Source organism: Pinus tabuliformis, chromosome 5_1 (genome assembly GCF_031772625.1).
Source record: "Pinus tabuliformis cultivar Carrire ecotype Pingquan chromosome 5_1, CPIR1, whole genome shotgun sequence".
NCBI lineage: Eukaryota > Viridiplantae > Streptophyta > Pinopsida > Pinales > Pinaceae > Pinus > Pinus tabuliformis.
Genome location: NC_142305.1, coordinates 367391446 through 367463534, shown reverse-complemented (window position 1 = coordinate 367463534; position 72089 = coordinate 367391446). Strand labels below are relative to the sequence as shown.

The 72089-nt window shown below is 36.8% G+C and overlaps 1 protein-coding gene across 1 annotated transcript; it reads right to left on the bottom strand.

Annotated features, from left to right (window-relative positions):
• Positions 1-52133: 52133 nt before the first annotated feature.
• Positions 52134-59250, bottom strand: LOC149164972 (laccase-3-like). Its single transcript, XM_089429666.1, has 6 exons — positions 59146-59250; positions 58853-59004; positions 53627-53871; positions 53409-53537; positions 52380-53321; positions 52134-52264 (listed from the first exon to the last, which is right to left on the bottom strand). The coding sequence occupies exons 1-6, from the start codon at positions 59248-59250 to the stop codon at positions 52134-52136; spliced, it is 1704 nt and encodes a 567-aa protein (XP_089285792.1).
• Positions 59251-72089: the final 12839 nt, after the last annotated feature.

Below are 72089 nucleotides of genomic sequence, written 5' to 3'. Positions count from 1 at the left end.
TCCCTTATCTCTTCTTTAGGGCATCATCCTATTTTGAGTTTCCTTCATTTGGCCTCTAATGTTTGGAGAGGTAGATCTAGTGTATCATGACCTAGTCCCTAGATCCTTTCCCTCTACATATCTCCATACAATTGTCGCTGCCTGCACTTGAATCTAAGGTTGTTCTCAGTTTTTACCTTATGGATTTCATGTTTTTACATTACTTCTTGTTCTTTATATGGGATACTTTTTAGTACTCCTCCTTTGTATTGAGTTCATTATAGTTATTAGTCCCATTTACATACTTGTGTGGTCATTTATTTGATGTTAACGTAATTATCTTATATTATGTTATCTTATCATTGCCTTTAGTCCTTTAGTTCAACCATGTCTCGGTTGAAAATTCTTGTTAGTGAGAAATTCCCCACATTTATTACACAAGTACAATTAAGATCACCTGAGTTTGCATGGATGTAAGCTTACAAAAGCACCTAGGTTATATGATAATTGAATCCAATATTATACATGCATTGGGTAGTCCTACTTATAGGAAATATTGTATTAATAACAGATCCTCCTCCCATTTGGGCCCTCCTCCAATGGTTAGCATTATATAATCAATCATACCCCAATAATACCATAAGACAAAGCCTTATTTCGGTGGCTCCCATATCATTCCACCTTTTCACTTTATAGAAATGTGCACAAAACTATACTTTGGTCTGCCAAAGCTCATTGCTTGGATGGAAAGCAATAGGGTTATGCTCATAAGACACCTTTCTTCCTAGTTCGATTTCCCTGACAAAGGTGAAGAATGGGAAATGAATCAAATACAGGCAGTTTCCTATCTGATTAGAATGGAAATATTAAGAATATATTATTGCACTCTATTGATTAGTGAGAAGCCATGTAACCCACTATGATCCATGTCTTACTGTGTTTTCCTACCTATAAGAGTGGAAGAAATGTGTAGTTGGATATGCTTGTGACCATCATAACTTGGATGGATCTTATTATTTGGGTTTTCTTTCTTCCTAGGAAATATGAAATTATAGTTGATGTATAGCTTTGAAAGATCTTGATTTTTATGTCTGTATTTATGTTGTGGTACTTTTTGCTTCTCTTATATTTAGGGCCACTTCTCATCATTTTTTCATTTTTTTCCTATTTTTGTATGGGTGTGTTTTAGCTTCCATGTTTATATATCTTTCATACTTGCTAATATTTATCATGCAAAACTCATTCATTGGTTATGATGTTCTCAACAAACTTGCAATTCCCCAGCCTAAACAATACTAACATGCAAGAATTCTTTATTATATTTTTTCTTTGATTAGTGCAATTATTGGCTACTCTGAAGATATCAGTGAGGAAGCTAGAGTATCATCAGATAGTAATATAAATAGTGCACCTCCTTTTTTATTGGATCTTAGGACAAATATATAGAATGTATATTTCTGGAGACAACCTTCGTGCACTCTTCAATGGTTCACATGTTGGATTCTTTTCTAGAGGATGCTATTGGACATGGTGGATGGTAAGCGCTAGAACATGTAACACTCTATAACATTTTCTAATACCTATTTAAATGCATATGAGCCTTTAATATCCATTTTCTATTTTCTTTTTGAAACTTAAAGTGCGTCCCTAATTTAATCAATCCTTGCTGTACAGATGGAACCGTTTTTCGCATACATTTGTAGTTTAATATTGTTTTTGTTTCTTACAAAATTGTATGCATATGTTTGGCATTATTATAATGTTATTTAGGATTAATCAACCGTATTTTAAGGGGTTGTTGCATGGAGAAGCATATCGAAAGGCACAAATGTTAAGGAAAAACAATATTTTAGTGGAGCATTTGGTATAGAAGGGTGATATTTTGATGGTTTGATTATCTCCAGGTCATAATGAAGGATTGCTTACTGGAGCGTCCCATATCTAGAAAATTCTAGATTATTCATTTATATTTTTTTCCATATAAAGTGTAAATCAAGCCTATAAAAGGAGGTGTCATATCCATTGACAATAATTCATTGTGGAGAAATTACGTAGACACTTGTGTTTGGGGTTGAAGATAAAATTGCAGGTTTGAAGCTTGATTCTGGAAAAATATTTAGGGTTGATTTTCACCCAAGGTCATCATCATTTAGTTTTAGATTTATTCATTCTTGGTTGGGTATCATATTGTACTGTTATAGTGGGCTAATGCTAGTTGTTGAGGGGCTAATAGAGAGGTGTCTTGACCTTCTTCCTGACTATTTATGTTTTAAGATTTCAAAAGTATTATTCAAGGCTAGTTATTCAATAGAAAATTGTTTTCTTTTGTTGCACATGCCTAAATTGATATTGTAAGCTTCACTTGGATGATTGTTGATTTTATTAGTGTATCTATTGAATATATTTGTTTAGTTGTAAAACAATTTCTGGATATGTTAGACTAGTAGCTAAGATAAAATAATAAAATATAAGATAAATGTAATAATGTCCAACAAATGACTACTGAAGTAGGTCAATGAGATTGTTTTAGGTACAATGATGTCCATACAAAGCGGGACTTTCAAAGTGACTCCCATATAAAAGAAAGAGACGAGAAGTAAAATCACAATCAAATATGAAAACATAGAAGGCCAACTCCAAAGAGTAGAGAGGTGATCTTATTGGCAACCTTCTAGGCCCTCCAAATGCTCCAAGCAATAGAAGTGCCTTTCACACTAACAATGGTTGGGTTAACAATCAATTTGTAAATTTATACTATTTGGGTTTCGCCTCTGTTGTTTGAATTTGTAGCAACTTGCAGGACTGGAAGTAGTCTGGAACCAACTTTGTGTAAGGGTTATGGTGGTAGAGGTACTCTTATTATAGGCTCACTAGGTGAAGGGCCTTCAAATCTCAAACAAATAAGAACAAAACCAAATTTGCATCAAATATGTAAACGTTCATACAACTAAGACCCTAAAGTCGTGCATGTTTTCTTCTTAACAAATCTTCTGCAAATATTTATGATGAAGATCCACCGTATTTATGGATACATTTGCGGAAACAATTTTTGTACCGAGCAATTAGCCTACTTGACAAATCTCCAACTTTTTTTACAAAAATATAAAATATTTTAATATTATTTTCTGCAAATATTTATGAGTCTCTGTACAATGCAGTTGGCATGCTTGACAAATCTCCATTTTTTTCTACCAAAATATATAATATTTCATTTGAATGATACCAAACTCAAGTGTGGGCAGATTACAAGAATTTGTGTTGGAAAAGGGATGGGGAGAAATTGCAGAAAATGTCTTAGATACGATTAATTTATTATTGGAGATGCTTCAAGGACCTGATCCATCATCTTTGGAAATGTTTCTAGGAAGCATTCCTATGTTTTCTAATTTTTTTATTGTTTCACCTTGTGGCTATTTTGGGCAAGAAATTTTAGAAATGGCAGACACTCGTGGATAAGTAAAAAAAACTTTTTATAATTGTAACACTCATTCCATGATATATTCTCTTTATTGTTTGATTGTGTCTTGAACATTTACTTTGTTTTTTTTGTCTTTTAACTATAAAATTTAACATCTTTTGTATCATATCCATTTAAACAACATCCAAAACTTGAAGATAATATTAGTGTTATAGTTGTTTAGTGTTAAAAAAAATTAGATTCAAAATTTATGGATATTAAATATAAAAACAAATGTCAATGCCTTCATTTGATTGTTACTTGACTCTAGTGTGGATAGGTTATGGGAAAGGAAATCGGAAAAAGGATGGGGAGATAATGCAAAGCATGACTTGGATATGATTCATTTGTTATTGGAGATCCTTCAGGCACCTGAGCCATCGAATTTGGAAATGTTTCTAAGTTTTTAATGATGCGATTCTTTCACTTTATTGATTATTTTGGGCAAGCAATTTTTTTAGGAATGCCAAACTAGACATCAGTGGACAAGTAGACAATTTTTTTTATAATTGCAATGTCCATTCCATGATATTGTCTCTTTATTGTATGATTGTATTTTGGACATTTATTTTGTTTTCTTTTCTTTTAACTATGAAATTGAAAACACTTGGTATCATGTCCATTTAAACAACAACCAAATATTGAAGATGAAATTAGTATGTATACACGATATTGATTGAAATCCTTTTAGTTGTTTTGTGTTAAAATATTTTCATGATTATTAGAAAAGTTTACTTTCATGTTCTTTATATACTTGACTGAGTTAATGTGTTATAAAATGAAATGTTGTTTCGTATAAAATGACAAGGATTATACATCACATCTGAGCTTATTTTTTTTCATGAGTTATCTACAACTTGAGGTTTTTAGCATGTAACTTAGTTGGCATGATTGTGCCTAAGCTATCCCTGAAGGTTGAATACTAAGTTACTACGGTGTTATTTTCTATGGTGACATTTTATTTGATTTGTTTATAAAGGTCATTTGGCCACATTGTGGCCACTATCGCCCAACTGAAGAAATTAACTTGTTCATGTTTCTTGCTTTTATGGCGAAAAATTGCTTTGACATTGATGATATTGAGGTATATGTCATATAAATCCTTTATATTATACTTTAGTTTAGATTATAGTGTTCAACATCTTTCATGTCTTACAGACTACACTCTATCTTCTTTTGTTTTCAGAAAAGGAACTCAATATTGAGGGTAAGAAGCAAGAGCTTAAGAGAGAGGAGAATAATAACACTAGAGCGATAAATGAAAATAGACCAAGAGAAGAGAATCAGTCTAGCTATACTCTTAGAGCCAATATTCAAGTCTTCAGAGTTTGTGAATTCACCTACGTCCAGCATTACTTCAAAGATCCATATTATCCCAATTTTCGATTAGCAATCACATAAGACATCATTATAATGACAGTAACTAAAGGAAGAATATAGATGAAAGATGCAAAAGACAAGCCAAGACAAGAGTACACAAGGATATGGCACAAGCCAAGGAAAAACCCCACGATGGGGCAAACCCTTGATCAACACTTTATCTTATTAATGATATCAAATGTTAAACAGAGAGAGAAAGTACAATAATTTAAAGTCAAAATGACTTACCAATTTGAAGATCCAATATGATTTCCCTTGGACAAGTTAATAGCCCAAAACTGCAATATCATCATGTTGTCAATAATAATCAGCTAAGATCTAGTTAAGGTTTCTTACAGTCCACTATTGTTCCATTCAATTGATCAAGAAACCCTCCTTTCAACTGCGTCTTTCCTTGGCAAGAAAGAGGTTGTCCATCGCTGGCCCTTAGAACTAATCTGAACCCAAGATAAGCTTATCAACCCCTCTGTCTAACCTGGTGCATGCCTGCAAACCTACCTAAAGTAATGGCTTTGAAGTGCGGACACGGAAAGGGAGAACTTCTTCCTTAAATTGACCATAGATCAACTCGAAGTCAATACCCAAACATGACCTAACTTTCTGAGGTTGAATTCGAACCTATAATGACAAGATTATACATACAAGTTGCCCTGAAATTTCATCATCCTGTCGTTGTTTATCTAAGGAATCTTGACCCTAGTTGTTGAGGAAGAAACCCAAAACAAACAACCCTTCGTCCTCCTCAAGAGCTCAACTACCTTAGATATAAATTGGATCCCTTTGATGTATCAAATGAGGTTGAAGGCACCTCTATATATACAAATTGTTGAGGGTCAAAAGACATGACCGTTGGGCTTTATGATGATGAGGCCGACCTTGACAATTTGCACATGAGTGGACATAAATTCAAAAACACACTCCTGCTTGTCCAAATTTGATGATCTTTAGGTCGTTTTTGGTCCTCTCGAAAAGAGGAGTTCAATGCAATAATCATCTCCAATAGATGAGTTGTCCAATGGTGGAATTTGGCCCTAGTTGCCAATTTTAACACTTCCTCTCAACTAGGGAGAATTCCATTTGGCAATCTATCATGCCATCTAGTCATCATCAACTATCCTAATGTCACATGCCATCTTTGTATCTTTTCTCTTCTCTACTCTGCTGAACATTGATAAGAATAATGAAGAAGAATTGATTGAGAGTGAGTCACAATACCTTACCACTCTCCACCGACAAAAGTCAATACATATAACCAGATGTAAAACCGTAATCAAACTTGGTCCCAAGTAATCAAGTTTGTTGAACATCATTCATCCTAGACATAGGGAGTATGACAGTACATGATGCGTCCATCGGTAGTGCTATGGTCCCAAACCACTTTTCCAAACTCATTGGCCAGATGGTAGGTACTTCCCATGTGTCCCAGACTACATGGGTAGGATGATGTAGGAACACTAGCAAGGAAAAAATATATCACATCTTGCTCACAACCACATGTAGGGAAAGGAGAACCACATCCTACAAACACACGTCACAACCATACGTAGGGAAAGGAGAAACTACATCCTACAAACACATGTCAAAACCATATGTAGGGAAAGGATAACCCACATCCTACACACATGAAAACCAAGAGTAGGGAAAGGATAAACCATGTCCTACATGCATGCCAATCAATAATCGTAGGAAGGATCCTACACGTGGGGAAAGGGTGAACCACATACCACCGACATGTTAACCATCAATCGTAGGGAATGAGCATCCTACATGTGGAAAAAGGATGAACCACATCCCACCAATATGTCCACAAGCAGATTCCTGAATGCATCTCTCACCTGGGGTATCCATAGGAGAAGGTGTGTTAATTTTAGGTATGTTCTATGCTTAGAGAAATTTAATTCAATTTTCATAGTTAGCTTAATATATTTTCCAAATTTAGCAATCACATCATCATTAAAGTAAACTGCAGATAGAACATAAAAATAAATCACAGAAGACAAGCCACGACAAGAGGACACAAGATGTGGCTCTAGCCAGGGACAAACCCCAATGTGGGGAAACCCTTGATCAATTCTTCTTATATGTTCTTCAATAGTTCAGCAGAGAGAGAGAGAGAGAGAGTACATTTATAAGTGAAGTCAATGCTTAGACTTTCTAGATAAGAGAATAGATCATCTCTACATGAGATCAGTTGAAGACATGCTGCTTCAACTGATTCTCCAAGGTGACTCCTTCACCTATCATTGTGCTGCATCTCGTCATCATGCTGCACCTCACCGTGTTGCACCATGTTGCACCCATCATTACAATGCTGGACCTTATGACTGTTGCACCTTGTACTAGCTGTCCCATTTACTAGCTCCATCAAACTTCATTGTTGCTCCATGCATCACCATGCTTGCAGTTGTCCATGCTTTACCATTTAGACATGATGTACCTTTGCATGCTAGGTGTACTTGCTGCTAAGTACCATACAACTGTCACAATGTTAGTTTGTTGTCCCTTGCATGCTGCTGTACCAATGTGCTTCCAATTGGCTCCAACAGGCTGCAAGGAAAACTGGTGTATCTCCAACTGCTCATGTTGACCTCAATACATGGCACTTAGGGGCTGCAATAATTCTGTCCATACTAGGACTGATCCTCTAGCACCCACATCAACATAAATACATACCTCTACTTGTTCAAGGGTTGGTGATTATTCTCTGCTCTTAGGTCACTAGTTAAGGCTTCATTGCTGCCTGCTATAGCCCGCATTCCTTGACTTCGAAACCCCCTAAATAGTGTGGCCTTCTCCCACACATATATCTTCTCCTATGCTATTGTTAAGTCCACCTTCTAGGCCTCCAAACACTGCCCTACAGCCTCCTGTTCACACAGAAACCTGCCTGTGTCTTTTCTCCTCCTAACAATGCCTTTTAGGCCTGTGGCTGAGCTGTAGCAGCTCCTCCTAGCTTCAGCTCACTTGTGGGAGGAAGATACCACAAGGAGAAGGCTTATCCACCACCCAAAACTACCCTGCATGGCTGCGGCCTCCTGTTGTTGAAATCTGAGGCCTTGTAAGGGACAAATTAACCCAAAACAGTCTCCTACAAGCTTCTCCTTCTCCCTTAGAAAATTCGGCTATTTCAGAGGTGTATTACTCATGAATGGATGCACTTTGGATCCCTTTCTTCCACGCTGTCCACACTCCTAAACTCCTCCCATTCTCTTCTAGGTTGCTATGTCTAGGGCTTGATATGACAGTGGTTAGGTCTTCTTAAGATCTCGAATAGGCCTCCTCTATACAGTGTATAGGAGCCTTCCTTCAACGACAAATATATGACTGCATTAGACCTTCTTTTGCTACGGCTAGGGCATGACTAGATCCCCTTCAACTGCAGCTAGGTGTTCCTCTCTTCAACTGCGTCTAGGGCACCTTGATTTGCTGCATCTAGGGCTTCTCCCTCTTGATCTCTTTAACCACCAAACCCAGATGAGTGGAGAGAGATCTTAGGAGAAGTGTGTGTCTAAAATGACTCTCAAGTCATCTCCTTTTATACTAAAACGTTGAGCACTTGTGGGGTTTATTTGGTTGCTAGCCGACCTTGACGAATTGTCCCATAACACAAATAAATTCATATCTCGATGAATACTTATCAGATACAGATGATCTTTAGATCAATCCTACACCTCTCAATGAGAGGTATCCAAGAAAAATATCAGTTTCCATTAATAATATGACCCACAGGGAGTTTGTCCCTAGTTTCCAATTTTAACAAGGCGAACCACTCATCCTACTCATATGCCATAGGAGAAGGTGAACCACTCATCCTTTGCATATCTCATCAATCGTAGGGGAAGGTGAATCACTCACCCTACAAACATGTCTATAATCATGAGGTATCACAAAGGAAGGTGAACCACTCACCCTACACACATGTCTACCATCATGCGGTATCACAGGGGAAGGTGAACCACTCACCCTATTATTGCTTATAGCTCTCAAGGAGTACCGTAAGGTCCCAGGAGCTCCCAGAGATCAATGTTCAATCAGACCCTCTAGTAAGGTTTATCCACAACTCCGACCCTCTCTTTGAAGAAAGTAATATTCTCATTCAACAATGATGAATCTAGGTAGCTTTCCAATACACCATAAAGTGGTACCCAATATATGTGGAGTATGGATTCTCTGAAGAATATCACAATATAGCATGTGCTAAAATGGCTCACTGAAGAAACTATTCAGCCAAAATGGCTTTGTAATAAGCCATGCTTGTTGCTTTATACAATCAACCTCAATAGTGCTTTCAGAGCAACTGAATCAAGAGATATAGTACTAGATGTTCTCTTTCCATCCATCATACTGCCAACCGATCTAGCATCAAAATATTCATGCAATCTTGGATTTCATCAGTGTACCTCAAATTATAGACAATAGAGTCACTGAGATATCTTACTAAGTAGCTATCAATATATAGATAGAGTCTTCATAGCGATGCATTTATCTAGGACACCGGGGATCCCACTAGATATGCATATGTCGACCAACAACTTCTTCATCAGATCTTAAGTGCATGAAATAGATTATCAAGGCTAGGCCAGCTCCCTCTTGATTTGAGAGGGTCATCAATTAAATATCGTCAATATCTGTACCTTTATGGCTCGACTGTAACTTACTCTGGATATATATAAAAAGGTGACCTTGCCAAAATATAACGAAAGTCATTATCATGCAATTTTCATGCAGTCTTTCAAATAACAGGGATATATCTGAGTTATTGCCCTTATTAATAAACATTTGGCAAGAAGAGTCATCAGGTCATACTTCCAAGGATTCTATAGCTCCCTCTGAAGACTTGTTTCATGTGATCATCTAGCTTTCAATGATGAACTTCTCAAGCAAGGGATGATACTTTTCATGAGGCAACTACAACAGTAAACTTCAAGGAAGCTCCAGGTCAAAGTGGAAAATTTTGAAGAATTGTCATGGTTCTTCTTCAATCAGGGAGAAGAAATTCTCCCATGAGATTATTTCAAAATTTCTGAATTATCCTCCATCGCTAGGTGACAGATGTCAAAATAAACACCTCATCTGCTTATCATGCTCGTATAGAATCTTTCATGCACTTCCTTCAAGGCACCTCAACTTTCATGTTGATAAGGGTTGTTATAGAGATCTTCTCCAATGTCCCGTGCACTTCTTCACTTAGTTGTTCTTTAAAAAAAAGGTTTCAAGAGTGTTGCACCCCTTTTCAAAATCTAAGGTCCTGCAATTTCTTTTACGAGAAGATCCTTGTAGCTTCTTCAAAAGATAAGCTATCAAATGTTTCCATATGTCTTGTTCACAAATTCGATTGTGAACAAGGCTATAAAACAATCATCAATTTACTGGGGCTACAACATATCATTATGGCTACTGGACTATAGTAATACCATGCATAATATTAGACTTGAAAAGAGATCATAGATGATGCTGAGTTGTAGAGAAGTGTCACACATAGCAGAATTGATGCCACATATTATTGTGAGGTAATCAATGATCTTCACTGTATAGGGTCCTATGATAGCTTCTAGTCTTCAAAATTCTAGGACCATGAATCCTTTCGAACGATCCAATATCATTGCTTACAAACATGTCTTCGGCAGAAGCTCTACTGTGCTACTTAAGGCTTAGTATAGAAAAACTAAAAGAGGGTTAACTGTGTTATAAATATCGAATGATTTCATCGCTTGATGCCTATAGCTACTGTAACTCATAAAATCTCCAAAATTCAGCTCAACTGATATAAGAACTATAGATCATGTCACTGTAGAGAGTGTAAGACTTGGTTTGCATTCAGCATTTATCACTGTATGATGTATAGGTGCATTAATGCTCTGGAGCCTTACTAATGATCCATCAACATAGGGGTATTGTCTTATTTTTCTTTATGAGTTGAGTTATAGTTGAGTCTAAAACAACATGAGAACTAAGATTCTTCTTTTATAGGCTTTGAGAGGAAGAGAAGCTCAAAAGTTCAACATAAAGATATAAGAAACAAATGTAAACATACTACCCAACGCCATGATTGGTGACTACTGTTGGAAAGTTTGCAGGAAACTTTGATGTCTAGCCTAGGGTACTACGTAAATTGTCTGCTGAGCTTGGAGATATTTTCTTATTACAGCAAGAGTGCTATGTTGAGAGAACCTTTCTAGAGGATTTTCTAGTCATGCTTCAGAGTAAGTGTTCCAGTTTTGAATGTCCAGATGTAGAGTCAGGGTTTGTAAGGCAGCAACACACATGCTTGCATAAGAAATCTTTTGCTATCAATAAGAAGTGGTTGTGACATTCCCATATCTTCAGTGATAAAATGGAGAAGACACTTGGAGCCACTGCTGGGATCGAAATAAACTTGATTTGTTCTTATTGAGGTGTTGGGCACATGATTTTGTTTGCCATTTGTTCAGGCGCAATGAGGAAAGTACCTTTAGCATGGACAAATGGGCATGGCATCAAATGTTTGAAGAGCAGCAAACCAGCTATGAATTCAGTCTTTATAAGAGAAAATTTCATCCATGCATGAAGGTCTTATAATCCTGCACTCAGGATACACCATAACACAAGAAATTATGGAGATTCGTATTTGCTTATCTAAATCATAGGATACGTTAGGGTTTACTTATATTTTTTATTGGATGAACACATATATAAACCTTATGTGCCTTATTCGGGATCTATGAAGAACTGAGGCTTTTAATATGACTAAAGCTAGTAGTGAGGGAAACTATAGAAGCAACAACAAAGCTTACTTCTTCGCAGTATTTCTCCATACAAAGGATACTTACAATTTTTTCCATGCATACTATTGTGCCTCATTTGTAAATAAATTTGTCCTTATGTGGCTTGAAAATAATCTAATTCTGCCTATATATATGACATCAAGAGCATGAACTGGTTGGAATTCAAAATTGAGGTGTCCTCTGTCCTTTTCCTGATGACAAAACTCAATTACATAAAGAGCATAAATAGCATTTTGTCACAATATAAAATCATTTAGAAAGACAAGGCACATGATACAGAATTATAATTAGTTCCTTTATTTTTTCACCTATAACGCACAGGCTACAGATCTTACAATACAAGACTTTTGCTAAATTATCAGTGTCTATACAAGCTCTTGTTTGTTCAGGAAATAATGTAACCAAAAGCCCTAACTAGTTTTCTCAGTTACACATTGCAATGTTGTTGAATGGCTACAGTATTTTTGTCACCTAGTTCAGTTAACAGTAGTGTAACTAAGGAAGGCAAAGTCTAGAGGTCCATCACAATTTAGGCTAAAATATCAGTTAGATAGAAAACTCCTACATGTTCCTACAACGGATTGTACTTTTTAGTCCCATTGACCAATATTTTTTAATCACTCCTTAGACATTAGTAAAGTTATATCGTCTTTTGTTATCTTCCCAGAAAGTATAATGTGATCTGGGTTTTGAGGACCCACTCATTTCCCTTGTGATATTTACACGAAGTAAACAATAGCTATGCATGTATTTATTAGGATCATGAAGTTTGAGTTGGGATATAATGGAGAACCAAGCCTCTTTTTCATGGGTAGTTAGCCTTATTGGGAAAAGCCTTTCCTTATTTTCATGAATATTGACCGTGTTAAAATCTCTATGTGCCAATGAGCTTCTTGGAGCTCGTGGACTATTCATTGCTGAAAACTTTATTTCTTACATACTCCATTGCAAGCATAGATTATGGTTAGATTAAGCATATGGTTTTACAAGTTGATTAAAACCCAGAAAAAACATTGATAGGGGTTAGAATCCCAATCTAATACTAGCATGGTGATATAAGGGTGAACTAGAGTTGCAACACCCTCTCTGCCATCATCATGGTTGGAGACAAAAGAGGTTTCATTTGTTCAAATACAATTCAAATAATTCTTAAGAATGAGCACAAAAATGTTAACATTTTGCAGACAACATATCCAAAGCTTGAAAACCACATTGAATCTTTCTAAGGATTATCTTGCAGTAGGGGTCTGAAAGTCCCATTATATGCATGACACTACTATCATTGACCTTTGTGTAGGATGGATACGTCATCATACTTGTTTGAACTTTCTGGTAGCCATGCAATGGTATTGAACACATTGGATGTTTTTGGGCCCTCAAGGAAGTGAGGAAAAGTATTCATGCATGTTATGCACCTTTGGTTCCCTTTGGGCATCCTCAAGATCTCAGTACTCATAGTTTTTATGGGAAAAAGGGGTATGGACGCTCTTTCTAGAGCCATAAGGTGTGATTCCTTGAGAGGAATATCTAGTATCATATGGTTGAGAATCGCGATTGTGAATCTTGAGTCCTGCCATGGTTTAGATGAGTTGAAACTGAGGGCAGGTGGCATGTGACTCTTGGGTTGCATCAATCTTATTTCCCCGAGAGTTTTTCCTAACAACTTGAGCCAAGCCTTCCTCAACACCAATATTGGGATGAGGGGCCAAATTAAATGGAGCAGCTTGAGGGTGTTGAGGTTGCAGGGCATGAGGCTCTATATTCTGAATTCTCTGGTTAGGACTTTGGCATCTGACATAGGCATTAGGCAAGCTAATGTAACACAGAACCTGCTCAAACATATTTGTGTGTAGAGGTATGTATGCTTACCATAGTTAGTTCTTGTAGCTATTGTAGTGGTTGTTTAGGTGGTTCATTCAACTTATTTTTCCTATTAATAAAATGTTTACTTCACAAGTACCAGTTGTTTATGTATCCTTTTTGACATTTTTTGTCAATCTTTTAAGGTCAAATCTTGTTGGCACTCATCATATTTTCAATCACAGGTGCAATGGGATGAAACATGTGCAATTCCATGACCAGAGAGAGTTTTTCCTTTAGAAATAGAGTTGTTTGTGGCACCTCCTACTCTAAACCCTCAGCCAATTCATAGGAACAAAAGACCTCCAACATATGTGTTTCCTTCATCCACAGACCTATCAATGCTTGGTATACATTTGTATTAATTATGTGATATGTAAGTTTTTATTGATGAATGCAATGCACAACTATCTCATGCCTTGTTGCTTCATAGGTTCTTGTAAAACCTCAGCTGACTCCATCAGTGTGATCTAGTATTTGTAGACACTGCAATTCCAAGAGATGAAGGCAGGCAGAGAAAGTGAGGTGGAAAGCATTCAAAAGCCTATTTTGTGGGGAGCAGAAGTGAATGATGTTAAACTAGGCTCTAGCCTCTCAAAAGCTACCACTAGGATCCAAAAATTAGGTGGTGCTCCATAGGTTTGAACCCGCATTTGGTTAGCTCATAAATGGAAGTATCTGGTTCCTAGTATGGCAAATATATCCTTATTGCAATATTTAACTAAAATTGAGCTATCCACATTAACACAATTGCAACAAAATACACAATAACACTCCACAATTCCAAATTAGAAAGCACCCATCCATTGTTTCTAACAATGTATGTACTTGAAAGTTAGATTGCTAAATTATACATATTTACTTATATTTCACCTTGCTTGACAGGTCAGCTCAATTAAATTGGCTCAGATTACACTAACTCATTGTTAGATGGTTCCTCTTCTAACAATGTCAAGACAACTCTTCATGTTGGTATAAATTGCGTCATATATAGAAGTGTACCCCTTTTAAGTCTCCATTCAATTTCCAATTTACATAGGTATTTGTGCTCTTCCCAATAGCCCTAATAGTCTCTCTTTGAAAACTATTCTAACAATCCATCCTATAATTCGTGCTACTTCTTATAGCATCAGTTTCTAACAATTTCCTTATCCATAAAATCCCATGGCTCAAATGCGATGACTCACAATATCAAAGGTATACAGAGCAGTTTGCAACCTTGCTGTATTGCTATGGACCTATAAATTTGACCTTGCAATCTTTAAAGTCTCTACAACCTCATCACTTCATGCCTCAAAACTTGCATTTGTTTTTCCACTCAGTTCGGAACCAAAGCATCCATGAACAATTATTCTTTCACTGGGGCAACCACAATTGAAATTGATTTCATTACAACCATAGGAATTTGCAAGTTCAACCACTTTTGCAAGGTTGACATGTGACTCCCACCAATTTTAAGAACTATAGGATGTTGCATTTTTTGGATTTCTAAAAACTTATCCAAGTTGTGATATTGGTGAACAGTAGTCTCTACCACAACCATTTCAGTATAAAGCCAGGCATGGCGAGAGATGAGAGGTGTAAGGGTCCTATAATGATTATCATTCCAATCCATCATCGGTGCTACACTGGACCACCAACAATGTATTCTGTGATACAATATCTGTAACATTCATTTTCACACTAGTTTTCTCCTCATCTACAGTTATATGGTCTAAGATTCTAAGATGCAAGGTATTTTGCCTCGTTATATTGTTATGTTTTTCTTGAAATTGTGAATCATATTCTACATTCAAGGGTCTAGAGGCACAATTTAATCATGAGTTTCTTTTTTGAATGTTGTATAGTAACAGTGTCAAGTAATAGTTTTTCTATCCAATTAGAAGGTTGAGTTCCTTCTCTTAATGAGGAAGGTGGCTTCAATGTTTGCATCGATTATGGAATGCTACAACATTGTCAATTAAATTCTCCCTATTTATTTTATTCTCAGGTTCTATCCTTCATTCCAAAAATTTGATATAAGGCTAGCTTCATTTCTAAGGGCTATTCATGGTCTTCTAGGGCAAAATCATGGATGCCAATTCCTCCTTGTCTGAGAATTTTTTTGCCCTCTATTGTTATGATCCAGATTAGCAAGGAGACTTGTTGGGGTTCTCCTTTATGTCTCTACATGGACCGATAACATTTTCTTCACCAGAGGATCAAATTGAACATTGTGTGAGTTCTTTGATTATGCTATAAAACTCTCAAAGGAAAATTACCAAAGGGGTATCAGCTGACGACAAGTGTTAGCAAGTAAAAAAAAACATGGCTCGTCAAATATGTCACCTTGGTTGAAGAAAAGATTGATTGATTTCCTTTCCCTTGAATGTTTTTATGCATAATAAGGTTTTTTATGCTTTAATCTAGAAGAGAATTGTCACTTGTATGCTTCAGCCAATGTGACTCTTCTATAAACTGAGAATAACTACGGAAATAACATTGATCAAATTCTTCCAAATTTTTTACAATGCATTACAACGCCTGATGTCAAACCATGGAAATGTATGTAATCATGTTAGCTATCAAGAAGCTTCTCCCCGGTTGACCATAAAGGCTGCAAAAAACCACAGATGGTATAGTTCCAACATCCCCATACTAATAATTGAGTTGTTGTCAAATTCTTCTTTAAGTCTAGGAATATCTGTGAAGTGAATAGTCGACTTTTTGCTAAGAGATCTTCAGGTTTGACTCTTCTATAGAAAATAACATAAGCATTAAATGTCTTTATCCTATCTTCACTAACAGGAGAAATGTGGTTGCCGTTAGAGTTATAACACTAGTTCTCCTCTATTAAATTTACATATGCTATGTAATAGTCACCTACTATACATCCATAATGGTTACTCATTGCATAGAGCTCATAGATATTTGACTGGCAAGGCCCGTTCCTCCCATCAACAATTTTTTAGGACGAGATCAACTCGAATTGTTTTTTTTCCATAAACTGACAATATAAAAACATTTTAATGTGAACAAGTTGTAGGTGCTTAGCATAAAACAGAAATATGAGAGCAGTTTATAAAATAAAGAGATACCTAGGGTTAAAAACAAAACTTTCCATCCACCAATTTTCGATCTGAGAACAAGCCTTCCTTTGATATCGAGGGATCCATCCTGGACCCAGTCTTCTTTATCATCTTTTCTCTCTGGTTACCCTAATTCTTTCCAAAACCCCATCCATTCCTCAAAAAATTGGAATTTCATGATTATACTCAATCCACATGCCAACTTCTATAGGTTGATGATGTTTCAATGAGAATTGGAAATTCCACTTCCAAGAGTGTTGATACTGCAAGTCTATTTATGGGTGTGATGCAAGTGTTGATACTGCAAGTCTATTTATGGGTGTGATGTAGAAGGAAACACGTGTTTTTTTTCCATTTCTTTCCATTTATTATTCCGTTAAACCTATTACTTTTTTATATTATATTATTACTTTAGTTTAAGTAATCAATTACTTTGAATTCAGTTTAGTTTAACCAATAGATTGGTTTTTAGTGAGATCTTTTGGAAGTTTTTTTGGTGGGTTTTTTTGGTCTAATTTCTTGCAGGAATTTATCAAAATCACAAGGTTGATGGGTAACCCCTACAATATTCACCTCAAAATTTTCCGTTAGATTCCAGCATCAGAAATGTAGGAATTTACAGGGTAAGTTCCTCAGAAAGAACACCAAAAGGACACCGCTCACAACTAGATCACAGATCAATACACCAGTATTTTTGACGTGGTTAAAACCCTCAAAGAGGGAAACAGTCCACGGCCTGAGCCAACGCGGCCACTTCAGGAAATTTATTAATCAAAGAATGAAAATTTACATAAGCTTCTCTCATGCACGGATTACCCTACAAATGACCCTCCATGCGCTTTAAATAGAATTCATGGACCAATCGAGTGTCAAGCCACGGATCAAGTGTCGGTAATACCGAGGAGAGAATGAACCGTCGGATCACTACCTATCGTGACCGTCGGATTGCATGTTACAAAATGTACAACGGTAAAGAAACACACTTTACCTAACTCTATACCTAACTCTACACTAGACCAAGTTGAACTTAACTATATCCTATGTCTCGGAATATCCTAACATCCCCCCTTAAGAACAACTTGGGATAGGATTGAAGGATTTACAAATATGACACAATAGGAGAAGGAAGGAGGCACTAGAGCCTATCCCCCCTTAGTGACAACTTCCTGAACTCCAACCATAAATCGAAGTTTAGTGAACTTCACCTCTGTGAGAGCCTTTGTGAAGATGTCTGCAACTTGATCATCTGTTGAACAATATTGCACTTCAAGAACATGGTCGTGAATGAGCTTTCTGATGAAGTGCATGTGCAGTTCAATGTGTTTTCTGCGCTGATGTTGGACTGGATCTTTGCATAGCTGAATGGCACTTTGATTATCACACCAAAGTGTAGTTGGATGCTGCTGCTCAAAGCCAAACTCTGACAGGATCTGACGAAGCCACAAGGCTTCCTTACTAGCTTCTACGTCACCACGATACTCTGCTTCTGCTGATGAAAGAGAAATGGCACCCTGTTTCTTGCAAGCCCATGTAATAGGTCCTGAACCAAGAGTGAACACATAACCGACAGTAGACTTCCGATCATCAGGGTCACCAGCCCAATCGGAATCAGTGAAACCAACCAATAGAGGAGATGCTTTGGCACTGTAATGAATGCCAAACTGAACTGTACCTCGAACATAACGAAGTATTCTTTTAGCTGCTTTCCAATGACTTTCACGGGGGTTTTGCATGAACCGAGCAACAAGGCCAACAGCAAAGGAAAGGTCAGGACGAGTATGGGTTAGATACAAAAGTTTTCCTACAAGTTGACGGTATAAGGTAGCATCAACTTCAGGAGAAGTACAAGTGACTGAGAGTTTGACTCCAAACTGAAAGGGAGAAGGGGCTGGCTTACAGTCTTCCATGTGAAAATGACGTAGAATATCACAAGCATACTTGGATTGGGAAAGGGAAATACCCTCCTTGGATTGCAAGACTTGAAGACCGAGAAAATAGTGTAAGTGTCCTAAGTCTGTCATTTCAAATTTCCTTTTGAGGCTAGACTTCACATGGTTTATAAGGTTGGGATCACTACCAGTAAGGGTAAGATCATCAACATAAAGAACAAGGATGATAAGAGAGTTGCCCACTTTCTTGGTGTAGACAGTATTGTCAGAATGACACCTAGAAAAGCCAGATTCTAAAAGAAAGCTATCCATTTTGGCATACCAAGCCCGAGGAGCTTTCTTGAGACCATAAAGGGATTTCTTAAGTTGACAAACAAGGCTGGAGTCTGTTTGTATGAAGCCAATGGGTTGTTCCATATAGATTTCTTCATGCAAGTTCCCATGCAAGAAGGCAGATTTAACATCCATCTGATGGACTTCCCATTTGAAAGAGGCGGCAAGGGAAAGAACAAGGTGGATAGAGTTCATTTTGGCAACAGGGGAGAAGGTTTCAGTGTAGTCAATGCCTTCATCCTGTGAAAAACCCTTAGCAACAAGACGAGCTTTATGTTTATCAACTTTCCCATCTGGTCCATACTTGGTTATGTAAACCCATTTGCATCTAACAAGTTTTTGTCCCTTTGGTAAAGGAACAAGATCCCATGTATCATTTGCCAATAATGAATGATATTCTTCATTTATAGCTGCTTCCCAATCTGGATGGCCTGAAGCTTCTGCAAAGGTGTCAGGATCATAATTTACTGGAGCTTGAGCTAGTAAAGAAGAGGCTCTCTCAAACTGAGAACGTGTGCGTCGCTGATCTGTAGGATCACCGGCAAGATCACCTGCTGCATCTCGAGTAGCACGAACCCATTTTGGAAGCTCAGGAGCTGAAGGAGGATCCTGAGATGGTGGGGGAGGATTGTCATCCTCACTTTCATCATCTGAAGAAGAAATGTTTTCAAAGGTAGAAGAGATAGGGAGAGGTGGCACATCTGTCGGACTAGGCTCGCAGGCCGATATATTTTCATCAAATTTTACATCTCTTCTAATGATAACATTTTTGGACTTAAATGGAATAAGTCTATAGCCTTTGACATCTTCAGAATATCCAAAAAAAGTACATTTTTCACTCTTAGGTTCTAAAGCTTTATGCTTTTCATCTGGAATATGGGCCCACGCTTCACTTCCAAAAACACGAAAGTGACTTACATCTGGTGTGATTGAGCTCCATGCTTCTTCTAGAGTGATATTCTTTAAAGCCTTAGTAGGAGTGCGATTTATTATGTAATTTGCACAGTTAATTGCTTCTTCCCAAAAGCTAAGACCAAGTCCTTTAGATTGTAGCATACAATTAGCCATTTCCTTTAAGGTGCGATTCTTCCTTTCAGCTACACCATTTTGTTGTGGAGTATATGGAACAGTATGTTGCATTTGAATTCCATTCTCAGTGCAATAGTTGATGAATGTGTTTTTAACATATTCTCCGCCATTATCAGATCTTAACTTAAGAATTTGATGTCCAGATTGTTTTTCAACAAAGGCCTTGAAGGCCAAAAAAGTGTTAAATACTTCACTCTTGAGTTTTAAGAAGTATACCCAAGTGCGTCTGGAGAAATCATCAATGAAAGTTAAGAAATACTTGCAACCAGAGAATGACACAACTGGAAGTGGACCACATAAATCACTATGCACAAGCTGTAAAGGGGCTGAGGCGTGCCAAGAGGCACTTTTTTTAAAACTGTCTCGATGATGTTTTCCGAGTACACATCCGGAACAAACACCATCTCTGCAAGATACCATAGGAAGACTTGTCACCATATTTTCTTTACATAGATGCTGAAGGGAGCGATAGTTTAAGTGACCAAATCGCTCATGCCAAAGTTTGCTCACTTCATCGTTATGAGTAACAAATACTGAGGGAAGATTTGATGACCCAAAGTTGTGAAACTTATACAACCTTGTGGAATCATCAGCAATGCCAGTAGCCAAAATCTGTTTAGGATCTCTTAAGTCCTTGATTACAACATCATGAGGTGAAAATTCAACGATTTTACCTTCACCTAAATGAGTTATCTGATATACAGATAGAGGGTTGCATGATAAGGTTGGAACACATAATACATCATTAAACTGACCATTGTCTAGATGAACAGTTCTAGTCCCTACAACATTAAGAGATCTATCATCACCAACATATATATTTTTGGTGTTACAATCATTTAAAGAAGAAAACATGGCTTTGTTTTTGGCCATGTGATAAGAAGCTCCAAAATCAATGAGCCACTCATGAGAATGAGAAGAAGAAGAAGATGCATTTAATGCATAGCCAGACCGAGATGCTTGACAACCACATGCAGAAAGTGCCATTCCTGAAGATGAAGTTGAAGAAGATTGCCCCAAATGGATGTTATGCTTCTTCATTGCTGCTTCCAAGGCTTCCATCTTTTTAAAGCATTTTGATTCTAAGTGGCCATCTCGATTACAAAAATTGCAATGTCTATCAGTCTTATTCCCTTTGTTTTTATTTTTCTTATCATTTTGTTGAAATGATTTCTCATTTTGGGGCTGAAATTGCTTAGGACCCTTGTTTGGTTTAGGACCATTCTTTTTAGGATATGACTTCTTAGGATTCTTTGAATTTGGTTGCTGCTGGGCGGCTAACGCTTTCTTGGAAGAGTTTCCAAGATTAAGAAGACCAAGATGTAAGAGTTTTTCTTGTTCTCTTATTAAATAATCACAAAAAGAGTCAAAGGAAGGGGCTTGTAGTCTTTTCCTTGAGAAATGAAGGCTTCTCTTGTAGAATGGAAGGTGGAAACAAATACAGAGTAGGCTGGTCCCAACTTAGTAAGGATGGAATAAATAAGGTTACTATCTTCTTTCTTAACCTTAACACCTTCCAAAAGATATCTAAGGGTCTTGAACTTAGACAAGAAATCTTCAATGCAAGAAAAATTATTAGGGTCCAATGTAAGAAACTCATTTTCAAGTTGATGGGCTCTAATTTCATTTTTAATCCCAAAAACTTTATTGATTTGTTCCATTGCTTCATGAGGAGTTTCAAGTTCTGCAATATGGAATCTAAGATCTAGAGAAATAGACATCCCTATCAAACCACGTGCTTGATCTTGTCTATTTTCCCATTTAGTAGCCTTGTCTTCATCTTTCGGTTTCTTTTCTTGGCCTATGGCTATTCGGTAGAGACCTTTACTTCTAAGTAAATCCTCCATGTAGGACAACCATTGGAAGTAGTTGGTGCTGTCAAGGGTAACTTGGTATTGACTTTCCATTTGAACAGAAACTGAAGCTGAAGATGCTGAAATTAAGTGTTCCAATGGATAGATCTCAAAAAATTAGGCCGGTTTAAAAAAAACAGCTCTGAAAAAGGCTTCCGGATGAAGAAGTTATGGCTTTTTAAAAAAAGTTGTTGAAGTTGCCGACGAAGTGTGGGAATGTGCGGAAATGAAAAAGTCTGCCCCCACAAAATGGAGACTTGAACCCAAGACCTCTACTCTCTTAAAATAGCTTTGAACCAATTGATCTATACAAAAATTTGAGAGAGAGAGAGAGAGGGGGGGGGGGGCTTTGGGTTGCGTGCTTGCTTTGAGAAAGCTCTTTTTCCCTACAAAACAAAAAACACAAAACCCAACACGGACATGCAAAGAAAACGAACCTTGCGGCTCGAAGTTAGCTTTACCCAAAAAACTAAATATTTTCAGAAATTGAACCTTGCGGCTCAAAGTTAGCTTTAGCCGAAAAACTAAATATTTTTCTCAATGTTTCTAATTTTCCGAGATCACACTAAGGTGCAGGGAAAAGAGCATACACATGAGAAAAATCCTTCCTTTCTGTTTCTGATTTGCCCAGATCGCATAGAGTCGCAGGGCAAAGAGCATACACAGAAATGAAAGGTATAGATCCGGTTAAAAAAAAGCTAAAAAACCTGAAACCGAAATAAGCAGAGAGAAAATAACAGTAAACTGCAAATAAACACTGTATACCTCCAGATCTTAAAAATGACGCAGCTAGGGCTACCGGAAATCTTTTCGCGTGAAACGAAAGGGGTTCCTCACTGGAATAGATGCTCCGAACTCAACAGAGCAGTCCACTCGGCCCGAATGCAGTCAAAAATAGCAGATCTAGGAAACGGCAGTCGGATGCAGTTCTACCGGCTTCAGATTTGGATCACCAACAGACGCGGCCCTCAAATAGCTCTGATACCATGTAGGAATTTACAGGGTAAGTTCCTCAGAAAGAACACCAAAAGGACACCGCTCACAACCAGATCACAGATCAATACACCAGTATTTTTGACGTGGTTAAAACCCTCAAAGAGGGAAACAGTCCACGGCCTGAGCCAACGCGGCCACTTCAGGCAATTTATTAATCAAAGAATGAAAATGTACATAAGCTTCTCTCATGCACGGATTACCCTACAAATGACCCTCCATGCGCTTTAAATAGAATTCATGGACCAATCGGGTGTCAAGCCACGGATCAAGTGTCGGTAATACCGAGGAGAGAATGAACCGTCGGATCACTACATATCGTGACCGTCGGATTGTAAGTTACAAAATGTACAACGGTAAAGAAACACGCTTTACCTAACTCTATACCTAACTCTACACTAGACCAAGTTGAACTTAACTATATCCTATGTGTCAGAATATCCTAACAAGAAAGTCCAAAAAATCACACTAAAAATAACTCCTTATAATATATATGAATCAAAGGGATGAGCTTCGTCATCATGGTGCAACAGTGATGACAAGATCACCTAGTATTCTATGCACATTCATGCGATGTTGAGGCGCGCTAGTGTGGGAGGTACAACAACAGTGGATATGTAGGTTGTATTAGAGGGTGAAATTTTTCAATAGCCTTAGGTTATTCCAATTTTAATTGTTGTCATAAATTTAGAAAAATACGTGCTTTTCTTTCTTTATAATAGCTTCTATTTTTATCATTAAGTATATTGTTGTTCAGTTTTATTTACAATGCTTTGCATGTGAAAGACTCCAAGAATAGATGGGGTGTAGATCCTTGAAAGAGACATATGCATGCATACTTGCACTCCCTTCTAATGGACACACCTTCCTAGGAATGGTTCTCTGATGCATATTAGGGTGTACTCCTCTACGCCAAATTTCGACCACAACATCTCATCTATAAAGAGGATCGTCTCGTTGGATTATTGCTAATTCGTTGATAGTCTGCTAGGATTTGTGCCATGGCTGTGTATTATTTTTCTTCGATTATTGAATGCAGATGCAATATTGAGTGTTCAGATCTGTGTGTGCTCGCTGTTCATATGGCCCCCTTTTTGAGGGGGTTGCCTAAACACTCCTTTCTAGAAATGTGTCTTGACACTGGGGAGACATTTTTTAAAGTGCAATGTTTCCCAAGGTGCAATGCACCTCTGGAGTCTGGGAAATGTGGGGGCATCCACCCTGAGGGATGTGTCCCTGTGCAACATTGAACTTAACCTCTCAAATGCAATTGCTTGTTATCCTTCTAATTTGGCCTTTGTGCACATCCCACTCTGCTTTGAGGCAGTGCTTGTGGCTTAATTATTTTATTATTTTCTGGCTGTTTCAGGGTGTCTTTTTGTTATTTCTTGTCATTTGTTACTGCTTTGAAAATTGTCATGTGATGTGAATTTGATATATTCTCTTTACAAGAACATAATGGAGTGCCCTTGTTTGCATATTTTTATCCCTATTTCTACTGTAAAACCTTATACATGGAAGGCATCAATGCCCCTCGTACTGATATATGTGGATGTGTGCATTGATTTCCTATTTTAGGCTTTTCAACTTTCTTGCTCAGTTATGGATCATATTTGCTAAATATTGTGATTCAAATACCATGCAGATTCCTGTTAGTTTTCAATATAGGTGTCTAGGGAGTGAGCGTGCATCTCAACAAGTTTCCACAGGACGAGGGCGGAACATGAATAGTCGGCTTTCTTCAGCTAATCCAGCCAGCAATGAGATGCTTGATATACAAAATGCCATTCACGAATCCATGCTGACTGCAACTGTTGAGAATTTTAATTCTGGACAGAGCTCTAACATGGTAGCAAGTTCTTCCACAAGTACTGTATCAACTGATCCTCCCAGGTATCTCACTACAGTGAGTAGGAGAGCACTTAACTCCCCTCTTGAAGAATCTGCCTTTCCTCCCCTTCCTGGGGCATCAGAAAATGCTTCGCATAAATCTAGGAACAAAGGAAAGGAATAGTTTTTCTGTCCAATTAGAAGGTTGAGTTCCTTCTCTCAATGAGGAAGGTGGCTTCAATGTTGTGCACCGATTCTGGAATGCTACAACATTGTCAATTTGATTCTCCCTATTTCTTTTATTCTCAACTTCTATCCTTAATTCCAAAAATGTGATATAAGGCTAGCTTCATTTCCAAGGGCTCTGCATGGGCTTCTAGGGCAAAATCATGGATGCCAATACCTCCTTGTCTGAGAACTTTTTTGCTCTCTATTGTTATGATCCAGATTAGCAAGGAGAATTGTTGGGGTTCTCCTTTATGTCTCTACATGGACCTATAACATTTTCCTGACCAGAGGATCAAATTGAAGATTGTGTGAGTTCTTTGATTATGCTCTAAAACTCTCAAAGGAAAATTACCAAAGGGGTATCAGTTGACCACAAGTGTTATCAAGTGAAAAAAAAAAATGGTCCATCAAATATGTCACCTTGTTTGAAGACAAGATTGATTAATTTCCTTTCCCCTGAATGTTTTTATGCACAAGAAGGTTTTTTATGCTTCAATCCAAAAGAGAATTGTCACTTGTATGCTTCAGCCAATGTGACTCTTCTATAAACTGAGAATAAATGCTGAAATAACATTGATCAAATTCTTCCAAAACATTTACAATGCATTACAACGCTTGATGTCAAACCATGGAAATGTATGTAATCATGTTAGCTGTCAAGAAGCTTCTCCCCGGTTGACCATAAAGGTTGCAAAAGCCCACAGATGGTATAGCTCCAACGTCCCCATACTAATAATTGAGTTGTTGCGAAATTTTTCTTTAAGTCCGAGAATATCTATGAATTGAATAGTCCTCGATCTTCTGCTAAGTGATATTCAGGTTTGACTCTTCTATAGAAAATAACATAAGCATTAAATGTCTTTATCCTATCTTCACTAACAGGAGAAATTTGGTTGTCATCAGAGTTATACCACTAGTTCTCCTCTATTAAATTTACGTATGCTATGTAATGGTCACCTACTGTACTTCCATAATGGTTACTCACTGCATACAACTCATAGATATTGGACTAGAAAGGCCTGTTCTTCCCATCAACAATTGTTTTAGGTCGAGATCAACTCTTTTTTTCATAAACTGACAATATAAAAACATTTTAATGTGAACAAGTAGTAGGTGCTTAGCATAAACCTAATTTGCTAATTAATCCAGAAATTGAAGAAATTTCACTTACAAAACTCCATTTTAACCCATAAAAGTCTCATTAAATCTTAGTTCCATAGATATAATTTAGAAGAGAGAATTACACCGAAGAATATATAGCATAGCCAAGCTGACTTTTAATACAACCCAGTATCCCATAAAATAGCTTCCCTTTAATGAAAAGGTCAAGAGAAGATATTTCCAAACTATTGGGCATTAGTGGATATTGTAAGTGTCTGCCAAACTTACAGTCCTAGAATGTGTGGTTAAGTCCTCTTTCTCATCACACCATACATGAAGCATTAATGGGTCTGGTTCTAGCAAGTCTATGCTTGCTAGCTACTCCTTGAACTGGGAAATTCCATTCAAATTCTCTAAAGCATGGATGCTCAAGGTGATAGCATTATTTTTCCTTGACAGTTTGATTCTCAACATCCATAACCATTTGGAAATATTCTTCTCAGTGGTACTACTCTTGAGGCTCAACTATTGCAAGGGATCTCTTAAGTGTCTGTGATGTTTATTATTTCAAGGAAGACATGCATATACATTTGTACTAAGATCATTTTTTAGGAATGTTCTTGAAATGTAAATCAATCGACCAGATTTAGATTCAAACAAGTCATTCCATTTTTCAAAACCCTTGTCTTAAGAGGAACTTGACACCTAACCTTGGAACTAAGACGAGAAACACAGTAGCAATTCAAAGACACCAAAATATTAATTACTATTGATGCCAAGATCTCAACTAATGTCTGGATCACATTAGATTCCATCATTCCATATTATAAGAAAATAAACATTTTTCCATCCTTTCTAAATTCTCTTGATACATTTGTCCATCCTTTCTAAATTCTCTTGAGGACAAAGAAATCCTAAAGAGTGAAATCAAGCTTTGCAAATGATATCCTTCAAAGAAAAGAGGCCATTGATACCAAATATATTCTTCGCAAAGAGAATCCAATGTCTAATCACAATTTTCCACAACACATTCCCATTGATTACTCTAACCCTGTACTTTGCAGCCAACACCAATCCTCTGGTCTTCACTGTAAATAATGATTTTACTTGTTTTTCCATATAGAGAGCACAAGCTCTATCACTTTTGGAACTTCACATTTGAATCAATCTCCTCAATTTTGTTCATGGAATTAGTGGTAGATGGTTGTTTTATATCTTATCTGCAATTTTTTGATAACTCTTGCATTAATCATTTGTGGGATTAGCTCTAAACCGACTTAAACCATGGGACTACAGATTGTCTACAAATGTTGGTTGTAATAATTTTTTCTTCCATTTTTCTCAGTTTTATTTCCATTGTGTGTGTGTATTGTAGACATGCAGATATAAGAAATAACACTTTTTCTTCAATTCAAACTACTTTCATCTTTTTAAATGTTGGTTTAGAATCTAGTATCATTGCTATTAGTCTACATTTAGTAATTGACAGGTAAAATTTTGGTATCAAGCCTCTGCTGCTACAAGTTGAAGGGAAAATTGTTCCTGAATATAATTTGGGATAATATATCTCTTAGAGATCATTTTTTCCATAGTTTGTTTCATTATTGCTAGACACTTGAAATGCCCAGGTAATAGTTGAAGTTTGAAATTCATAACAATAAAGTGGTTTTGGTTATTTAAGAAATATGGCAGTTTCACAAGTCTCGCTTCTTTTTTGTGACTTAGCTAACTTAAACTCATTTGGAAACATCGTATCTCCTTGCAAGAAGACCTGGGAAGGTCCACAACAAATTCTGGACATTTTTCCAAACCGCCAAATAGAGATGCTCATGATAGTGAAATTGATCAAATAGCTCCTTATGCTAACACATGTTTTGGACATTTGGAATATGCTTTTCTATCTCCTTTCTCTGCATTTGAAGCAGCAATATTTGAAGGCATGTACTATTGTTCTTCAACTCGAGGTCTTACGAGAGTCTAGGGCCTTTGCATATAATATTCAAAAACATTTGCATCAACAGTAGGTGCATCCCTTTCAAGAAATCCAACACCATATCCTCAACTAGTTAAGACAAGGTTAGCTAGTCCTTGCTCAACTAAAAAGGTGGGAAAGTTTGGGTTATCTGACAATGAAAGAATTGTTAACCATGACTCATTTAATGCATTTTATTCTTATTCCGCAAGGTTCGCTAGTACTTTGTCAGGCATTACTTTATCCTCTGATGAAACAACTTCCATTAAGGAGCAACACCATGCTAAGTCACAAATACCACAGGAAATTACAAAAACTTAAAAAACCATTTTCATAACTAGGTTTCTTTAAACCAAAATCCACAACATTCACATCCCACAAAATCACAAGCTGAATTAGGCAAGTCATGTATTTTGACAAAGGCACAACGACAATCCTTCTCTGGCTTCAATTAAAACAGTAGAGTACTGGAAAACATGAACATGACCTCAATGACTTCCAAAGATCAAGTTACAGGTACCCAGTTACATCAATAGTATGCATCTATTACACCTAAGTTGTATGCTGTCATATTAGTTGTTGGGATTCCCAATGGGAATTGCTCAAATGATAAATATCAGAGTACACATATTTCAAATGTATGTACTCCTAATTTTGGTTTGAGTAGATATCCAATTAATCCAATTATTTTGCAACCCATGATGGCCAACTTTGCTGCACCTGGTACTTTGGCTCCCACATTTGACAATATTGTTGCAGTTGCTGGCATGGATTCAAGATTTGGTGCTAGTAGCCTACTTGGAGGAACATCAGAAGTCAACATAGATCTAAAAAACTTATATAAATTATGTGAGATAATGGGAGTTGGAATTCAGATGCCAATCATGGATCTAATAAGCACACAGCAATTGCAAAGAACTATAGAATATGCTGCATGAACTTCCACAGGATTGAATGATCATTCTATATCAAGGAATTACATGGATGCCTCTTATCTTGATTTTATTGAGTTATAGAAATCCTGCTTGAATTCTTTGCTTGCTCAACAGAAGTTGCAATATGGTGTGCCATATTTGGGAAACAGTTGTTGCAGATGTTATTCCAGTCCTTCCTTTGGCTTTTCCATGCTATATCTAGCTACCCAATTGGAAGTCTTGTGCTTCCTAGTTCTGCTATGGCATCTACAACTTCACCTATTCGTCATAATGAATGAAACCCTCGTTATTCCTCTACTTGAAAGAGTTCATCTGTGGGAGCTTAACATTCCCTAAAGCCATTTATATGCAGAAATGCCATTCACATTAACTATCATACCAAAATGTTATTGCTTCTTGATATTTAGCTTGAAATGGTTTATAAAACTTTTATAACTTGTAACAATAGAAATTTTCATGCATTCCCTAAAGCCATTTATACGTAGAAATGTCATTGACAATAACCATCATACTTTGTGATTTTGGCAGATTGTAGCTCTTGGCACAGGGACAAATGTGATTAGCCAAGTTAAATGAGCTATGAAAAGCTGCTAAAACAAATGTGCAACTGCATGCTAAAAGGGAGCGTGAGGAGATGGATTCAAAAGTTGAATCCCATGTGCAATAAGCACATATAAACAAGATGGCTCTTCTAGAATCAGAGAAACAACAGAGGGTTGATGCCAAGGGAAGGATGGTACATTCCCTTCTATAATGGATGTTGCAGGAAGATAAAGATAAAAATAACATGGAAACACTTTATGCAACAATATGTCAAAGAGTTGCAACAACAGAGGAGAAGAGTTTGGGTCTTTTAGAGGTTGAAAAAAATCATGCACATGCAATAGTTATGCAAGCAAGAAAGGTTACCAATTTTGTCTATCTTCGGAGGGAAATGTAGATTAAAAATTTGAAGGAGAAGTTGAAAAATAGATTGCAAAGGGTATGTGCATGGTGTAGTTGATTTCAACATTTATTTTCTTTTTAGTTGCATGCAGCTCATTTGTCCCAATTTAACACTTACATAGGGAAAACAAAAAAGAGTAGAACTTCTAAGGAAAATAGGAAGATGTGGAAGCATTAGTCATATTAATCACCACAAAATGTACAAGCGCGGGGATTGTTTCTCAAGAAAGTTAACCAGGTCATAGTCTAACTTATAAGGGAATTCAAATTTTGATTTTAGAAATGCCGATAGACAGATGCAACACTATTTATTGTTTTATGAAACTCACTAAGTTCTTGTTTTATAGGGTTTGGAGGCAGTTCCAAAATTCAAGACGTACAACATATGCTTTAGCACGAGAGTTTGTTGCATGTGAAATCAATCATTCTTTTGTTAATTCCGTTTCATTTGAGAAACATGGAGCTCACATATAGACAACTTCCACATTACATGTGTGAAAGCACTTCTAGTTCACATTGAGTCGGTTTTTGGTGTCACAATCAAGTTTGTCTAATGTTGTGTAGATAGATTATTTTCTTAAACAATTATCTCCAGGACATGAAAAAATATCGTCAACTAAAAATAAAGCTACAAAAATGGTTGTTTTTCAAGTGTCTGTTAAAGGGACAACTAGAGGTCAAAATGTCGAAGGAAAGGAATTGTTAAGGTATACAGTACATGTCCTTTTGTGTGCCTATATGATATGGGGTCATCATGAGGTTGTCTTAAACGGTAGAGGAGACCACAAAATTTCACTTGCAGAAGAAACAACTAGGCTTATTCTAGAGTTTGAATCCTTAACCACTATTATATTAGATGGGCTTTCTTCTAGCTCTCTATCAAGACTTTCTTCTCCAGATGCAACAACCGATGATTGGGGTTCTGAAGAACCTCAGACTTTAAGTCAACAACTGCCATACACAGCTCAACTGGCTGCATTTCATGTTGCTTGGTGCTCTTACTTATATCAGTTTGTGTTGTGTAAAGTAAAGAATGCAAAATCCATTGAAGAGGATTTAATTAGAGTTGCTTGTCAGCTTGAAGTTTCAATGTTGCAGAAGTGCAAGATAACATCAAGAGATGAGGATGATGCTAGTCATGGCTTAAAGGTCATTCACAAGAAAGTCTGAATTACTATATATTCACATGACTTGATATTCCCATGTTCATATTAATTGAGTGTATAATTATGATTATTCATCTATAATGATGCACATCAGTGACTAAAATGTGCATAGTTTTTCGATCTTAATTTTTGTGTTGTTGAGATCCATTTTTTATGATGAATTTTGTCACCTCTAATGAGATGATCTTGTTGGTGGATACATAAGGAAGATATCTACAAGTTTACTAGAAGGATTTGTAGGGTATATTTATATATATCAATTGGTTTCCATGGAGTTGGGATTGTAAAAGCCACTATCTACTATTAGTACACCTTAGTAACTCAAGGTTGTTGGGTTGCTATTGAAGTTGGTTTTGGATTATTTGTTTTTGTATTCTCAGTTTCAACTTTTGAGAAAACATTGGAATTCTGATACACACCTCTTCATATGGTCTTTTTTTCTTTTATCTACCATCAATTAATCCTATTAAGACAGGTTAATACCTTTGCTTAGTATGGAATACCTACTTCAATATCAATAGGTTTTTTTTTTATTATTATTATTTGTTATCAAAACCCAGTCTGAGTCTAAAGTCTCATCATTACATGCATTTTATAGGTTCTATAAGATCAACAACTTCTACAAGAAAGGGTTATTCGTTTGAGTGGCAGTGATGGAGAAACAAGGATGAAAATGGCACTATCAAATGCATGAGATAAATTTATGAAATCAAAGGAGAATGGAGCTCTACCAGTGCCATCTCATAGTCCCTTAGATGTCAAAAATAGTGATAATGGAAAACCAAAGAAGGTTTCTCTGTCATTATTTAAAAACACTTTAGAACCAGAAACTTCCTCAAGCACTAAGTCTAACTCCAACAATAGATTGGGAGATGCACTTGAGGAAAAAATGTCAAATGACAATGAAATTATGGTTAATGATATTCTTCACGATAGAGATAGATAATTGGTTGATATTATCTATGGAATAAATAAAGTTCCGATAAAATTAAGGTGAGGATAATTAGACTGTGCTGAAAGCTAAGACTTGGTCCTCTTTTGGATAAAGTAAGTAGATAATTTAGTTCCTTCACATATGTTTTGTAGGCATAGGTTAAATCAACAATGGAGAAAGCTTTTTGGAATGGTGTTGAAGAGTCCCTTGCATAGGATAATCCTGATTACAGTTGGGTTGTCGGACTAGTGAAAGAAGTCAGGGATGAGCTTCTTTCATTGATCCCTGAAAGTTGGAAACAATAACTCCTTGAAAGCATCGATGTGGAGCTCTTGTCTGCTATTTCTTTGGAAAGGATAATGCTTGTGTGGCATTGTATTGATGTGGATTATGTTTTACTTACATATTTTCTTTGTTCATCCAGATACTGGAGTCAGGAAGCCAAGACATTGAGTATCTTAGCAAGCTTTTGGGTTATTCATTAGGTGTTGTATTGAAGCTTGATATTCCAACACATGATAAGGAGTCAAAAGCATCCAATGATATTTTTTTCATGAGTTATCTGACATAGTGGTTGGAATCGACAAAAATTCAAACCGTTCCTTTGCACGTGCATTGGTCAAGGGACTTCATTTTAAAATTTTTCTACCCAAGATATCAAAACAAGAAAAATATTGATATTATAGAAATTGTTTGAGGACCTCATTGAGGTTAATTTTTCTAATGTCCTACTTGATTGATATCTTCTCATATGTCAAAAAGGCTTTAAATATGAATTAATATGTTCTTAAAACAAATAAAAATCAAATTTAATAAAATTAAAATATAAAAACAAATGTCAATTGCTTCATTTGATTGTTACTTGACTCTGTTGTGGGCGGGTTACAATAAATGTGATTGGAAAAATTGTGGGGAGACAATGTAGAGCATGTCTTGGATATGATTCAAGATATGTCTTAGAGATCCTTCAATCACTTGAGCCATCGACTTTGGAAATGTTTGTATTAGGTATTCCTATGGTTTTTAATGTTGTGATTCTTTCATCTAATGGTTATTTTGGGCAAACAATGTTTTTAGGAATGCTAGACACAACATCAGTGGACAAGTAAACATATTTTTTATAATTGCAATGTCCATTCTATGATATTCTCTCTTTATTGTTTGATTGTGCTATGAATGTTTCTTTTGATTTGGTTTTGTCTTTTAACTATGAAATTGAAAATACTTGGTATCATGTCCATTTAAATAAAAACCAAAGCTTGAAGACGAAATTAGTATTACACGATATTAATTGGAATCCTTATAGCTATTTTTTGTTAAAATATTTTCATGGCTATCATAAAAGTTTACTTTCATGTTGTTATTTGAGCACATGTTGTTTATATACTTGACCAAGTTCATATGTTAGAAAATGAAATGTTGTTACGAATAAAATTATAATGATTAAACATCACACCTCATATTATTTGTTTTCACAAGTTATGTACAACTTGATATTTTTAGCATGTAACTTAGTTGACATGATTGTGTTTAAGCTTTCCTTAAAAGCTGAATACTGAGTTACTAAGGTGTGCTTTTTTATGGTGTCTTTGTTTATACAATTCATTTGACCACATTATAGTGACCACTATCGCCCAACAGAAGAAAACTTTTTTGAGTTTCTTACTTGTATGGGGAAAAATGGCTTTGACATTACTGATGTTGAGGAATGTGTCGTATAAACTCTTTATAGTCTACTTTAATGATATTTCCATGTTCATTGTATTTCATTTCTTACACTCTACATTGTATTTTCTTTTGTTTTCAGAAAATGAAATCAGTATTGATGGTAAGAAGAAGGAATTGAAGAGAGAGGAGAGCAATAACATTGGAGCGACAAATGCAAAGAGAGAGAGGGAAGAGATATGGTCTGGTGATACCCCTAGAGCCAATATCCCACATAAGATACACACATAGAGATTGATGGTCAAGTCTTTGGAGTTGGTGAATTCACCTACAATGCCTTGACAACACAATGATAATGTTTTGAAGTGATGAAACATCATTTCATGTGTAAATTGTAGTCCAACCAATATTAAGTTGAAAATTTGTATTGTAATACTCAACATTTCATATAATATAATTTATGTGGTTGAAATTATTTATAGTTTCACTTGATATTTTTTAGTATTGTAATTAACATATGCAACTTTGCGTTTTCATATTAGATGAACATGCACATTGTATGACATTTTGTAAATCATACTAATTAATTTATGTTGATTAATAATAACTGCATAAATCAATCTAAAACTACAAAATTAGTAGTTTATATTGATTAATGATGAACACAAATAAAATGAATATACGACTAAATTAGTCATTTATAATGATTATTAATGAAAGTAAATGAAATGAATATAAACTACTAAATTAGTCATTTATATAATGAATATGAAACTACCAAAAAATATAAATAACTATTGCAAATGATAAATTTATGATTACAAATGACGACTAAATTTTGCATATATATGACTATTGGTAGCTAATTTATAGTGTCTTATAACATGACCAAAATGTAGTCATATTTCTTTGGTCATTAATTGGTTTCAAATGATAAATAAAATTTGCATATATATGACTATTAGTAGCTAATTTACAATACCTTATAACACGACCAGCATTTTCGTCATATTTCTTTGGTCGTTAATTGGTTTTCTCGGATGATCATATAGTAATATATTTTGTTGTATATTTGGTCATTAATTGTGGCAATTAATGACTAAATTAATAACCAAATTTATGACTAAATATATTACTAGATGATAAAATTGAGACAACCAATTAATGACTAAGCTAAAAATGACTAAAAATTGGTCGTGTTATAAGATAATGTAAATTAGCTACTGCTAGTCACCGACTGAAAAATGGTCATTTATAAACAAATTTTAGTCATTTTTTTAGTAATTAATTAGCCATTTTGTACTAGCGTGCCTTCGTAACACAATCATAACATTTCGAAGTAATGAAACGAAATTTCATGTGTGAATTTCAGTCCAACCAATATTAAGTTGGAAACTAATATTGTAATATTTGACATTTCATATAATATAATTTATGTGGGTGGAATTTTTTATAGTTTCACTTGATATTGTTTAGTATCATAATTAAAATATGTAACTTTGAATTTTTATATTACATAAATATGCACATTGTATGGATTTTTTTAATTTAGTCGCAAAATCATACTAATTAATTTATGTTGATTAACAATGAACTCATAAAATCAATCTAAAACTACCAAATTAGTAGTTTATCTTGACTAATGATGAACACAAATAAAATGAATATATGACTAAATTAGTTGTTTATAATGATTATTAATGAAAGTAAATCAAATGAATATAAACTACTAAATTAGTTGTTTATATCTAGTCCTGATGATGAACCACACTTGTTGGTTCGAAATGCATTGGCCAAAAAATTCTCTCTTGTGATTTCTACTGAAAGACTTTGTTTAATTCATTATGGATCACAGAAGCTTGAATACAGAAAATATGAAACTACTAAAGAAAGATAAATGGCTATTGCAAAGGATAAATTTATGATTACAAATGACAACTAAATTTTTCATATATACGACTATTAGTAGTTAATTTACAGTATCTTAGAACACAACCAAAATTTAGTCATATTTCTTTGGCCGTTAATTGGTTCCAAACGATGACTAATATTTGCATATATATGACTATTAGTAGCTAATTTATAGTATCTTATAATACAACTAACATTTTTGGTCGTATTTCTTTGGTCATTAATTAGTTTTCTAGGGTGATCATATAGTAATATATTTTGTTGTATATTTAGTCATTAATTATGGCAGTTAATGACTAAATCAATGGATAAATTAATGACCAAATTTGTGACTAAATATATTACTAGATGATGAAATTGAGACAAAAAATTAATGACTAAGTGAAAAATGACTAAAATTTGGTTACGTTATAAGATATTGTAAATTAGCTACTACTGGTCACTAATTGAAAAATGGTTATTTATATGAAAATTTTAGTCATGTTTTTAGTAACTAATTAGACATCTTGTACTAGTGATTTTTCTCCTTAATAGAACTTTTTGACTTTAGCCATTGCCTATTCCGAAAGAAATTATAAATATCCTCCCATTTCATCACACTTGTGTCTTGGATTTTGAAGGTGTTGTTGGAAATCAAAGTTGAGTACATATAATAACATCCTAGTTCTAGATCTTCTACCTCTTTTAGTTTTTATTTAATCTATTGAGCTCCTTACCTCGAAATAGGAGATTTGTTCTTTTTACACATTTTGTGGCCTTTATGGGTAATAAAAATAATAATTAATATTTTTTATGAAGACTAGTCTAATTGAATAATAGGAAACCTTTTGAAATATCACAACTTACCAAAATTTGTAGCTTATAGAGAAAACTGATAAAATTCAAGTCGAAGTTTAGGTTTTCAGGTTGTGTTTTCAGAGAACAGTTGACATAGGAGGTTTAACAAGAAATAAAAGGTTTTGAAAGTCTTTGACATCGAGTTGTTTAATTTGCATGACATGCAATGAATTCCAAATTAATGTGAAAATACCTCTCAACCATTTTTCAAAAAACAAGGAAAGATCAACATCATAGTTGGGAAAACCTATATTTAAAACCTACAATGAAACTAAACAAATGACTCATTTTTTTAGAAAAATCAAGAATAATTAAAGGCGCTCAAGTTGAGAAAAATTATTATTTTATTCGCAAATAGGGGACCTAGAAGTTGGGTAGTCGAATATTTAGAGGTACTTCGAAACACTTCAATAGCTTTACTAGTTCCGATGCCAACTCAAAACTGAGTCATGGCAGGGTCTAGGGTGGAGGGTCAAAGGAATTTTTGAGATGATAAGTCAGAGCTCAGGAGATGAGAAGATCTTAGCAATAATCATATTTACAACTTCTCATACCACTAATACAAAAGGAGAATTGATATATTTAATGAGCTCAATAAAGCGGAAGTGAGTCAGCAGTGCTTGCAATGCAAAAGGACTGTTGAATGAACCTCATTGCCAGGATTGAAGGAAAATAGGGTCACAAGAAGAGATACAAGGTGAACAAGAACACAACATCCTAACCTCACATTGTGGGCCCAATAGTTATTCAACAGTTAGACGTGAATGGACAAAAAAAAAATAGGGAGAAGGAGGCTCGACTCCCTACACCATGTCAATCCTCACCTCCCAATTTGTTCTAGTGGGACCCGCAATGAGAGCTTCTCGAGCCCAACTAGTCAGAGTTCAGACCCTATTTTCATTTGACAACACGCAAAGTGAGATAACCCAAACTTCCAACCATGGCGTGAAAAAGAAGGGGCACTACATGAAATTTGTGTAAAGATTCATAAAATATTAAATTTTTTTATGCTCGTATGTCCCAAGCCATCTACGAAATAATATAGATGATAACATGTGGTCCTTATCAGGGGTTGTATTAATTCAACACCACTACACACAAATAATTTTATGACTCTCCACCCTCCTCACCATACACTGTATTAACTCAACACCCCTCCAAACAGATGATCTGGTGGCAAAAATATCATTGCGAAATAAGACAAAAATGCTCTAAACCAATCAGAATGTAAATAAATATAATTAAGAAATTAAAAAAATATATATATATATATATATATATATATATATATATATATATATATATATATATATATATATATATTTGTTTGTTTTCTAATGTTTACTTTACAATTTTATTTTTTATTTGTAGCCAAAAGAGACTCGACCTCCCAAGCTTATGTTATGGGCTCAATAGTTAGTCGACAATGAGAGGTGTGTGGACAAAAAATAAAAGGGAGAAGGAGGTATTATTGCCGACCTACCAACCTATTCTAGTGGGACCCATAGATGAGGTTGATTATAGTCAGGTTCAATAGTGATTGAGGTGCGTTAATCAAAAGCACACACCAAACAACCCCAATTCCTGACTTGTTTCCCTTCGGACCCATAAGTACTTTCCCAATGGAATGACCTGAGTTGTAAAGGGTGTATGCTGGTGATATGTGTCTATAATTTTTAATTTATTTTTTCAAATTGGTCATATTTTTAAATAAATTTTAAGAATGAATATCCTATCGAGTATTAACGAATCAATCTATTGTAGTTCAAAAAACACAAGTTAGGAGAGTCACATGCTTTATTAACAATGTCTTTCCATGATCCGGATTTAAGCAGGAACGCAATAGATTACAAAGATAACCATAAATACAGAGATGCAATAACCATAAGCACATAGATGCAGCGGAAATAATGCTTCATTTCATTAATGGAAAATACTGAAATATGCTTACAACCAGAAATGGAGATAAACCAGCTAGGGCGATGGTAGCTTATCTCTGAGAAGAGATGTGCGGCTACATGCCTCTGAACTGTTCCGAACTGTGTTACAATGAGGCTTGAAGGCCTATTTATTGTTGAGAAACAATGGAAAACCCTTCACATCCCGAAACCTAACCCAAGAAGATGAAACGCCAAATTGTGGGCCCCGTTTGGGTAAATTGGTACATCAATTTCCCGGGGTCGTAACTTTGGCATACGATCTCCGTTTGATGCGTACGATAGCTCGTTAGAAAGATCTATCCGAGTACTACCACTTTGGGAGGCAACATCGGTCCATGGACCCATGTTGCCCCAGATTCCCAAAAAAACGTCGTTTAGGGCCTCAAAACGGCTCCGGAAGTTCAGGACCCGAAAAACTGCTAAAAATAGTAAACTGTGCTACAATTTAGGAAATTGAAAAGACTGAAAGAGACAGTTGTGGGGGTCCAAATGGGTTGGTGGGTGGCCACCAACATCCACCTGGATCATTCCTCCCCCCTTAGGAAGCAATGGTCCCCATTGCGTTGAGTTCCTCCCTGAGATGAGGAAGCTTCTGCTGAGTTGGGTCTCTGATGAGTTGTTCTGCAACCTCTGCTGTGACTAGAAATGGTGAGAAGCATGGTCGGTGATGGTCCACATTGAACAATCGGTGCAAGCGAAGGAATGGAGGAATGCTGTGCTTCAAAGCATTGTTTCCTGTAGCCTTGGTACTGGTGTAAGGACCATGTCGGAGTGGTCGGAGCTTCTGATGGGCTCTTGTAAGGCGTTCTTTCTGCAGATGTAACCAAACTTTGTTGCCCACCTGAAACTTATGTGGTACCCCTGTGGGTGAGGAGAAGTTGTTCCTGTGTTCTGTCATGACCGTATCCCTTTGTTGTTGCTGCTGCGTGTAGGAACCCTTTGCAGGGGTCATGGATGTAGCAACGATCTTCCCCTTATTTTGGGAGTAAACCAGACAGATGAATTTCCTGGTCTGTGATATGAGCTTGCTGCCTTTCTTGGTAGTGATCAAGGATGTGGCAGTAGGTGGGGCTACCTCTAGTATCCTGTATAATGAATTATTCAAAGAAATAATGACAGCACGAGGCCTTGACTCATACACAGCATGTCGCCTCCACAAGTATGGCTGGCCTAATAATACATCACAAACATTTAGAGGCATAACATCACATAATACCTCGTCTGTGAATGGTTTGATGCTGTAGGGAAGGCGGCACTGCTGGTGAACTTTCAGATCTCGTCCTTCATGAAGCCACTCGATACTGTACGGCTGTGGGTGTGGTGTAGTCGGTAGGCCCAACCGCTTCACGACCTCTGCTGAAATGAGGTTCTTTTGGCTGCCACTATCGACAATGAATTGCAGCGGTGAACCCTTCACCCACATCTGCGAGTGGAAAAGACGCTCCCCCTCTTCTAGATTTTCGGGCTCATCTTTCTGGATCTTGGCAGTGGCAACAGTGGCACTGGGATCCGCATCAATGATCTGCTTCCCTTTGCCATTCCCCTTGTCGGGTTCTGGCTCAAGGTCGGAACATGCATCTGATTCGGAAGCCTTCAACTCAGCCACCAGCGACTGCTTGGTCCGACACTCACTTGTGTTATGAGTGGGACTCTTGTGGAACTCACACCACTTTCCTGTGTCCTTCTTCGGCTTCGTGGTGTTGTTTTTTTCTTGCGGCTTCGACGGGTTGTCTTGGGTCACCCCGCCTTGGCTTTGTCCTTTGGGCTTCGGATTTGCAGATCCAAAGTCTCGCTTCTTCTGTTTGAACTTTTGCTCGATTTTGACAGCGTATCGGTATGCTATGCCGAGTGAGGAGATGTTCAAGAACCCCATCTCTTCCTGGATGTATCTGTGTAGGCAGCCGCGATATTTGAGTACCAGATGCAGCTCAGAATCTTTGATACCCAACTGTGTGCGAAGGGTATGAAAAATGTTTGTGAACTCCGACACATCTTGGTCTCGTCCCTGCCGCAGTGTGGTCCATTTGATGTATTTGTCCTCATAGGTTCCGACAGGGTAGTACTGCTCCTTGATGGCATCCCTGAAGTCATTCCAAGTGGGTGCGGCTGAAAATAGTGAGCCTGTACTTTCATCCTTCTGCTCGCAGTAGGTTTCCCACCAGTCCTTGACGTGGGGGGCTGCTTTGAGAAGAGCGAAAACAATCTTTTCCCGACTTGAAAATTCATGAACAGAAAAATACCCATCTAGCAGATTTAACCATTTATCTACGGCATCTGCGTCTATTTGACCCTCGAAGATGGGGATTTCAAAATTAACTTGTACCTTAAACGGTGTGGCGTTTCCAGAGTCGCTGTTGGAAGCCGATGCGTCGCCTCTGGGTAGCCGCTGAAGGATCTGCGCAAAGCTATCCATCATCGCGTTCCTTTGCCGCTCGAGCGCTTCTTCGAGCAAGATTTTGATAGGATCTCCTGCCCCCTCGTCTTTCTTCTCATCCGCCATGGGAGGCCGTCGGGATTTGCGAGGCTGGTCTTGCAAAGGTTCGACCAGTTCAAGCCCTAACTCCTTATATCCCGACCTTGTTGGGGACATGCAAAGAAAAACAGAGAAAAAGCAGACCGCTCTGATACCACTGATCCGGATTTAAGCAGGAACGCAATAGATTACAGAGATAACCATAAATACAGAGATGCAATAACCATAAGCACATAGATGCAGCGGAAATAATGCTTCATTTCATTAATGGAAAATACTGAAATATGCTTACAACCAGAAATGGAGATAAACCAGCTAGGGCGATGGTAGCTTATCTCTGAGAAGAGATGTGCGGCTACATGCCTCTGAACTGTTCCGAACTGTGTTACAATGAGGCTTGAAGGCCTATTTATTGTTGAGAAACAATGGAAAACCCTTCACATCCCGAAACCTAACCCAAGAAGATGAAACGCCAAATTGTGGGCCCCGTTTGGGTAAATTGGTACATCAATTTCCCGGGGTCGTAACTTTGGCATACGATCTCCGTTTGACGCGTACGATAGCTCGTTAGAAAGATCTATCCGAGTACTACCACTTTGGGAGGCAACATCGGTCCATGGACCCATGTTGCCCCAGATTCATAAAAAAACGTCGTTTAGGGCCTCAAAACGGCTCCGGAAGTTCAGGACCCGAAAAACTGCTAAAAATAGTAAACTGTGCTACAATTTAGGAAATTGAAAAGACTGAAAGAGACAGTTGTGGGGGTCCAAATGGGTTGGTGGGTGGCCACCAACATCCACCTGGATCATTCCATGATACAAATTCAATTGCATAAAGTTTTGCAAAGTTGCACACAAGTTTTATTAAGTGTTAAAGATGTAGGTAATTTCATTAAATGCATAAGATCGCATAAATTTTACTTAAGACTGCAGTAGAATCCATATTTACAAAAAATCGATATTTGGTTCTTATTATTATAATTATAATTATATTATCATGAATGTTTGTGGGTAGTTTTCAATAGTAAATTACTAGTCAAATAAAATAAGGGAACATATGAACATGTTGTGTTGCATAATCCAGATTCAAGAGTGGGTTGTGAAACATTTTTTCGAAAGGAAAGAATTCTTGACCCTCGACTTGCTTTGGGGAATTCTAGCTGTGGCATAATTGTTTATTACTGCGAGACTAGCACTATCCCCAAATTAAGCCATTGATTTGGCTCAAACAATTTTTTTTTCACTATATGGAAACTCTAAATATTAGCAATTGCCCTTAAAGGTGCAAAGATACAACAAAGGAATTGAACATTCTTATTATGTTACTACAAAAATGTTGCATGAAAGGAAAGATAACAACTTAATGGATGGAGGGGAGGAAATGTCTTGAGGCTTGCAATAGTCTCACACTTGTGTTGAATCATGCCTGTCTGACAAATGTTGCTTGAACCACCTGGCTAAATCAATTTTTCAAATCATACCAATATGTCAAAATCTTATATACATATTATATCCAAGATATAACATTCAAGCTAATGAGGATAACTATTACCATAGGTCCTCGTGGGCACTCGTGGACAAAAAATGTAATTGCACAGAGGAAATGATTAGAGTCTGTGTGTGTTGATAATGAGATTAAATAAAGAGCATATTTCACTTGAATGGCCTTCATATTCTATGATATTCTACAATCAACATAAATAAGCAGGTTTGTTTAGAATTTTAGCTATCTCCTTTTATTTTTTTTAATTAATTTGGATTCATTTTCCTGGAGTCATTAATTCCAATTTTAAATTTAAATTTAAATTTTGTCTAGAAAATATTCGTTGGAGTTGCAAATTTATGTGGTGTAGTTTACACAATCCAAGTGTAAAGTAAAATTTCAAGGCATTGTATCCATTTATGCATTCAAAGATACAAGTTTAAAAATGAAAAGTTACACATTCTATATGCATATATAGAACCAATATAGATCCATTTTGAAGAGGATTAAATCTCTTGAGGTGCATACTATTTTTCTAGTTATGCACTTTAAAATAGGTTCCATAGGTTATATTTAGCCTTGTCGACGTTAACATTTTCTCTCTTTCTTTCTCATCTCTTCAGAAGTAATTATGGTTTCCATTGCACAGCTCATGCGGGTCCAAGAATAATGAGTGACCATGTAAGTTAACCATAGTTAAGAAGTCTTTATGTCAAAGATGGTCATTCTTAAACAAAAAAATACCCAATAACACCTTAGGTTGAACATGATTTAAGGCGGTACTTTATCATAATTAGTTAAAGAAATTTTGTGTGGGAGTTATCTTAAGAATCCCCAAAGGCTGAACTTCTATACGAACTTGATTAAAAGTTTATATATTTCTTGTTATATAAAATAATTGGTTAGGTTACGATCTAGCTATAAATTGGTCAAAAAAAATCAAAATTAAGCCCATTCAATTTTTCAATTGAACATTTTATATCATTCTACCTAAAAAAATCCCTTAAACACCTAAAGGAAATATTTAAAAATACATAATTTAATGTAAATATTATCATATTTATTAATATGCTAGCATCAAGAGTAGCGTAAAACGCCATGCCAAAAATGGCTTGTTAAAATCAAATTTAATTTAAGGTGTCCAGTCCCCACCACATCATAGGTATCATGGATTTTGAACATGAAGCTCCATAACCACATCCTAAAAATGAATATACTTAGTTTTTATTTATGATATAGTTATCATGGATTTTGAACATGAAGCTCCATAACCACATCCTAAAACTGAATATATTTAGTTTCTATTTATGATATATAAATAAATATTCGAATTACATGTATCATAATCAACATATGTAATACCCTTAAACCTTTCCTAGTTCCAAGATGAAGATAATTCATTATATTTTAATAAAATAAGAACTCTTTTCTTGTAAAGGTTGTTATGACTTAGATAATTGTTGTATGAGCCTTCTTATGTTAAAGTTGACCTATGTCAAAACAACAGATAGACAAATGCCAAATGGAGATGAAAAAGGTAGACAATGCCTAGCCTAACCAATTTCAAAAAATAAATAAATGAAAATATTAAAGCACCATTAATAGAGTTTCTACTATATTAAATTTCCTTAGTTCTACTATATTAAATTTCGTTGGGATTTGTACGAACAATTAATAATGGCTCGCTTAAGAAGTTGGAGTGTGTAATTAATGCAATATTGCCTCTATTTACAACATTAAGCAAGAAAATCCTCATCATTGTAGATTTTGAAATCCTTACTCATTGAAACCATAATTAATTTATATGTAATTTATAATAAAATTATAAACTTATTTCTTTAAGAAATTTAATAACAACAAGAATTTATGGCAATAAATTGCCATAAATTCTTTTGTAAAAAATATTGTTCATGCTAACTAATGGTTTTGGAAATTTTATTATCTATGACAAATTTACAAAGTAGCATATAAAACAAATAAATTATTTTTAAAAATAAATAGAAATATAAAAAATAATTAATAATAATATAAATTGCAAAGTGTGAAAGCATTCATAGAGTCCACCAAGACCTATATTAACTATGATAATGTTTAACAAAGGACTTATTTTATTGCAATTAATAGGCTACATCGAGGACAAATTCCCAATTAGGTCTATGAGATGATAAGGGCCACAATCCCGTACTACAAAATGTGAATGTCCATTACAAATGCTGAGGATATTCTTATCTCTTAGCTTTTAGGTTGTAACTCCACATGAGGGCTTCTGTAGCCTGTGTTGGAATGTACTCTCTTGGGTAGGGCACAACCTCATGGGACGAATTGTCTTGCATTGCATTGTCTTTGAACTTCCTAAGGCCAGAAGCCTTACCTTCCATAGTACCTCAACACTAACTTGACGGATAGATGAATTCATCCCACCATGATCAATGTGTAGCACATCCCTATTATTGGAAAGAGAGATGAAGGCCCTTTAGTAGGCATCAAGTTCTTGGCTTTAGGCACCCGGCCTAGAATTCCTTATCCCCAAGTGGAAAGTGTTTAAAGACCAATAACTCACCTAGTGCACCCCTATCCATACGACTGATGTCATTTTATGAACCTTCAAGAGAATTTCCCCATTTGTGTGCCAAATGCCAATCTTCCTATGTCCTTTCTTGTATTCTAAGAACTTGGTGGACTTAGAAAGAGTAGCTTTATCATAAGCTTGGGAGGGATAACACCAGTGGACACTCTAGTGAGTTGTTTTGACTTTGGAAGGATGGTGATAGAGCTTGAGTTAGTTGTAAAACCACTGTAGCCAAGCCATTTCTGAATCCACTCTAGAGGGGTAGAGTGTGTAAGAAAGGGGAAAGACCGGATAAAAGCCACTGGATCCAAGATCCATCAAACTTCTCATAACTTGCCAAGACCTCCTTAATAAGACCATGGTATGATCATGAACAAATTCATATTGCAGAGAAGCTAGCTGAGAATGAAACCTTATAGCTCTAATTAGATAAGCCTGATACATTGAGCTTGACAATGAATTATTCGTGGAAACTCTGGATTGGACGCCTAGGCGTCACCTTATCACTATGCGATGGAAAAAGGAGTTACGTGGCTAGAGGAAGATTTCTCATGATGAGTACAACAATTGAACATCAAGGGTCAGGGTTTGGGAAAAGAAATAACAAAAATTCACACGCTAATCGATAGGGCTGACACCAACTAACCTTTGAGCTGACTACACCTAGGTCACTGAGTCTTTACCACATGGAAGATGAACGATGTTGTTACAATAATATACTGCCACATTGTATATATATATATATATATATATATATATATATATATATATATACATCAAACTATTATATATTAATATTTTAAACTTAGTCAGGTTCGTGACTGTGCCTAGGTCAAGTAGGTTGATTTACCAATGAAGGGGACCGACCGTGAGTGGGTCAGAGGGCAGGGGTCGAGCGGACTAGGTCGACTGAAGTTGGGCCAATAAATTAAAAAATTGGGTGTGCAAATGGATAGGGTCGACTGAATAGCATTCTTGCAATGGTATACTCCCACTTGGGCCACTAAATCATGCCACGTGGTATATATATATATATATATATATATATATATATATATATATATATATATATATATATATATATATATATATATATATATATATATATATATATATATATATATATATATATATATATATATATATATATATATATATATATAAGAAAGAAATAAAGTAATTATTTTAACATTCACGAGGCTAAAGATAGCCTCTGGGATAGATTGCTTCTTCTTCTCAAGAAACTCCTCACTAAATAGATTATCCCAAGAGCTAGCTGCCAAAATATCCACATAACTTTCCCTGTTGTCTTTGAATGTCTCACATTCTAAAATGAAATTATTTTAAGTTTCCACTTTTCCAAATGAACAAAAGATGTATACTCTTTCCTCCCACAATTCTTTTGGCCTCTCTCTAGTGCCTCGTTTAACAACGGAGTTGATGAGAATTAGTCCTTAACTGAGAAATAAGAATTTTGGCTCTCCAAGAAATATTGGCCTCTAAGTATGCTTTTGGTTGATGACTATGAGTGAGATTAAACACTTTAATATAGTACTTTTTCTTTCTTCCTAGCTCCTTATCCAAATTATTATTGTGGAACTTGTCCATAACAAAAATATTTTGTCTCTTTCTTGTTTATGGGACGCATGTTCAAGTAAATACCCCATTTACTAAACCATTGGTTATTTTGTTACATCCAAGTTTTTTTTTTGTTTCACAATCTGTCATTAAAGACAATCTTAGGCCATCTACCCTCTTCCATTTGCTCAATTTTTTTAAATACCTTATGACTCACACCATAGAAATTGCATCAATAGGAGCAACCCCTGTTTTACTTAACAATATATCATAAGGAATTTCACTTTTAATCTTGAATTTGTTTGTAATCAAGCATTTCTGAATTTTCCCAATTCGTCTCCACTGCATGTCGGATGTACTACTGGCCCATAGTTCACAACCATAGAGAGTCACTGAAATCACTAGAAGCCCAAAAAGAGTTTGAGTGGTTTTTGAGTCCCATAACTCCACCTCTCTACACCTATTTTGAAAAGAATAAAATTCTTTCCAAACCCCCAAAGTTCTTTTCTTTCTACAACCATCCAAGCTTATATTTTTGTTGAAGTCAATTCTAAGGTATTCATAATCTGCAACTTCTTCCAGAATGTTTCCTTAAAAGTGGAACTTATGCTGGTCATGTTTTCTTTTATTAGAGAAAACTACTAATTTTGTTTCGCTGATATTGACTTGCATCCCCACACTTCAACATAAATGCTCAAGGAATAGTAAGTGCTCTTGCAAACCAAGAGTCGATTTACCAATCAAAATAAGGTCATCTACAATCAAAAGAATCCTTATAACAAACTTTTCCAAATATATACCATCACCCCCTTTTGAATTTAACCACTCCTCAAGCTTGTCCATATATACACAAAAAAGGGTAGGAGATAGTGGGCAACCTCGCTTGACCTCAATATCGCTTCTAAAATTTTCAGAAATGTCGTTGAAGTTCTAATTTTACTTTCACCTCTTCATACATCCTATGAATAGTTGCTCTGAAATGTTTAGGAACCCCGAGTTCCTCCATTCCATGCCATAGCTTATCCCTAAGAACCGTGTCAAACGCTTTTTTGAAATCAAGAAAGCAATAAAATATTCTTCCTTTTTCTCCCAAACTTTTTCAATGATGTGCCTTAAAGTTATACAATGATCAACTGTGGAATGTTTAGGTCTAAAACATGCTTTCCCTTTAGCACGCTTATCTCTTTCCTCTGCCCACTTTCTAATTTTATTTTCTAGCATGCTTCAAAATAGCTTTGCAAACAAGGGGTTTATCATGATGGTCCTATAATTAGAGGTATTATTGACGTCACCGCTCTTGAAAAGAGGTATTTCTAGACTATTTGTCCAATCTATGGGGAGCCCCTATTATATGATTTTGTTGAAAAGTTTTGTAATGTGAGGTTCAAGGATCTTTGAGCCCCACTTTAAATATTCTGCCTGGAGTTCAGCTAAGTCTTTTTCTCTTCCAACACACAACTTCTTGATACTCATCTTTACCTCTTGCACCATGAAGAGTTCAGTATCAGCGTTGACCAAGGGGGGACGGTTAACCTTGGGATCCTACTCATAGAGTTGTCTTACATAGTCAAACCATTTAGAAGTTGTAATACTATTTGCAATTTGTATCTTTCTCGGTTAGTGTTCTTTCCAAAGTAATTTGGGATTAATTTTCCAAAGAAAAATTAGTTCTTCCCTCCTTGAAACCATGAAATCATCCTTTTTCTTGCTTAATATCTGCTTGTAAGCTTTGATCTTTATGTTATCCTTGTTCGACTCTTTCCACATTCTCCTTGCCGTTTTGCATTTTTTGTCAAACCAAGCATTAACTAGAAAGCAATTTATTTCAGACTTTTTAATTTTTTATCTCTTGCACTCTACAAGTGCACATTGAATTAAATTTGTTAATTCATGAATATGAAGGTCATGAATTGTGATTTTCTCCTTCTCAAAGAGCCTCTCTAGCGTCATTTTCAAGGTACTACAATTTTCTGGAGTCAAAATAATTCTACCATGTGGGAGGTTTTGTTAGACATGCTAAATTTTTTACTCTAATTGATTCTTTCCAATCCAAGAAATACATAAATAAATTGGCTTGTGATCTGATTTTAAGTCCCACAACTGATCTCCAATCAAAACTTCGTCCATTTTCTCACACAAACCATTTTAGAAAATTACATAATCTAGTACGCTTGTTCAATTGTAACTATTGCAAGTGAAATTATTAGACTTTGCCCATCTAGTCAAACCATTACAAATGACTAAATCAAAGGCCCCACATAGAGTAATAAATTGGTCACTAAAGAGATTGCAACCCTTGTCCTCTGAAATTCTTTCCCACTGATGATTACTCTCTTCTGTAAGCCAAATAGGGTCAAAATTGTCTTTACAACAAAGAATGCTAGCTTTCTCACTTGCAGTCCTAGCATTGAATTCACCCACTATAAGGACTTTACCTAGCTGAGAATATGTTGCAATATCTTCTTTTAAGGTTGTAAATGGATCTTTGTTGTCAAGCCCTATACCTTTGTAGACTTTTGAAACTTGCGGCCCAAAATAGCATGATGCAATTCTGATGTGGTTTCTATTTTCCGATATTTTAAACCAAATGAAATGCTTATTTGAGTCTTATTTTTCTAACTGAATGAGACGACCTTCATTCTCCCTCACTAGAACCATGATAGCCCCGTACCCTTTTCCATTCCCTGCTGCCTTGTTCCCCACTGCCATCTTCTAGTATCCTTAAAGAGAGGTGTCTTGCACCCATCATGCTCATGTGTTTCTATGAGTCAAATTATGTCTCTAACTTCTGCAATAGGCCCTAACCCAGGTTCTCGTCTCCATCAAGGAACTCTGTATTTCCAACAAACTAATATTAATGAATCCTGGGTATGACTTGATTGCTATTTATTTTGACATGCAGGACTCACATTTTAGTCTTTGTCCCCGCTTTCCCATACTAAACTTGGTTCTTGATTTCATGTTGAAGAGTTTGTTGCCTCTTCTTTATTACCATCTTGCTTCTCTATTATGGAAGGAGGTCCAAATTGCGCCATCACAACTTTGCCTTTATAAATCCATGCTCTCTTGCCTTCATCTCTTGCTACCCTAACCTTCAACATTTCCTCCCACCTTGCCTCCTGTTGTCTTACAGTTAAATCTTCTTCTAGGAAAAAATGAGAACCCCTCAAGAGATGCTTCTTGCTTAGAATGACATATTTATCACGTAAGCTAGTCATGATGACTTTTATGGGCTTGGCTCTCTCACCGTTAAACTTACCCACCATCCATGCTCGGCATATTTCTCCTTGCCATAGCAACTTGTCTTTCAAGAAGTCCCTTGCAAGGTCAAGAGTACATCCATTTTTCCCACATTCTTTCACCCATTTAATAATTATGTTTGCTACTCTATTTTTTCTTTCCTTGACTTCTCTATTATATATCAATATTTTAAATTTAGTCAATGTCGGGACAATGGTCGGGTTAACCAACTCGATGTAACAATGAGGTGATCAACCACGACTAGCTCAGAGGTTAGGGGTTGGGCTCATAAATAACAAAACTGGGCAAGCAAATGGATAGGGCCGACTCCCACTGACCTTAGAGTAGACTATTTCCACCTGGGCCACGAAGTTGTTCCCACATGGGAGCTGAACGATGTTGTTACAATGCTATACTATCACGAGGGCCACTAAATCGTTGTCATGTGATATATATATATATATATATATATATATATATATATATTTCAAAATATTGTACATTAATATTTTAAATTTAGTCAATGTCGGGATTTTGCCCAAGTCAAGCAGCTGAATGTACCAACGAAGCGGATTGACCCCGACTAGGTCAAAGGATGGGGGTCAGGCCTAGAAATAACAAAACTCAGCCTGTTGAACTCACTACTGCCACTTGGGCCACTTAGCAATTGTCACGTGCAAGATGAAAGGAGTTGTTGCAATGCTAGGTTGCCACATGGTATATACAAAATTTTCAAACTATGTATATTAATATATTAAATTTAGTCTGGGTGAGAATGACACCCCGATCAAGCAGGTTGATGTACCAACAAAGTAGACTGACCCCGACTAGGTTGGAGGCTGGGGGTCGGGCCCACAAATAAGAAGACACGCATGCTGAAAGGATAGTCGACCCATCAAATAGTTGGAAATCGATCATCCAAAGTAAGGCTCACGCGGTAGAGGAATGTCGACCATAATTGAGTATGACTCCCAACTTGCATTGCAATTATGCATATTTTGCAATTTCATGCGACCACTCCAAATGAATGTTTGTATTTAACATGTACAAGTAATAAATAAATACATACTCGCATTATGCTTTCAACCTTTCAGTCTATATGTCCATTGTACATGATATTAACTAAACAAGCCTACAACATACCATCCAGCAATATAAGTCATCATTGTTAAATAAAACTCCAGCCCTCTCAACCAACCATAGCCTAAATAAATACAACTAAAAAAATTAAGATAATAAATTATTTTTATTTTGCAATGTCAACTTTAAAAATTATTACAGTTCAACACATTATCGAATACAGAATATCCTACTAGCAACAAAAATAATGATAAAAAATTAAATATATCTTAATTATCAATAATTTAAAATTTTAATTAAAAATTAAAATACATCATTTTTTTAAAACTTTCAAATATTCTTAAAATAAAAATGATGTAAACGAAGCACACAAATGAATTTCGAAAAGTCAAACAAATTTTCTATGTTTAAACTCTACATGTTTTTAGACCTTTAAAAAAAGATATCTACAATTTAATATAATATTAAAGTATAAAAATATAAAACTATAGTATAAGAAATATTTTTAATATTAAAGAATGCAAACATTTTATTTCTAAGCATAGTTAATAATAAATTACAATAAATAAACTGGATACATGTTAATTATTAATATTTAAAAAAATAATATTTGTACCATTCAGGTTGGAAGTTTTGAGTTCTGGTGACATAATTTTCTTTAGATTAATTATTTTTTTATTATTTAAAACAAAGTCCCGTTTCATTAGTTATTATAAATATTTGATAATTTATTATTATAAATTTAAATTAAATGTTAATAATTAGTAAATTAATATAAAAAAATTAATTTAAATTTGTGTTAAAAAATATGTTAATTTGATTTTTATGGTGAATAATTTAATTTAATTTTAATAATTTGTTTGGGTTTAAGTTATGGAAATATGTTGTAAATGTTTATGTGTGATATTTATAAAATAATCGTTAAAGTAAGATTTATAAAATAATTATTTTAATAACAATATTAGATTTGATGTATTTTTGAATTTCAAATATTTATAAAATAATTTTAATAATGATAGTAAATCTGATGTAGAAATGACCGCGAATAATTTATTCTCTTAACTATTTGTTTGAGTTGAAGTGTATAGAAACATGCAACTGTGAATATATAATATTTATAAAATAATTGTAAATATGTAACATGTATAAAATAGTTATATCTATTTATAAAATATTTATTTTATTATTTATTTTAATAATAACAGTGAATCTGATGCAATAATGACACTAAATTTGAATCTGTGGAAATTCCCATTTCTCCCACAGGAAAAAAAATTCTTAATCCAATTTTATTATAAAAATAAAAAAATAAAAAATCTCATGCTTATAGAAATTTAATAAAAATTAACTTCAATTCAATATCCCAAAATGACCCTCCATGCAAGAAGAAAAAACAATCCTAACCTATCCATGATCCGTTAGCAATCCCAAGAATAAAAAACAGTTCGCCTTCATTTTTGAGGTTTATTTTAACTACGCCTCTAATGGTCGTAGATTTTAAATCAATAAGGATCCCTCAATGTGTCCAGATCCTTGTACTCGTGAAGTATTCTGATATGGTTATTGATATTTCCTTCTCTTTCTAGCACTTCGGAAGGTCTGAAGGGGGAGGTTCTAATGTTGCAAAAGGACCGCGACCGTTCTTCACTAGGAACACCGTATTCAATCCCCACGATAAATGGACGTCTAAATGGCAGTGCAGAAACCACACTCCTGTCCAAAGAATGAAGATAATTTGCATTTAATATCGAGCGAGCACTAATATGGGAATAAAATCGGCAGGATAATAATCAAATTGAAGAGCAAATGAGTTTATGTATGTATATACCTGGATTGTCAGCTTTGAATCTTATGGCAACCCACCCGCTTATTGGAGCGATCACGGTGTTGCGCTGTGGAGGATCAACCAGATTAAACTTAAGCGGATCGGTTTTCCGGTCATAGTTGCCGAAACCTTGTCCCACCACGTAAAAATCGTAACCATGAAGATGCATCGGATGGTTCTCTCCCCCTAAGATGTTTGTGTTCTGATACACCAGCTGTACTGTTGAGTTGTAGGTGACAACTCTCACCTTTGTTGCCATTTCAGGAACCCAAAGTCTTCTGGGAATATCGTCCCCTGTATAGTTGAATCTAAGGGGAGGTTTTGATGGAAAATCCCTCTTAAACACACCATTAATACCGAAATAATAAGCTTGCAGCAGGGCCACGCTGGGCAATACAAAGGAGATGTTGTTCATGCTTGCAGTGATCCTAGTTCGATTAGGGCCTAGACAGGTGTTTCCAGCTTCACATGGAAGTAATCCCACTCCAACTGTGGCGATGAGGCTGTCATCTATGCTATGTGGAACGTCCACTGGGAACTCTTTGGAATTTAGGCTTCGCAGTGCTCTACTAAATCTAGTGACGACGGCGGTGTCGTTGTAGTATGGAAGCCTAGGTAAAATGGGGCGTGTATTTTTGTGTCCCACGTAATCAAAAATTGTTGTAGTTGTAGTGTTATCAAAAAGGCCTGATGCCAGATTGTTATAATCTCGGGCAGCCATATAGTATCTGCCCACTGGTTGGTCGGCGGTGACAAGAACGTCAGTACTCTGGCCGGGAGCAATGACGATTACATCTGTTTTGTATGGCTTGGTGTAGGAAGCATCCACAACCACAACTGTAAATTTGTGGCCTGCTATCTTGAAAAAGTGCGCACTATTGACTGCAGCATTGACCATCCGTAGAAGGTAAGTTTCTCCTTGTTTTACAAGAAACCGAAAAGTCCCTGCATCAACAATATGAATAAGTCAATATTCAACAAACCGATTTATATAATTTCAATACCTGATCTATGAAAGGAAAGTATTAATACCTGCCCTAGAGCAGTTATACAGGTCTCCTGGCTGTCCATTTAGGGTATATGCATCCGACAAATTGGGCGCACCACCAGTCCGGAGTGCTTCGTCTATAACCGCGATAGGGTCACCGTTCCACCATTCTCCTGTTCCATTACAGCATTGCTTTTAATCAATATTAGCCATTGAACATACATTAATGATTTCTGTATTGAAGATCAAAGCAACTCATTACCTATTATAAGAGGAGTTTCCCCATGGGGTTTAGGAAAGGGATATGAGCTTTCTTTCTTAGGGTAGATTACGAAAGCTCCATGCACAGTAGCTAGGAGCCATGACACATGAGCATGCCACCACAAGGTTCCTTCTTGATCAGTGATGTTGAATCTGTATGTGTAACGTCCACCAGGTTGAATGGGACATTGTGTAATATATCCAGGTCCATCAGCCCACCCTGTACGCAGCTGCCTCACTCCATGCCTGACAGATATAAGGACGAATCTTATAATCTATACCCATCAAATATGTTGGAATATTAATTCCAACCGCTGTGCAGCAGCAACAGCTGTTTTACTTTATTCATTGTCTTTATCCGGCGCCCCACATTTTTCCCCCGATCTGTTAAATCACCGCTATTACCATCTTTTCACCGTTTGCTTGTTTGTGTTCCCAAAGGAGGAGGAAGATCAGATCTGGGCTCTGCGCCATAACAGCTCACCAAACAGCATTAAAGAGGAAGCATGGCTGAGAAGGAAAGTACCAGCCTCGAGCCAGCCGCAACATTTATCAGTCTTGGGTTTCCACATAACCGACTCAAGCAGCACAGCAGAATGTCAAAAAAATCAAATCTGTTAATTATGAGCAGCAGATATTTCATCAGCAAGTTAAGGCGGTGAAGAACCTTTCCTGCACTATAAATAGAAACAGAAACAGAAGTAAAACATATGTGTGAAAGAGAGAGATAGAGAGCAGAGGGGAGCACGCAGCAGCGTGAGTATAGTTTTCTGTTGGTGAATATGAAAACGCAGCACACAGCAGTGTTAAGAGTTTAGCAATATAGCGCAGCAGCGCTGGAATGTAATTTCTGTGTTTTTTAAGAAAGAATGTGCAGCAGCATGAGCTCACATGAATGAAGCCATTTTGCACAGCAGTGCTGAAATTTTATGAGATAGTTGTTGTGTGGAACTGAAGCGTTCCTGATGTAATCCCTCTGTCAAGAGGAAGATGCTTTTCAGCATAGTTTGGTGAATCCCTCTGTTGAGAGGAAGATGCTCTTTAGCATAGATTGTAAATCCCTCTGTTAAGAGGAAGATGTTTTATAACAGCAGTTGTGGAAATCCCTCTATGTGATGAAGACTTAGTTTTATCAGTTAGTTTACTTTCATAAATAGAAATTCCTTTCTGTGCGTTTCTGTTTCACCAAAAGTTATTTCGTCAAAATTTCTTAGTTGCTGAAATAGCTCGTAACTCAAAAATACTTGACGTCAAAATTTTTACGTTGCTGAAACACCGTTGCTGAAACACCTGTTTCAGCAACTGAAAAAAAACTGTGTTGCTGAAACACTGTTTCCAGCAAACGAATTTTTCTGTTTTTCTGAGTTAAAAACAGAGTATTTTCCTGTGTCAAAACCAGAATGTTATTTTGATCAGTTTGTGATCCTGAGGCAAAGTAGAGCATTATTTTATGCTCGGTTTTGTGTTTTTGAATTATCAGAAAACAGAGTATTTCTCTCTGTTCATATTTTTGTTGTTTCGGAATTTATCAGAAAATTCTGAACAGTGGAAACAGAGGATTTTTCCACTGTATTCTGTTTGGAATAACCAGAAATTCCCGACATGGTATCAGAGCTAGTCCAGGCTCTTTGAAGTGTCAAAGAAGCTGAAGGAAGATTTCTTGCAGCAGCAACTTCTCCAGCAGCGTGAAGACTCAGCCAAGAAAAATATAAGGTATTTCTCAAGAATTTCTTTTGTGTTGCTGTTGAAGAAACAATCAGTTATTTTAAAATACTCAGTCAAATGGCAAGGTCAAAGAAGAAAGTCACCAATCCTGCTAAGAATGTGTCTCCCTCTACTCCCAAAATAGAAGACAATCAACTTGAAAGCATTCTATTTGAGGCTTCAAGACTTAATGGAAATTTTGATATGTGGGAAATAAAAATGAGGACTGTCTTACAGTCTCAAGGGATTGAAATTTGGGAATCAGTGATTGATGATAGCAAGATAGATAGAGAATCCATGGAGTATGATGCACAAGCAGCAAAGACAATTTTGGATGGGCTGCCTGATTCTTTAAAGAAGAATATAGGAAAATATTCATCAGCAAAGGATATATGGGACAGACTTCATGACCTTCATGCAAAGGGAGCACTGACCACGACAATCAGTCAAGAAGGAAATTCTGAACCCATCATAGAAGCTGAAAATGAGAAGGTTGACCTCATCAAACTTCAAGTACAAGAAAGAGATGAAGAGCTCGCCAAGCTTAAGAAGGAACTTGATCAAAGCAAAAGGAAGCATCATGAAGAAGTCATATCCATGACAAATCAGTTGAATAAAGCAAGGAAGCAGGAAGATATCTTGTCAAATCAACTTGAACAAAGGCACAAGAGAGTGAACAAACTTGTAGAAGAGATTGGACAGTACAAGTTAGAGGTCTCCTCCCTTAAGTCTAAATTACAAGAAGCCAGGAAGCAGGCACAAGAAGCTGAGAAGAGAATGGAGAGCAGTCAAGCAAAAGATGAAGAAACCTCCAAAATGAAGACAGATATTATCTCTCTTAAAGTAGTAGCAGCTGAAGCTACTTGTAGCAAGGAAGAAACTGAGAAACAACTTACAAAGAAGAATGATGAATGTGAAAAGTTAGAAGAAGAGATTGTCCTCCTCAGGAAGAAGGTTGAAGGGATGAACAAGATCATGAAGAGCTCTCAAGCCTTGGATGATATGCTCAGCTATCACAGATCTCCATATGATAAATCAGGACTTGGGTATGTAGGTGAACCCTCAAACAAGTATGAGGATGCCTTAAGCAAAGGAGATGTGAAGAAGCCAGAAAGAGATGGTGATGCTCCTAGTTCCAGCAAAGGCAAGGAGAAAAATGAAGGCTGCAATAGAAGAAATCCTGCTCCAAGCATAAAACCAGCTCCAAGAAGAAATGTAGCTGATGGCAAAGAGGCAAGATGCAATGGTCATCAACAAAGGATCTCAAGGCAGCAAGGCTTCGAAAGTACATCAAGGAAACCTCCATATACCAGGTATCAAATTTCATTTTTTGGTTATTGTTATTGTTGTTCAAACTTTGGTCATATCGCAAAAGACTGCAGAGCAGCTCATAGAGATAGATGTTGCAGTCTCCGACAATCTCCAAGAAACAATTTTGCAAGAAGAAATCATGAATTTTTATTCATGAACAATGTTGAATGTTTCAAGTGTCATAACATTGGGCATATGGCATGTGACTGTAACTTGACATGGGCCTTTACACAAGCTAAACCCATGCAAAAGAAGAAAGTTACACAAGTATGGAGGAGGAAGAAAACACAGTCCGAAAGTCCCTTGAGCTCTCCAGCCGATCTAAGTTTCTTTTGAGAAGATTCTGCCAAAAGAAGATAATGCATACACTAAAGGGGAGCCTGTAACTTTTTTTTTTTTTTTTTTATCATCATTGCTGAACTGTATTAACAGTCATTCTTTGATGAAGATCTTCTTATAAGGAAGAGATATGGAATTAAATCTCCCATGACAACAGAGAAGGAGCAGGTTGCTGATATTCTGACCAAACCAGTGAATCAGTAAAGTTTTGAGTTTTTATTGAAATGTCTGGGTATGATTGAACGCCCAGCAGTTGAAATTAAAAGGGGAGTGTTGGAATATTAATTCCAACTGTTGTGCAGCAGCAACAGCTGTTTTACTTTATTCATTTGTCTTTATCCGGCGCCCCACATTTTTCCCCCGATCTGTTAAATCACCGCTATTACCATCTTTTCACCGTTTGCTTGTTTGTGTTCCCAAAGGAGGAGGAAGATCAGATCTGGGCTCTGCGCCATAACAGCTCACCAAACAGCATTAAAGAGGAAGCATGGCTGAGAAGGAAAGTACCAGCCTCGAGCCAGCCGCAACATTTATCAGTCTTGGGTTTCCACATAACCGACTCAAGCAGCACAGCAGAATGTCAAAAAAATCAAATCTGTTAATTATGAGCAGCAGATTCATCAGCAAGTTAAGGCGGTGAAGAACCTTTCCTGCACTATAAATAGAAACAGAAACAGAAGTAAAACATATGTGTGAAAGAGAGAGATAGAGAGCAGAGGGGAGCACGCAGCAGCGTGAGTATAGTTTTCTGTTGGTGAATATGGAAACGCAGCACACAGCAGTGTTAAGAGTTTAGCAATATAGCGCAGCAGCGCTGGAATGTAATTTCTGTGTTTTTTAAGAAAGAATGTGCAGCAGCATGAGCTCACATGAATGAAGCCATTTTGCACAGCAGTGCTGAAATTTTATGAGATAGTTGTTGTGTGGAACTGAAGCGTTCCTGATGTAATCCCTCTGTCAAGAGGAAGATGCTATTCAGCATAGTTTGGTGAATCCCTCTGTTGAGAGGAAGATGCTCTTTAGCATAGATTGTAAATCCCTCTGTTAAGAGGAAGATGTTTTATAACAGCAGTTGTGGAAATCCCTCTATGTGAGGAAGACTTAGTTTTATCAGTTAGTTTACTTTCATAAATAGAAATTCCTTTCTGTGCGTTTCTGTTTCACCAAAAGTTATTTCGTCAAAATTTCTTAATTGCTGAAACAGCTCGTAACTCAAAAATACTTGACGTCAAAATTTTTACGTTGCTGAAACACCGTTGCTGAAACACCTGTTTCAGCAACTGAAAAAAAACTGTGTTGCTGAAACACCGTTTCCAGCAAACGAATTTTTCTGTTTTTCTGAGTTAAAAACAGAGTATTTTCCTGTGTCAAAACCAGAATGTTATTTTGATCAGTTTGTGATCCTGAGGCAAAGTAGAGCATTATTTTATGCTCGGTTTTGTGTTTTTGAATTATCAGAAAACAGAGTATTTCTCTCCGTTCATATTTTTGTTGTTTCGGAATTTATCAGAAAATTCTGAACAGTGGAAACAGAGGATTTTTCCACTGTATTCTGTTTGGAATAACCAGAAATTCCCGACAAAATATATCTGTAAAGACCGCATCTATACGCATCAAATATATCTATAAACCGCAGCAGATAGGCAACGCATAGCCATTATACAAATTCACCTTAAATGTGACTTGTTAAGTAGTATTTCGTTTAAGATATATATCAATGTTTCATAAGCAATGTTCATGATCATGAAGCTTTAACATGCCTTTAGCTAAACCTTCAATAACAAAACCTTGACTTGACAATTGTCATTTAAGGGGAGTCTATATAATGGATAGGAGATCTGCGGTTCTTCCCGTTAAGGTTAGAGTGACATACCAGTGAATAGTGGCATTATACTTGGCTCTGTTATAAACTTTAACAATAAGACTGTCCCCATTGCGTACATGAATCGTTGGGCCTGGTAGCTGTCCATTGACGACGACTAATTCATACGTCTTGCATAGCCTCGTAATATTCTTCTGTTCAAGCTGTGTAGGCATCCAAACATCAAACATTAAAGATATCCACTACTTGCATAGCCTCTAGGTGAAGTCTTTCCTTCTTTCCTTTTCCAAAGCTTTTTGGCTATACAGACCTAAAACATCAAAATGACTAATTAACAAACTTACGATGAAGGTATATCTGTGGACGTCTGCGTTTGTGATGGCAGCCAAACAAACAACAAATGAGATTAGAAAAGCAAGCCTGAACGGACATACTGCCTGCAATGACATTATTACGACCCTGAAAATGGTGTATCTAACTAACGTCCTTAACTGACTCGACAAGTTAAGGAATGAATCGTTCAACGACGAGTAACAGCACTCGTCACTGGATGCATTACTGGTCTGTGTTTCTGGTAACGACATCGAATATATATATGAGACCAAGGTGTTGTAGCAAGTTGTTAGGAATAATTTATTGTGGAACGACAGGACAAGTGGCATTATCATTGATCGTGAGGAACGGTAGAGGCTTTCATTGTCTGAATTTTTAATCCAATCATGATACCTACTGACAAGAGGAAAATTTTATACGTTTTGCTTAATATATTTATATGTTGTAACATTTAATGCAACTTTTTCTGATATATTTATAGGTTTTGCTTAATATATTGATAGGTTTTGCTTGTAGGTGTGGCATCTCTCGAAATCACGTTTTCCGTCGTGGAATCTGTAACAAGTCAAGCATCGTGTTTGAGGCGAACGTTTGCGTAAAGGATAAATCCGTAAGGACCTGCAGACTCATGAAAGTAAAGAAATAGACTTTGATTTTTTAATAATAAAAACCAATATTTATACAGGCGAACGCTTAAGCACAGTCTTTATTGCATACAAATTTATTTATTTTTATTGTGCATTTTCGCGTGTGGGAAGAAGGGTGGCGGAGTGCCAACATATTTGAGATGAACGTTTGCGAGCGGGGGAGAGGGGTCCGGGAGTGCCAATCATTGAGGGGTCATCTCTTATCTTTGGATTGTTTAATTGAAATTTTGTAATAATTTTTTTTTAAATGAAATGGCAGTTTTTTTTCATTAAAAACGAGCTTTTCTTAACGCTTAAATGAATTTAGTGTATCGAAGATTCTTAAAGGTTAGGATTAACATAAATTTCATAACAACAAAACCTATTAAATTTTAAAACAAAATCACTACAAAATACGTTGAGACTCGCACTAAACAAAGATTAAGGATTAAAAAATGATTACAAAATAATTTAATATGACATTGACAGAACTCACCACAATGATTCGCTGGCATTCAATGTATTTGCTCACAATTTCACGGTGTTTAAATAATTGCTGACATCCACGTTTCTGGAGCCTATCAAAGTTAAGTTTGACTTTAAAAGGATAAAGATAGATTTGGTCCGTTGCTGGATACAATTTTCCAATATATGGCAACTTTTTTTAACTTAGATATCCTTTCAAATCCATACATAAATACATAATGCAATTCTTTTTATTTAAATTATGTCAACATCATAAAAACTAGTGAAACACCCTAAAATTCCAAGGCCTGCAAATATAAAAAGAAAAATCACAACCTAAAGGCAGTTCACTACACACTAGCGAAAAATAAGCAACTTTTGCCACCCTCACTGTGAACGAAAAAGAGCCTTATAACTTTGTTCAATCAACTCGTCCGTACTTTTCCACAATCTCTGCGAAACTTACTCTACGAGAAGGCCGCTGTTTATTTGTCACAAGTTGTTTTTATACTTATATTTTTGGATCTAATTTGTTTAAAATTAAGTAGAAATTTATTAGAATAGTAAGTTTAAGTTATGAATTTTTCGATGAGTTTTTTAAAATAATAGTGGAAAATATAATTTACATAAAAAAATAAAGATTTTATTTCTTTGTTTTTTTAATTCCAACCACTTTTAAAATAATTGAAAAATAACCAATTTTATATTAAGTATTTTAATTGTTTTAATTTTATATAATTTTAATAAACTCTTCATAATTTTTATATATAAATAAATTATATAAATAAATTTTGTTTTAAATTAGATAAAAATGTGTGGGTTGTGTAATTCAATAAATTTACCCTCCACTATTCACAACTCCCTACCTTCATTCCACACAACTGCCATTTTACATGGAACGTATGATATAAAGCCCGTGTTCTGGCAGACTGTTAAATGGACATACACAATTCATTAACACACTTGAACGGAATCTGACCCAGATGGAAATAAAACATTAGGTAGGATGGGATGCTGTGCCTAAATGATACCATCAACGTGATATGATATGCGTGCAAGACTTCAAGAAGATCTTTAGAGCAGTCCAGTGCATGTGATATACTTCCAAGATACCAACTGACTTGATAGGATTTCACGCCAGAAATCCCGAAGATTTGTTGAATGATATCAAATTGCCACTGAAGATTTGTTGAATGATATCAAATTGCCATCAAAATTGTTAGATTTTGGTATTGGTAATTTTAGTGTGATTTTTTGGATTTTTTTGTTGTTGAATGAAGTGAAATTTTGATCTGTGTTATTTAAATTGGGTTTTTGATTGTATATATGGATTTAACACTTTCAAAAGCCTAAGGTATTTGGATTGTACAAGGGTTACTATGGAGCTTGTGATTTCAATAAATTCTTATCAGATTTTAGAAAAATTAGACCAGAAAAGCTCACTGAAAAGGACTTCCAAAGAATTGCACTTTAACAGTATCCAAAATAAAACTAAAAGTACAAGACGTGTTTTCAATCCAGCATTTGACAATACCCCCTCAATTGGTGAGCCTTTCAATAGCGGTGACTATGTCATTCAGCGACATGTAGAACATGGTATTTGATAAAGGCTGTGTATCTTATACAACTTATTGACAGTCCGAATTTCTTGAATTTCTCTGCCAGTCTTCCTTTTAAGTAGCACATTGATTATTTACCAGGATATTTTCATCCATCGTAGTTATTCAATCTATGTTGTGAGACAGTCTGAGTGACCTAGCCTTTGTAATATTGTAGCTCAGTGCAGAGGCTTCCCTTTGTTGGAGATGTTGGGAATTTCTGATAATTCCAAACAAAAATGAACAGAGAGCAATGCTCTGTTTTTAACACAGGGGAAAAAAAAAAAATGTTTCAAGAGCATAGAGTTTTACACACACAAAAGATTTCTATTCATTAATGAGACTGACTGTTACAAAATAAAACATCTTCCTCTCTCAGAGGGATTTCACCAACAGAACTGCTTCAGAGGCAGTAAAAAAAAACTTCACTGTCTGCCTGAAAATTACTCTGTCTCTGCTTAAAAAAAATTACACTACTGAAAACATTGTTGTGTCTGCACTGCTGTGCATTACAAAATACTCTATTTCTTCATACACACTGCTGCACTCATTTCATATTCTCAACAAAACTATTACATTCGCCCTCTGCGTATTACACTGTTGTGTGTAAAAACCCCTTTTTTTTAACTTACATTCACACTTATGTGCATTACATTATCTTGCAACAACAAAAACAAAAAAGAACATGATATTACATTTACCTATGCCATACTCCCGTGGATTAAAAACTAATAAAATTAAAAGCTTTTATCTAAGTTTATCAACCGTAGTAAATTTTTCATTTATTGTTTCACTGACAAAGCCGACGGTCAATGAAAATTCACTTCACGTCACGTAATAGATAGCAGACTTGTACATCAGCCGTTGATTTAATCGGACGATTGTTTGCAATTCCCCGGAGGTCCCTTTCAACCGAGCTTTATGCGTCTGGGAATGGCGGTTTTGGAAAGGACGGCTCAGACACGCGTCCACCGTTGATTGTGATTGCTGCCCTCGGACGAAAACCATCAATCGGCAAAAGGCGGAGCGGGGAAAACTGGCGGTTTTGTACTGCAGTGGAAATTACCATTTCAACACTCCCCTTTAATTTCAACTGCTGGGTTATCAGTCATACCCAGACATTTCCTCAAAAACTCAAAACTTTTCTGCCCTGATGGTTTGGTTAGAATGTCTGCAACCTGCTCCTGAGTTCTACAGTGTACTAAAACAATTTCTCCATTGTTTACCAATTCCCTGATGTAATGGAACTTTGTGTCAATGTGTTTCGTTCTCTTATGAAACACAACATTCTTGGATAATGCAATAGCTGAGCTATTGTCACAAAAAATCACAGTTCCTTTTGCTTGCTCTTGGCATAAACTCCTTAACATCCTTCTCATCCAAACTACTTGACATGCTGCTGCTGTAGCTGCCACATATTCTGCTTCCGTTGTAGATAATGCTACAATAGGCTGTTTTTAGAAGCCCATGAAATGGCTCCTAAACCCATGTGAAAAACATAACCGGATGTGCTTTTCCGATCATCCACACTTCCAGCCCAATCACTATCAGTGTATCCAATTAAATCTGAACATTCTGAAGTAGTATATAAAATGCCAAACCTTTTAGTACCTGTTGTGGGGAAAAAATGCCTATGCAGGACGATCATATCCACCTAAGGTGTGACAGTGCCTTAGCAACAAACAGAAACAGTTATTCTAGTATTCTTCCTTTATGAATTAAGAATGAAGAGAGATGGATGGACTAACCGATGTCTTCCGTTTGTCCCTCGATCTGGTTTCTCTTCTCTTTGAGAGTTCCCAGCTACTTGCCTTCTTGCTCGCCCAGCTTCAACAGGTTCCTGCAAGATCACAAGAAGAGAACACTACACAAAGACATAGATTCATATTCATAACTAGTTCAGGATTAGAAATAAACTAAATACACTAATGCAATCATACATCAAAGACACATCAGCATATAGGAGAAACCAAGATAGCTTTATTGATGAATAACAAGGTTCAGGAGGAGATACAACCAAGAGAGTTCCAATCCAGCATCTCCTTCCCAGCAAATGAAATTCCTATCTTCACCTCCATTCAAAGCATTAAGCACCCAATGATTCCAATCTCAAACCAACAGCAATTCTTTGCAATAACAAAATTCCAGCCTCCTAGATCCATGGAGGAGAGATCCATATATAGATGTTTGGAGAGAGGATGAGTCAGCTTGATCTGACTAGTGTCCTCTCCCTCTGTCAGTTCTTGCTTCCACTTGGAGACTAAGAGCCTCTTACTCATCACTAGTCGAAGTCATTGAGGCAAGTGTCATTGGAGAAGATTCTGGAAGCTTCCAGGGTCTTTCCACCTCGTTGAATGAACTTGCCATTTGTCATTTCCCGCTCAGCGCACCCTGGTAGTGCTTCTACCTGCATTGCAGTGCACCTAGCCAGTGTAATCTCTGCATTTCAGCGCAGACAGCTAGTGGAGCCTCTGAATTGATCCTGAATTGACTTGTTTTTGAGCAGTTTCTGGTGGAGAACTTCTGTAAATTGCTGTGGTTTGTTAGCCTTGTTCTTCTAGGGGTAGGAACAACATGTTTAGGGACTTTGGATCTCTTAGATTATGGACATTTCATGCTTATAGCTGTAAGACACAAAAATGTCTATAACAGTTGCCCCCTAAAGTATGAGGCCGTTTATCGGGTGAAATGCTTTATTAGGAGGATCCGAAGTTCTTTCAATGCTGGGAGGAGACCTGTAATAAGATACAATACAATACATTATTTTTCATACTGCTTTCATGATCTAGCTGAGGCGGGCATTCCCATGATCAACTTTATAAATTCATTCTTATGTACATAGAACAGACAATCGTCTGATCATAGACTGATGATTCTGATGGAATCATCATCCTTTTGGTAGGATGATTATCTGCTGTAATGCTGTACATTTCAATGTCTTTATTTTTCCTGAATATATATCGCAGCCCGGATGGATGAAACTAGATCCAGGGTCCTCAATCTCGTCCGATCTTCACTCTAAGTACAAGTCGATCCATGTGAGAAATGTTCTGAAGTCGAACATGGAAAGACATCGCTTGATTACCGGTCAATGAGGTAAACCGTTAACAAGCGCGAGAGGAATCACCGATAATGATAATGACCCTCAAGGTACTGCAGTACAATTCACGTGGTGTGAATAAAGGACTTGGCGTCGAACACCACGCAAAATCTTTCGATCAAAGGTCATTGATGTATACCTGTCGCCGGAAGTGAGAAACTTGCCATTGAGGCATGTAAGCTTCAAAGTACTGAAGGGGGTGTTCCTAGATCAACTTCTTGGATAATGAGCTGATGTCGACAAGAAGCGATCCGTCAAAGGAGGGCCTTAATGTATCCCACATCAGTGACACGGAACGGAGCAAATGATTTTGATGGAGGTGAAAACGATCTAATGATATATGATTCAGGGTGGCGGTCATGAAAAGAATGAAGGATAATGTATGGTAGTGGATGGGACACGGTTGACTTCTCTGAACGACTTCTCTTGAACATATGGCGACACTTATGCGATGGATCGGTAGCATTACCCCAAATATGGATGGTATGGCGAGACCATGGTGATGTGACCGGTGAATGAAACAACCTAACCCGATTGTGGTACGGAGGAAAAGTGTCATGTTCAAGAGCGACTTGCTACCATCAAAGTTTTCTTGAGTTTCTCCCAATTTTTCCCCAGTCATTGCTGACCAGTACCTCTTTATTTTTGTCAAGCTTGAGGAGGATAACATATGCTTGTTCTATAACTTGCCCATCGGGGAAGCCCATCGCTATGTTTTAACGAGCCTAGCGATAGTGAAACTCGTTCTCGTCTAAAGACAAGTTTGTCGCTATTTAATGCTTTTAACGAGTCTAACGAAAAAGATAACTCGGTCCTTTTCATTTTTAGAGAGTCTGAAAAGCTACATAAAGTCAACTCCGAAAGTCCTTTTTCGTCATCTAATCCCTTAAGTTCGAAAAAGTATAAAACAATACAGAAGGGATGAGTTTTCGATAGTTTTAACGAGCCGAGCAAAACAAGCGCTCGATCTTTTTGTGCAATAATCCCTCAGGTCCAAAAAGATTAAAATCTAGAGAAGGGATAGCACTTCCGGTCGCTTTAACGAGTTGGAAGGCCAAAACTCGGCAATCTTTTCATATTTTACGAGTCAGATGAAAAGAGCTTAAAGAAGACTCATCTTTTGAGGAATCGAGTGATAAAATGGGTTAGCAGCTGATTCCAGGTACGGGTTGGATTTTTCCAATCACGGCAGTGTCACAAGGATGGCTAGTGAAATCACTCTTCGCAGCTGTTCCTCAAAATGGGTAAACAATCATATGGAGGTGAACGATCGGCCAATGGAAAAGTGGAGGTGACGGTGCAAACACGACCAAGGCTTTAATGGCTGATAATGTTACATTCATGGTGGTTATTTACCGGAAGATAGTTCATTTTTTAACGAGCTTAAACGCGGAAAAACACTGCTCAGTCTTATGTTTATTTTTTAACGAGCATGAACTATGTGCTAAAACTGCTCGGATCTTACGTTTATTTTTCAACGAGCATGAACTGTGTGCTAAAACTGCTCGATAAATCCAGTCATATGATAAAAATGTCTCATGGAAGATGCTATTTTTTATGGAGCTTAGATCTTATAAAGCTTTGCTCCGGATCCTTTCGTTATGCAAGTTCGGAAACGACTAATCCTACGAGTTTAAAGGGTTAGACCTACAGGTTTAAAGGGAGGACCTAAAAATTTAAAAAAATAAATAGCCGCCCCTTGCTTGCACTCCAAAAGGTTTGCATGCCCCCAGGCATAAAGTACGATTTCAAGGTTACCCCTTCTTAGTCCAATAAAACATTTGTTTTACCGGGAGAGGCCTACCTCTTTCAGGTTACCCAAAGATTGTCTCGTTAATCTTTCAAACAAAACACTTCTTCGGTGATATCTACCGAAATAGACAAAGGTGAGAGACTCCGTCTGTCAACTCACATAACTTTGACAAAAGAATCTTATTCTAGAATAACCCTCTTCCAGCATGGGCGGGGTACAGACTAGTCATATTCTCCCGCGGAAACCTACCCTATACCCAAAGTTTTCCTGCCGAAGCAGACCAGGACGCATGCCCCCTGGGTTCGAGTCATATCCTTCCGAATTACTCGTGCTCATCGGGAGGACGGACCGTGGTCTGAGACATTTCTTGCGTGAAGAGACCATTTAAGGAAGGTATATGACTATTTGCGATGCGTGATCCGGGAAATGAAAGCTGGTCCACGAGCTTGACCACTCTTCCTTCGTGCAGAAAACACATTACTCTAAAGAGTGAGGAGACAATGGCTCCCATGCAATATATATAGTCTCGTCCAAGGAGTAGGTTATAATCCAAGGGTCCTTGAACGACCATCACGTTCATTTGAACGGTCTTCCCTTTCAATGTGATGGGCACATTGGGGAGGATCCCTAAAGGTCGACTGGTTCCATTATCAAAGCCCGTAAGATTTCTCATTTCAGGCAAAAGCGCTGGCAAACCAAGCGCTTTCAAAGCAATAGAGGAAAGGATACTCACAGATGCCCCCTCATCAATGATGGTGCCAGTCATTACCATTCTGTATATTTGAACGATAATTCTGAATGGTATGCTTGCTGGCAACCGGGGTCTGCCTAGTTGGTTCCAGTCGAAGGAGACAACTAGGTGGCTTGGTGGTGGGACCGAATAGATGGCCGGGTATGACTCTGACGAAGTTCCTTCCTGTGATAAAGGAATGGGCAAATTGCCCCCTTGTTCGTCGGAGTCTTTGTTGATGAAGAGAATTTGGATGGTGTCATCTTTATTCTCCTCTGTGATGGTACCATTCGAAGATAGAACCTCTGAAGGCAAAACCAGGTCAACTGCCGCCTCGACCTTTTGACTTTTGTCAGGTATGGATTCGGACGGTTCATCCTCAATGATATGTGCTTCGGCTGACCACCTGAGCGGGCCAGCCGGGTTCTCAACTGGTGAAGGACTTGGCAGGAGTTTTTGATATCCAGGAGGAAGTCGCGCTGGTAAAACCGGGTGATCTTCCAAAACTCTTTTAGCCTCGTCTAAGAAGGGACAACGGTGGATGGCATGGTCGCCTTCACACAATTTGCAGGGAAATCTAGCTTTCCCTCTCTGTCCTGTGGCTTCACTTTCACTAGTTGACGGTGTGCTGTCAACATGGCTATCAGAGGTTGACGCCACCGAATTTTGCAAACGGGGAGACCAGTCCCTTAGTATCCGAGGGATGCAGGGACAATCTCTGTGGAAGTGGTCTCCCTTGCATATGACACATGGCAATTTAGGCCTATTCAATGCTGTGTGTGGATTTTTGTCAGACGACACTTGTTTGCCCCCAGTCGTTTTTGGCTCCTTCTTCTTCTTCTCTTTCTTCTTCTTTTCCTTCTTCTCCTTAGGAACTTGGTTTTTTGTTTTACCAGTTCCGTCAAGCGAAGAGGAAGGAGGAGAGGAAGAATTAGATGAAGTAGAAGGCTGGTGGGTAACTCTGGTCTGGTCTAACTGTTGATTCGACTGTTCAGGAATAGTGGTGTTCTGAACGACATTGGTTGAGAAGAGCCAGATCGGCAAGCCAATTGTCAGTCCTGGAAGCGACAATGTGGCCATATGGCGTGCACCAACATCTCCCCAAGAGGAGAAGGGACTAGGATTTCCACCAAGGGGAATTCCTTGGTTGGTGTGCTCCATTTTCTCAACCTAAAGATCAACGCAGGAAAAAGGGGTGATTGTTCCGTTTAAAATAAATTTTAACGACGCTTTAGACACAACTTGCTTTTTCAATTTTAAAGAGTCGAGAAAAAGCTAAAGATGACTCTAGTCTCCTTCGATGTTTTAACGAGCCCGAAGTGACAAATGCTCGGATGGACTTTTTCCGTTATAGAGTCTGAAAAAGGCCAAAAGGAACTGCTCTGGAGTTCTAGGTAGAGGGTGTGCCAAACTTTTCGCAAAACCGCAGAATACTTTTTAAGGTACGGGTGGTCAATCTTCCTGAATGCTGTGTTCAGTGCATTGCAATCAGTAGGGCGGTCGACATGGCTTCCTAAGGATAAAAGTTTTATGCCTATAGGGGTCTCCCAATATATACTCGACAGTACGTGGGAGCACAATCCGTACTGGCGCTATCGTCCCTCAAGAGGAATCACCCACCATCAGCGAGATCGACAGTCACCAGGCTTTACGACGCCGGAACACGTCTCTAGCCTAGACCTCTATGTTGTGCGTTAAGTTACAAAGCGTTGTTAAGTTCATTCAATTTATTTTAGGTTGATCTTTCTTAGAAGTTTTCCTTTTTGGATCACCACGAGATGTATGATACAATTCCTAAATGCAGTCTAAAGATGATAAGCAAGCTTTTATATCTTTTCAACAATGAAAATCCTAGCTACAAAGGGAAAAGAAAGACACCATCTTTTCTCAAAGAGCAATCAGCACACTCTAAATGCACTTTTCCTAAATCAAACATGCAAACTGTCAAGATGCAAATGCACAATGCAGGTGTTTGTTTTCCGCTCTCTTAATATTGATGCCTAAAAAGAAAGCTTTTTTGTACAACTTCGAATTTGGTTTTAAATGACAAATACAAACAAGTTTACTTTTTCGAAATCAGAAAGGGTAAAAGAGAATACAACACTTTACGACTTTCGAAATGAACACTTGTTTCGACATTTAAAAGAGACAAACTCAAACCAAAAGCAAAAGTAAATGTATAATCAACTGTAAACAGCCAATGAACTCTCTCCTAAGATCACAATCAACAGATCTGAATCAAGGGCTACAGGATGACTATTTCACTCTTGCAAAGGAAAACTGTAAATGATGCCACAAACACATAAAAACACTCACAACATTTTTGTACAAAAGGAGGCGGAATTTAAGCAGAGAAAAGGAGTTATCAGACAGGTACCTATGCTGGTTATAGGCTATAGAAATCAGAGATCAAACAAGGCAAAACAGAGCAGAAAACCCCAGCTGCACAAGGCCTAAGCTGGATCAGGGCACCCCTAACACAGAGGTTTTGACATTCAGCGTAGGTAGCCTTCACGGGACAGGCGTTGAAATGCAGAACCTCTTCACAGAGTCTGCGTTGAAGGAGGAACGAGAGTTACTCACTGGGTTCTGGGTCACAGTTTGCTATTTAATCTACAGTTTCAGGCCAAATCAAAGCAACAAGCAAGGTACAATCAAAGGGATGCTTTGAAGGAGGACTAAGATCTATCACAAAGGATCATCAAATCATTTGTGAGTCCATTGTTCAGATCATAGACAAATCCAGTGATTGGATCAAAGCAGCATATGTCTACTTTGCAACTGAGAATAGCAGATGCAGTTTGATTGTTGTTGTTGAGTCTATGAAACAAACAATGATAGAGACACAAATAAAATGACGAAACAGATTTCCCCAACGGAGTCGCCAATTTGTTGTGGGGAAAAAATGCCTTTGCAGGATGATCCTATCCACCTAAGGTGTGACAGTGCCTTAGCAACAAACAGAAACAACTATTCTAGTATTCTTCCTTTATGAATTAAGAATGAAGAGAGATGGATGGACTAACCGGTGTCTTCCGTTTGTCCCTCGATCCGGTTTCTCTTCTCTTTGAGAGTTCCCAGCTACTTGCCTTCTCGCTCGCCCAGCTTCAACAGGTTCCTGCAAGATCACAAGAAGGGAACACTACACAAAGACATAGATTCATATTCATAACTAGTTCAGGATTAGAAATAAACTAAATACACTAATGCAATCATACATCAAAGACACATCAGCATATAGGAGAAACCAAGATAGCTTTATTGATGAATAACAAGGTTCAGGAGGAGATACAACCAAGAGAGTTCCAATCAAGCATCTCCTTCCCAGCAAATGAAATTCCTATCTTCACCTCCATTCAAAGCATTAAGCACCCAATGATTCCAATCTCAAACCAGCAGCAATTCTTTGCAATAACAAAATTCCAGCCTCCTGGATCTCATGAAGGAGAGATGCATATATAGATGTTTGGAGAGAGGATGAGTCAGCTTGATCTGACTAGTGTCCTCTCCCTCTTTCAGTTCTTGCTTCCACTTGGAGACTAAGAGCCTCTTACTCATCACTAGTCGAATTCGTTGAGGCAAGTGTCATTGGAGAAGATTCTGGAAGCTTCCAGGGTCTTTCCACCTCGTTGAATGAACTTGCCATTTGTCATTTCCCGCTCAGCGCACCCTGGTAGTGCTTCTACCTGCGTTGCAGTGCACCTAGCCAGTGTAATCTCTGCATTTCAGCGCAGACAGCTAGTGGAGCCTCTGAATTGATCCTGAATTGACTTGTTTTTGAGCAGTTTCTGGTGGAGAACTTCTGTGAATTGCTGTGGTTTGTTAGCCTTGTTCTTCTAGGGGTAGGAACAACATGTTTAGGGACTTTGGATCCCTTAGATTATGGACATTTCATGCTTATAACTGTAAGGCACAAAAATGTCTATAACAGTACCTTTAATCTGGAAATCAAACTAACAGCATACATTATATCCGGCCTAGCTGCAGTCAAATACATGAGGCTGCCAAATATGCTCTTGTACAAACTAGGATTAAATTCCTTGCTGTTGTCCTCTTTGCTGAGTTTTAATCCCATCATTGTGGGAGTGATTGCTGCTTTGCTCTCCTGCATATTAAATCTTTCCAACACTTCATTAACATATTTCGCTTGTGAGATAAAAATCTCATTTCCATTTTGTTATACTTCTATTCCTAAGAAGTATCTCAGCAAACCCATGTCAGTCATTTCAAATTCTTCTTTCATGACTGTTTTGAAATTTTTAATAAGATAATCATCATTACCTGTGAAAATAACATCATCAACATATAACACAACAATTAGTAATTTACCATCCTTTTCTTTGATGTAGAGAGTGGGTTCTCCCTCACATTTTTCAAATCCATTTTCCAGTAGATAGGAATCTATCCTACTGTACCACACTCTTGGTGCTTGCTTCAGCCCATAAAGAGCTTTCTTCAATCTGCACACTTTGTGCTTTTGGCCTTTCTTTTCATAGCCCAGAGGTTGTTCAATGTAAACTTCTTCCATTAACACTCCATTTAGGAATGATGACTTCAAGTCCATTTGGAAAACATTCCACTTGTTTTGTGCTGCTATGGACAACACTGCTCTTACTGTTTCCATTCCAGCAACCGGTGCAAAAGTTTCTTCATAGTCTCTTCCATACTGTTGCTTATATCCTT

What these genes read in the sequence shown, in the direction of transcription:
- LOC149164972 (XM_089429666.1), bottom strand. Translation starts at nt 59,250, where the DNA reads ATGTCATTGCAGGCAGTATGTCCGTTCAGGCTTGCTTTTCTAATCTCA. An exon ending in GGAAACTCCTCTTATAATAG is followed by an intron (nt 53,538 to 53,626) that starts GTAATGAGTTGC and finishes GTAATGGAACAG; the next exon opens with GAGAATGGTGGAACGGTGAC. An exon ending in GTATAACTGCTCTAGGGCAG is followed by an intron (nt 53,322 to 53,408) that starts GTATTAATACTT and finishes TTGTTGATGCAG; the next exon opens with GGACTTTTCGGTTTCTTGTA.